This window comes from Phaseolus vulgaris, chromosome 11, assembly GCF_000499845.2.
Source record: "Phaseolus vulgaris cultivar G19833 chromosome 11, P. vulgaris v2.0, whole genome shotgun sequence".
In the NCBI taxonomy this organism is placed as follows: Eukaryota; Viridiplantae; Streptophyta; class Magnoliopsida; order Fabales; family Fabaceae; genus Phaseolus; species Phaseolus vulgaris.
This window is the reverse complement of record NC_023749.2, coordinates 45,528,547-45,600,635: the sequence shown is the minus strand read 5'-3', so window position 1 is coordinate 45,600,635 and position 72,089 is coordinate 45,528,547. Positions and strand designations below refer to the sequence as shown.

At 30.9% G+C, this 72,089-nt stretch overlaps 3 protein-coding genes, 1 non-coding gene and 1 pseudogene across 6 annotated transcripts; 2 read left to right on the top strand and 3 right to left on the bottom strand.

The window, feature by feature from the left end:
* Positions 1–27,053: 27,053 nt before the first annotated feature.
* LOC137808600 (uncharacterized) lies at positions 27,054–28,461 on the bottom strand. The gene is made up of 3 exons (XM_068609792.1): positions 27,529–28,461; positions 27,273–27,464; positions 27,054–27,200 (listed from the first exon to the last, which is right to left on the bottom strand). The coding sequence occupies exons 1-3, from the start codon at positions 28,459–28,461 to the stop codon at positions 27,054–27,056; spliced, it is 1,272 nt and encodes a 423-aa protein (XP_068465893.1).
* A 7,472-nt stretch (positions 28,462–35,933) lies between these two features.
* LOC137825932 (uncharacterized) lies at positions 35,934–49,210 on the top strand. Of its 3 annotated transcripts, XM_068631748.1 has the most exons (17): positions 35,934–36,121; positions 36,207–36,270; positions 36,815–36,923; positions 37,477–37,539; positions 38,108–38,217; positions 39,031–39,097; positions 39,207–39,278; positions 41,845–42,006; positions 42,918–42,991; positions 43,093–43,190; positions 43,556–43,663; positions 46,007–46,113; positions 47,130–47,267; positions 47,912–47,959; positions 48,399–48,513; positions 48,620–48,711; positions 48,893–49,210. In XM_068631748.1, the coding sequence occupies exons 1-17, from the start codon at positions 36,067–36,069 to the stop codon at positions 48,977–48,979; spliced, it is 1,569 nt and encodes a 522-aa protein (XP_068487849.1). In that variant the 5' UTR covers positions 35,934–36,066; the 3' UTR covers positions 48,980–49,210. The 3 variants fall into 3 exon arrangements, with proteins under 3 accessions (XP_068487849.1, XP_068487856.1, XP_068487865.1); XM_068631755.1 differs by lacking the exon at positions 43,556–43,663 and having other exon boundaries at positions 35,963–36,121; XM_068631764.1 differs by lacking the exon at positions 36,207–36,270 and having other exon boundaries at positions 35,976–36,121.
* Positions 49,211–62,288: 13,078 nt separating this feature from the next.
* LOC137808569 (uncharacterized) lies at positions 62,289–64,176 on the top strand. The gene is made up of 2 exons (XM_068609746.1): positions 62,289–64,079; positions 64,123–64,176. The coding sequence occupies exons 1-2, from the start codon at positions 62,289–62,291 to the stop codon at positions 64,174–64,176; spliced, it is 1,845 nt and encodes a 614-aa protein (XP_068465847.1).
* LOC137812061 (small nucleolar RNA R71) lies at positions 62,680–62,785 on the bottom strand (annotated as a pseudogene).
* A 4,994-nt stretch (positions 64,177–69,170) lies between the features above and the next one.
* Positions 69,171–69,243, bottom strand: TRNAA-AGC (transfer RNA alanine (anticodon AGC)). The gene has a single exon. It is a non-coding gene; the product is annotated as a tRNA-Ala (tRNA).
* Positions 69,244–72,089: the final 2,846 nt, after the last annotated feature.

Here is a 72,089-nt window from a genome sequence, read left to right as displayed (position 1 = left end):
TGGACCGGAGCAAGATTCTTTAATTCTAGCTAAGTACACAAATTTGGAAAAACAATTTCTCATTAATTATGTGTTCTTCACTGCTTATTTTTGTGTTTTGAAGTGTTTCCACCATTTAATTGTTGTACCCTTGCATTTCAATCGGTTCAATCACATCAATTTTCCTTGAACCGTACATAACAAAGTTTCTACCGTAGGTTGTCACTATTTTTGCTTCTTCTGCAATTTGATTGAGTTTTCTTGCATTTTAATCGGTGAAATTTGTTTAAAATCCTCTAATATTTGGTTTATATCTTTTCCAGTCATGTTATACATCTTGTATATCCAGAATTGTCACAAAACTCCAAAGTATAGTGTTTGACAAAATGCCTTATTGTTGTTTACAAGTTGTTTGCTGAAATGCCTCAATAAAACAATTTGGTGTTGTTTTGTGTATTTTATGACATTAAGCTCATAACTTATTATTAGATCATTGACAAAGCTCCTTAGAGTTAGGTTACTCTTGTGTCTTGATTGCTTTTTCTAAAATTTTATTGGATTAACTAGGTGCAGTGTAGCTGAAATTTTAGTCTATAATAACGCTAAACTGTCGAAATTATTGTTATTAATTGGTGCGTTAAGATTTTATGAAAATTTGGATTTTTATTTTTTAATCAATCATTAACACCATGTTAAAAAGGAGCATCCAGCATAAATATACAAAAAATATTATAAATCTCAAAAGCCTGGATGTTCATTGCTGGAAAAATTTGACTAAAGTCCGCGGTTGCTCTCGGAAAAAGAGTTATTGTGAATACTTTAGTGTTACGAGTACTTTCTTCTATATCTTAGTTCCATGTGATAAAAAATTTTGAGGAAAAATTCTCAAAATTAAAATTTACAGAAATTCTAGAAACCTCACTATTAGAACATTTCTAGTGCTATTTTTGGTTTATAATCTACTCTTGAACTATTCATAGGAATTGCTTGTGGTGCTATATTTTCTTGTGTGCTTTAATTGTTTGTTTGTCATTTTTTTATTCAATTTCCTTGTAGTTTTGTCATTCCAATTTTAATTTTTGAGTCTAGCTTTCAAATTATGCATTTGTTGCTTTAATTTCTTGATCTCTTGGTGTGTATTCCATGTAAGAGGTGTTAAAACTTTTGGAGATATTGGAGTCATTCCTTCTTGGTGCACTAAACCAAGCTTGAATTGTTGTTGCTAATTGTTGTTGCTAATTTCGAGGCACTTTAAGGAGGCTGGATTCTAGATTCATTACTCACCTCAAATTTCATAAACAAACGCAACATACAAACTTCAAAAGTTGAACTTCTTTTTCACAAACATTTTACATTCTTATTTTGTGTAGTATCACAGAATTTTGTGTAGCTTCCGTAATTTTCATTTACCCACTGTTTGGGAAAATTCTCTAAAGGAAATCCTATTAAACATATAATAGTTCACGTGCTTTAGTGTGAACATGTGTCAAGTGGCTCTCAGTGTCATTTACAGTTTCACTTAAGACTCATCTAGATTTTATTGCTATCATTTACATTCTTGCATCTTTTATTCTTTGTTATTGGTTTTAAGTTTCCATGATACATTAGGAGTTTTTGTGTGTCTAAATGCATAGTAGACCTTCCTTTGGTCTTTAGGGACACCTCACATAATCACACAAGGTCATACAATCTATTTTTTCAAGTTTCTTTAGGGAACATCAATGAAAGACTATCTTAAGGATCGCTAGCTAGGAAAGACCTGGTACTTAAGTAGTCATAATGACTCTTCTCTCTTTCCTGGGGCTTACTTTAGTGAAAACTTCATTGTTGAACCATTAAGAACTTCTACTTAAAAAAAATGTGAAAATCTTTCAAAATAAAATTAGTCAAACAATGAGTGATCATTCACATAGATCTAGTGTGCATTGGTAGCTTTAGGGGTTAATGATGTAATTTGTTAATGAGTTTTGCAGGATTTGATGGAAGGTGATTGGCATGACATTTCTAGGTACAAGGGCCAAGGAAGAGGTTAGGCCAACTTCCTTGAGTTTCTAGAATGTAAGTGAGCATCTTAGAAGAGACACTTAGAGAAAAATGTGTTGAGGATTTCTTAAACACAAATTCAATATCATTCAAGTCTAAATTTTTACATGAGTGAAGCCTCTTATTTATAGGATAAGGAGGCTCTCAAGATGACCATTGTAGTTCTAAAATCCTCTTTATTCATAGCATGACATGTGGCACCTAACAATCCTTCCATTGGTGGGTTACCATGTGCCAATCCAAGACTTTAAGAAGCTCTCCATTGGCATCAAGACAAATGACATTAGGAGGTTGAAGAGGCAATACAAGTGGCGTACAAGGAGTGGATAAGAGGCTTCGAGAAGCATGAACCTTGGGAGAGAAGCACGCTTATTTGGATGCCTTCTTCTTGTCCTTTCAAATCCCAAATTCCTATACTAAATTGGCCTACAGTACAAGACCCAAAATACTATTATACTATTTACATTTTATACAAGACTATAAATACGGTGGCCTAAAATGGAAGATGATCCTCCATCACGATCCGCCTCTAAGGATATGCCCTCAGATGATTTATTTAAGCCACCATGAAAGCAAAATGATCTTCCTCTAGGGTGAAAGATAAACTTGTAAAAACAATCAAAAAGTAAAATGAAAAAAGTATGTACGACAAAAGTAAGAAAAAGAAAAATGGAAGAAATGACCTTTGTTTCAAGGCCAATCCTTACCTAATAAATAGACAAAATGGATCCAAGAAGTACATTTCTTTTTAGTTTTCTGTTTTTCTACCTCATGAATTTGCAAAAATGTTGATCTTGTGTTATAACAAGGAAGTATTCACAAGGTTGTTTAACAAAATCTGGTTTCGTTCCAAACAGAAAAGTTTCTTCAAAACTCCTCACAAGAGTTTTCTAAAGAAAAGAGTTTATTTTGAATGTCTGGTTCAGTTCTAAACAAAGAATTTTCAAAACTTTAGATTATAAAATATCTTTTTCATGAGAAAAATTTTGAGTGTCTTTTAAATTTTTATCATCACAAATGTTTACTAAATTGTTATCATATGAAGGATTGGCAAATTTTCTTGTGATACATGCCTTTAATTCATTTTAGTTTAAAATCTCTTATTTGCGATTAATTCTAACATCATATTGCCTTTGTTTCCACCAAGAGAAGGCATGTTCTTGAAAACTTAGACTAACCAAGGAAAGTATTCTAAATCCATCTAATTGATGGTTTTCAAAAATTTGATCAACCTTCGTCTCCCATTCTAAATATACCTCAACATTTTTATGCCCACAAAAAGAAGAGAGGTTTATTTTAGGCTCTGTAGAATTTTAGAAGGAGCACTCCCTACAATATGCTTGTTTTCTATATGAACTCTCTATATTTATGATCCTCATACCTACTTCTAGCTTTTTCTCTGTTCTTTTCTTGGGAACTTATAAATTGAGAAAACATTTCCTTCAAATCATTAATATATTTTGATTGTTTTACTAGTATTTCATGGCCATCAAAAAAATTTCAAGTGTTGAGATTACCATGATGTGAAGGATCACCCATTGTTGAATTAAAATATAAAAGGTTTTCACAAATATTTACAATTCAACCTCAGTGATAAAAAACATTTCGAAAATATTTTTAATTTGGTGAAGTAAATTAAGGAATCAAGTATGAGTTACTTAAGTACCAAGACTTTCCTAGCCAGAGCTTACTTTTTATAGTTCTCACAAAAGTTCTCTCAGAAGACTTAAAAAAAATGAAATGAAAATGGGTGGGTATGTGAATGCAAAAATGAAACTAAAGATCAAAGGAAGATCTACTAAAGACAACGAAAGGTAACAACCATTAAACATTTCTCCTCAAAAAAAGAATTTGTATCTATTATAACGGTAAGAGTGAAGGAGATTTAGGTGGAGACACGATAGGATCAACAAAAGAAATTTTTTGTCTAGATTTATCTTTGGATTTTGAAATGCAAGAATGTAATATGATATGCGCACCCATTGTTGAATTTAAAAACAAATCACAAAAAATTTCAATTCAACTTGAGTGATAAAATATTTTCGAAAATATTTTTTTTTTGTGGTAAATCAAAGAATCTAGTATGAATTTTCTCCAAGTTCACTCACAGGAAAGTGAGGTGAGTCACAAAGGACTACTTAAGTACCAAGACTTTCTTAGTCAAAGCTTACCTTAGATAGTTCTCACAAAAGTTCCTTGAAAGACTCAAAGAAAGAACGAAGGGTGTGTGTGAATGCAAAATGAATTTAAGATCAAAGAAAGATCTACTAAAGGCAAGAAAAGAAAAAAATCCTATGTATCACTGAGAATTAAAAGCAAGAAAATAAAGGAATGAAAGTGAAAACAAAAATTAAAGCAAGAAAGGAAATGCTAGTAAAAGTAAAACTAGGCGAATCCTAATGTGAAAATGCAGTTGGCACTAAGAGCCCACTCAGACTTCCACCACTAATACACGAGTGAACTATTAAAATGTCTATTGAGTTTTCCTTTGGAGCAAATTCCCAATCAACCCAAAAGTAAAATTACACAAAGGTTTTGTGATACAAAAGTTCTAGAAAAGTAAAACATAATCTTAAGGAATTCCTTTAGTGATTGAAGCTTCTTGATGTGGAATATGTATTGAAGTTGTCCTTTGAAATTTCTTGTCTCCTTCTCTTACTTTATATATTATTTCTATGGAAACTTTCACCTCAAAGAAGAAGTCCAAGAGTCCTCTTCCTCAACACCAAAAAGTTGAAACACCACAGCCTTTCACCAAAATATGAGTACAAGAACAAAAGCAAAAAAAAACTAAATTTGGAAAGCTATACCAAAAGGAATTTAAATAGCATGGAAAGACAAAAAAATGACAAACAACAATTAAAGGTAAGAAGAAAATTTGGCACAAGAATAAAAGGAATCTAATAATGGCCCTAGAATGGATTACAAAAGAAAAATCCCTAGTGAAACGACACTGACCATTCCATAATTTACGAAAATTTTCTCATAAATAAAATTTTGATGAAATATTTATCCAAGAACCACAACACAGTTTATGATCAAATGAAACAAATTTCAGGTCAAACGGATGAGTAGTATAATAGAAACAAATAAAACAGTTTGACATACAACGAAGTATGAGGTCACAAAAATGAACCTATCTTTCAGTGTTGTCATAGATGAATTCAAAATTTATTGCGAACAACATGTCAAAGTATTTGTGTTTCTTTTTTTCAGAATTTTCAAAGAAAAATGAACTCTAAATAAAATTGCCAAACCAGGTTAAAACAATTTTACAAATTTGGACAAGAAGAAAACCTAAGAATCCAATGAAATTAGGAACAAGAACAATAAGACATAATGGTTCAAATCTTATACTATAGTTTTATGGCACAAACGCATGGTACGCATTCTGAGAGGCATTTTATCAAACACATATGTCTAGGTTGAAAACTAGAATTATATGACAAAATGAAACAAAATTGAGACAAGACTATTGACATTCAAGGATTAAAATCACAAAATAAAACCTAATAGCACACCTATCTTGAATCAAACAACAATTAAAACCAAAAAAATAAAACCCGAAAACTAAACAAAACTGATAACTATAGGTTCTTGCATGGGTTTTGATACAAACAACATCAAGAACATATAGGAACCAACAAACATTAAAAAAAAGTCAAACTAAACTGGTTAAAGTGACGAAAAAGTAAAATAAAGGATAGAAAACATCAAGAATTAAAGAACCAACTAATTAAAAGTAACGAAAATTCAAGAACAACTCAAGAACATCTAGAACAATGAAGAACATGTGATGTAACTTGAATTTACTTGGTTAAAATACAAAAACAAATGGTGGAAAAAATGTTTAAACTATGGAATCAGTAGAATAAACACATGACAAAAACACAAGAACATAATTCGACAAACTCAAGAACTCAATAACACAACCAAACAAAATTGAGGTAAGCTTTATCTAAACCTTGTGTCCTTGATCTGATCCACATGATGCATTATTGTTCTTGAGTTTGACAAGAGGAGAAGGGAAGCAGCGGAAGTCTTGAGGATTTGGAAGAATGCACCGAATGGATTTGAGGATAGGAGAAAGGAAATTCAATTTCAAAGTGCAAAGGCCAAGGAAGAGGTTAGGCCAAATTCCTTCAGTTTCTACTGGACTAGAGAGCATCTAGTAAAGAGAGACTTGGAGAAAAATGTGTTGAAAATTTAGACACACAATTCAATACATCATTCAAGTCTACGAATACAAGGAGGTGAGGCTCTTATTTATAGGCTAGATGAGTTCTTAACCAAGCCTCTTGGATGCCTCATCTTAGTTAAGTTAAAGCTCTTCATTCATGGAATTAGAATATGTATTTAAACTTAGAAGCTAGTGTCCTTGTCGAAATGTTCTAATATCCAAAGTAGTGTTGTTGCGATAGATAATCTTGAGATCCTTCGCATTGCAAAAACATATACAACAAACAACACCACAATATTCTTTCTCCAAGACCTAGACGATATCGTTTGGAAGAAGTTCTACTAGATTCCTTAAGAGGTAGTTGTAAAAGGTTTCTAAAGTCTTTAGAATAAATGTTCTGAATAGATACAACTGATGAGCATATATTTATTCACACTCACTAGCCTTATTCATAGATTATTGGACTATAATAATAAATAAATCCATTGTTTTAATTAATATTCTTATAATTGGGTTTATTTGGGCCTTAACTATTATTATTGTTAATTTTGTGTTTTTAGAGTAAATTATCCGGAGGAAGCATCTACCTTTGTGAATGGGCCAAATATGCAAAAGTCCAAGTTGCTTCTTGAACCAAAACAGAAAACAAATTCTTAGGAGAAGAAAGAGAAAATAAAATCTACAATATCTCAAAAATAGAATTGGAAGCAAATTTTCTGCAAAATACAAGAATTCTGGAAAGATAGAAACTTGGAAACGGTTAACATAATATAAACCACAATATTCTCTCAAGATCCTTGGAGCAGAAAAGCCTATAAAAGGACACAAGCATCAAGGAGAAAAGGGAGAGCTTCATAGGGTTTTCTTAGTTTATTTTCTTCTTAGTAATTCTTTTGTTTTGTCCACAATTATACTATCATCTCTCTAGTGTTAGACAAGTCTACGCTAGAATCATATTAATTTGACAGCAAAACGATAGCTATCAACAACCAAAGCTAAATGAGAACTTAGCTACCTCTATATCAAAATGCTCCTTGAGCTTAAACAATGCCAAAATGCTTGACTTAGTATTGTCTTCTTTTGCTACTTAAATCCAAGTGTCCATGGTAGAACTCCTTAAGGTTATGACTAAGACATGTCTACTAGTAATTTCTTAACATCAAACTACACTAAAAGATACCCCAACCAAGCTTCTACCTCCCAAACAAACCTAATTAAACTTCTTCTTTTATTGCAATAGTGATGAGATATCCTTTCAAAACCTGTGTTACTGATGAATTTATTTTTGTAAGATGTTAATTCATATATACTACATACATCATATTATATTTCTATGTGTCATTCACTCCAATACCATTTTGGCTACTCTGATACTTTCTACTATAATAGTAATTTCTATCCTAATATATAGCATTCTACATAAATGTTGCATGCTCTAGCATTTAACAAACATATGATATCTTCTATGTTTACATATACTCTATTATCTAAATGAATGATTTCATTAACTTATATACATACATTTATATATATATATATATATATATATATATTTGTGATATGTTAAATTCAAAACTGTAAATGTTTTCAATCACAAAAGAGGTTGATAGTCTTCAAATCTAGACAATCTAATATAGTTTAAAAGTATTATATAACTGAGTATTGAATTTATTGTCTTAAATTAACTTATGTCGTCTAACGCCTCAGATGTGTTGACCAAATATATAAATAACATGCTTTCAATGAAGGTCACTAAAAATAAAATATAAGATTGTCCAACCAATTGTTTGTTAAGTATTAAGTAAATTGTAAATAACAACATCTAAGAACTTTTATAAATTTAATCAAAGATATTTCATAAGAAACACAATTCGAAATAAGCTAAACATTACAATAGTCTTAACCATGCTAATACATCTATTTAAATACTATAATAAATACAACAATGACTACATATGCTTTAGATAGAAAAGTTTATACAAAATCAGTTCAAATGCTTACAACAAATAAAATAGAAGGAAACAAATGATATATATGTCACATAAATTGTAATTAGTTTGTCTCTATACAACCCATACTTATGAATATATATGTTGGACTTAAACCGTAAAGCCAAACCTCTATAGAAGTTGTTTACAATGTTTAGAAGGCTTTGATTTTGAAAAAGTATTGAGTGTTATAGTTTTCATTCCATGTGTTTGAGAGTCTTACACACAAGGTAATCACAAGAATTTTAGTTTAGCACACAATCAATCTTAAAATTAACCCATAGAAATTATTTTTGAAAGGTTAAAACATATGAAAGAGATTTTAAGTTTTTTTTTAATTGATTAAAGTTTTATGTAATTGATTGAACCGTTTTTGATATATTTCATAATAGAATAATCGTTTATCCAATTTTTTAGTTGATTAAATCAAAGAGTTGAAAAAATGTGTTTTAGAAAATAATAAATTATCTTTTTTAGTAGTCCATTAACATTGGTTTAAGTTGTTTTCTGAAATAAATGAAAAGTCGAATTAATCCATTAACATGTGCATTAACCGATTAAAACAAAAAAGTTTAAACTATTTTTCAAATTTTATGAAGAATAATCGATTACCAACTTAAGATAATTCATTAAATGTGTGTAAATAAGTTTTTAATCAACATTTTCAGAATTTTATAAATAGAACCTTTGATTTACTCTTTCACATATTTGAAGTATTATTAAAAACAAGAAATAACACAAGCGGGGTTGAAATGTATTTTAAAAATTTTGCAGTTTTTTGATAATATCGTGTGTGCATTATATGCATCACATGTAGTAATAATTTCTCTTATTTTCTTCACACAAACACTTTGATAGTTGGTAGTTGGTAGTATCTATCTTCCTGGGTAACATATTCTTTTACACCAAGTAATGGTTTAAAGTGCACACCGTACAAGGTAGCTAGGTGAGTCAGGGATAAAAAGTAGTTATGTCAAAAGAGTTGGTGGTCATAGCAACTTGAGCTCACACCTCAAGAGATATTTGAACATTGATGTTTAGCATTGATCTTCTTGGAATAGACATAGAAGACATTCTTTGCATCTTCATACTCAAGCTTTGGAATATTCTTCATGTCAGTCAACTTGAAGTCTTGGTATGTACTTATCATTTGAATTGATGAGAATCAACTAAAGGTGGCTTTTTATAATGAAGAACAAGATCATTCGCCTTCACATTTAAAGTTTTTCTTGTTAATCTTTGCAAAAGATAAAGCCCAAGCCCAAGCCCAAGCCCAAGAAGGCCAAATCCCACAAAAGCCCAAAGACCATCCCATGAAGGGCAAGGCCAAGTTTTAAATAAATATTGTTTAGAAAGGTGCTTAGAGGGAAACATTAGAAACCTCTATTGTTAAAGCATCTTTTAGTCTTTATTTAAGAGTCTTAGGGGGGGTGTATTAGTAGATAGGTGTAGGAGTAAATAAGGAGGTGCCAAAGTGAGAGAAAGGATCACACCTTCCTCATGCCTTGTTTTAGGCGCAAATTCTAGAAGCTTTTTGGGAGGGAGTTTTTTTTGAATTTGTGTAGCTTACATTTCAGCACCTTAGGCTATAAATAGAGGTGCTCTCTTTGTAAAATTGAGATTTGAATTGATCTAAAGAAACTATACTCAAAATTGGAGTGAGCATTTGGAGAGCTTTTGAGCTTCTACTCTAGTCTTATCTTGAAGGACCATGGTTTCCTCAAGTGGCGGCTTCCACACTCATCTAGGAGCATCCATACTTCTAGTGGCGTGATCATCCAACCTATCTTCCATCTTCATGAGCATTCTCTTCTCCTTCCTTTCTTCTCTTTCAATTACTCTTGTTGTCTTGTGTTCTTGAGCATTTTTTGGTTCGGCTGTCCTTAATTTTCCAGCACCTATGTTTTGGTTTTCTAAATTCTGTTCGGTACATTTGTTTGTGTTTTAATTCTGTTCGGTCTTCTCTTTTATAATTCCTTTGTTGATTCAATTTGACAATATTTGGTTCATCCAAATGAGTTTGGGAATTGGTACTTGTTTTGGTGAGTTCTTGACTTAGAACCATGATCCAACTTCTAAGAAAGTGCCTCTTTATTTTCCAGCTCAAGGTGATTCCTCAAAGTGTCAAGAATCTTGTTCTATGTGGCTATTGGAATCACATCATGTGGTATCATGAGTCTTAGGTTCATTCTTGTTTAATTGTTGAGTTGTGTGCACTTTATTTCAAGAGCTCTTTATTTTCTTGCAATTTAAGTTTCTGTTTTAGACTTTTAATTGAGTATTCTTGCTGTTTTTCTTTTGCTCCAAGTGTTTGTGGAAAGGTTTATGGCACTCATAATTCTTATGAGTATGGTTGCTCTTTTGGAATGGCATTATCCTTCCTAGAGTATACCTTAAGCTTCCTTTCACTTGTTACAATTTGTGTTGTGTCTTTTAATTTTTGAATCATGTCAAGTTTTGTCTTAGTCATGTTATTCCATATATGTCATTACTTCTAGTAGTACTTTTATTGTTTTGATTGTTTCTTGCTTTGGTGTCATATAATTTTCTGAATTGATGTTGATCCTTTGTGCATTTTCTTTTTAGAATTGAGTTCATACTTGTATTCTAGACCTATACAAGTTCCAATACATCTTTTTCTATTATGTCTTTGCTAGTTCATCATCCTGTTTTTTATTCCTATTAGGATTCCTCTGTTTCTGAAAAAAGTGCTTACTGTTTTTCCTTATTGCAATTGATTTACGTACTGTAAAATTCTGAAATTCTGGATTTGAGATACTCAAAGTGTTAGAAAAGAATAGAAAAAAGAATCATTCAAAAATACGAAGTACACAAAAAATGATAAATAAAATAAAAAAAGTGTACATTTCTGCCGAAAAAAATACGGTAATCTGGCAGTGATTTTGAAAAATTTATTTCTCTCAATTGGCTTACTGTTTTTAATTGATTCCAGTGCCATTATTGAGTTAACATCTTGACGTTTCTGTGGTTTAAATTTCATAATCCAGTTCGCTCTACATCATTCCAGTTAAATCAGTGAATATCAAGCACAGTTTGCATTAAAAAAAAATTTCTATTGAATGATCTTCAATTAACTTATTAGATGAAGTGGAACTTGATATAGTATTATATCTTCTATCAGACAAAGAATATGCATTTGTGATTTGATCAACGTTTTTCAGACGTAGCTTCTTCATGTCTTTAAACCTCTTGGCTTGTTATGTTTTAGCACACAATCAAAGCATTTAGGGTGTTGTACTTTTTCTCTAACACATACTTTTAAAATTAATATTACAACATTCACTTAAGATTTTTCTGGGCTATTTTCATTTGTTAAAAGAATGCTTTCACGATTTTCAAAGAAAACTTACAAATGGTTGTGTTGTGTTACTAAATTCTCTTGTGTTGCTTCAATTAAGTTGTTTTTTGGTAACATCTTTATTTTTTAGTTGTTGAATTGTTTCCAGTTTATATCCTCTTAAGAGTTCAATATTTAATTTGTTTGGTTTCCTCTTGGTGTGATCCAAGGATAGAACATATCCTTTTATTGTATTCAAGAGTTTATCTTATTTTGTTTTTTGTCTTGTGTATGTTTTTCTTGTGTTGAGTGCTTGTATAAAACATATACAGATAGTGGGGTCAAGTTATTCAAGATTGAATAAAGGAGATCATGATGTAGGATTATTGGTGATCTGAACTAGTATAAGCTCTTGTGTAGTCTTTCTCTTTCTCTTTCCCCTTTTATGTTGTTGTTTCTAATATTTATCATTTTTGATTCCTAAGTCAATTGCATTTAGTTTTCTAGTTGCAATAGTTTTCAAAGAACTTTAAAAAAGGGTAAATCTTTTCAAAAAGTTTTCAAAACTAATTCACCCACTCTTGGTTTACCATAGTCTTACACTTTTTTCTAACATTTGGCCTCGTAGATGGTTTTTGAAGGATATTCAAAATACAAATCCTTAAAAATATTTTTTAAATGGCTCTACAAAACCAAACTTTTTTTACGGTGCTGCTATAAATAGACCTCCTCTTTTCTGTGGTGAAAATTAACCCTTTTGGAAAGTGAGAATGCAAATAATTTTAGAATATGTTGATAGTGGCATTTGGGATGCTATTATGAGCGGACCATATATTCCTATGCATTTTATTAACAATATATAGGTTAAGAAAGAATTTTGTTCTTGAAATGGAGAAAAGAACAAGAAAGTTTAGTATAATACTAGAGCAAGACATATAACTTCTTCACCACTATCCTGATGAAGGAAGCAAAGGAAGCAATCATGTATAATTGTTTGAGGATGACATGTTGATCTATGCTTTTAAGGATGACATCCAATATTATTGGTCAACCATCATTTCATAAATTATGTTGAAGACAAAAAGGTCACGTGTATATGAAATTCCCTTTGTATGTTTTTTCAAGAGTTTTACAATATTATGCAGTAGATTTGGAAGGGGAAACTACTACTGCATTTCACCCTTCTAATAAAATTGAGGAAAGTGCACTTCAAAAATGGGATGGTTAAAAAACGAGAACAAATGCATATGCTTGAAAAATAACATGAGCCATGCAAACTAATGATTAAACTATACAAGATATACAACTACCAACTACAAAGGATGAAGAGCATGATGATATACTAGAAAATATTCATCTACCTCTTCAAAGCATTAAGAAAAATTAAAGCGAATCAATTTTAGAAGTAGTGGAGAATCAAGTAAAGATTAGAATTTTCATACATTTGATTTCATTTTGTATTATTTATTAAATTTTGTAGTGACCAAGAAAAAATTTAAACAATATTTTATGTTCAGTGAATTGATTTGTATTTGATGAAGTCCTTAGTTTTATTTTTGTATTAAAAAATTTAGTGATTATTCATGCTTATAACTTATGTTTTAATCTGTTAAACTGCAAATTAATCGATTAGAAAAATGAAATAATTACTAAAATTACCCAATAACGACTTATAGACAGTGGTTGATCTCTACTAAAAGTCATTTTTATACGATTGATAAGTTTGTTTCTTGCAATAGAAGAATTACGAGGCTACTTGGGTGTAATAAAGGTTCTCTTCCTTTTACATATCTAGGCATCCTTGTTTTCTTGGATGTTGGCACTTGCTAATAAAATTTGCCTTAAGTTAGCTTTGTGGAAAGGTAAGTCACTTAGTAAGATGGGTTATACACAACTGGTTAAATTTTTCGTTGTTGGTACCCTTTCTTATAATTTTCAAATCTATCAGTGACCAGCTAATATGCTAGAATAGGTTGATAGATGGATTATGAACTCCATTTAGATTGAAGATATTTATTAGTATTTTATCACTATTAAACGGAGTTTGTTGTATTACAGTAAATGAAGAAATGTCATATGGTTTTCCAAACAACTTTTCATGAGGAGTGATGTTATTAAGTAATGGAGTAGGAATAGCATTTATTAAGAAAACAACATGATTTACAGCAAATTCCCAAAAAATAGGAGGAAGATTTGCTTGAAAAAGTAAAGCCCGGGTTACATTTAGTATGTGTTGATGTTTACGTTCTACAATGCCATTTTGTTGTGTTGTTTCAACACAAGACTTTTTATGTATAATTCCCTTTGAAGCATAAAAATTTGACATAGCAAACTCAACACCATTGTCAGTACGAATCGTTTTGATATTAGTTTTGAAATGATTTTGAACGAAAACAGTGAAGTTAATGATGTGCTTACGCACTTCAGATTTGTTATGCAGCAGAATAACCCAAGTATAACGCGAATAATCATCAACAATAGTCAAGAAATAACGAAAACCTTGCATAGAAATTATGGAACATGGTCCCCAAATATCAAAGTGTACAAGATCAAAAATAACAGAGGTAACAGTATTACTTAAATTGAAAGGAAGTTTTCTCTGTTTTGCACTACTACAAGTGTCACATACATGATGAGTATCAACAGTAATAAAAGAGTATTGTTTGCTTAAGACATGTAATATTTCATGTGAAGGGTGTCCTAGTCTATAATGTCATAGTGTTTTGTCTGTGATATTACAATTAATAAAAGGAGCAAAACAATGCGGTTTAGAACGACTAGAAGCAGGCAAGGTAGTGACAAGGTACAAGTCAGCGGTGGCTTTAACTGTACCAATCCTCTCTTGGGTGAGATTGTCTTGTATAATGCAGTGGGTTGAAGTGAAAGTTAAAGTGCATTTAAGTTGGTGTGTGAGTTTAGAAACATATATTAAGTTTAATTGAAAATGAGGCACGTATAACACATCAGACAAATAAAACTTATCAGAAAAACGTACTAAACCAGAATATGTGGCATAAACAGTTTGGCCATTTGGAAGACTAATTAAGACAGGTTTAATTTTAGTATAAGTAGTAAAAACGTTCAAATTGTGACAAACATGATCAGTGGCACCAAAATCAATAATCCAAGATTCTTTTATAGAAGATAGTGAAGAGAGAAACTTACCTGTTGAAGAATGCTCAGTATTGGGGATTTCATCCGTAGAGATGGTGCCGACTTGATTAATTTCAGTGTGAGGGGCAGGATCCTCAAAGTTTTGCTGACGCAAAATGTTGGTAAGGAATTGGCACTGTTGTGATGTAAGTTGAATCCCCTTTACATCCTGTTCTTTAGGAAAAAGCTCAGAAAAAGTGTCAGTAGTAATCATATTATTGGCTTGGGATGTCCAATTGGTGAATTTGTAGCCAGGAGGGAACCCATGCTTTTTATAACAGGTGTCGACAGTGTGGCCAAGACGATTACAAAAGGTGCAGACTTTTTTAGTAAAAGAAAACTTTGAGGTTTTAACATTACCAGAAGGAAAACCCACTTTGCGAAAACAAACAGCCTCAGTATGACCATATTTACCACAAAAATTGCATGTAATAGTGTGACTACTATTAAGACTATGAAGACTAGGGTTTTCATTAAACATTGCCTAAAAGATTTTTAAAACCAATCAAGATTTTGAAAGAGAACAGAAAAAAAATAACCAAGAACAGCAAAGAGGGAAATAAAAATCAGAGAGAAGCATAGCAGAACTCTTCATTCGAAGAGCTCTGATACCATATTACAGTAAATGAAGATGAATATTCTTTGTTTGATGTGATGCTTTAATGTAGCGTACGTAATCGCACGTAATCGTAATGAGGAAAGAGAGGTTTTGATGAACCCTAATTGTAGAGAAAAATAAATATAAAAAAAACTTTTATTCACTTATTAGAGAGTAAAATACATGGTGTATATATAAGAAAAAGATTAAGACCTAGCTGAAACAGAAAAGGAAAGTGGGGCCAAACAAACAAAGCCCAATAATTTAAAATAGAAAATTAAATATATTAACATGTTGTGTTCTAGTAAATTGCCTTCAAGTTACAAATACACACGTTGAAAACAAAGTTTTTATTCTTATTGTTTTGGATAATACTTATTGTAATGTGGGCAACAAAGAGTAAATTAACTTTTGAAATGATAATTGGCGTTCTAATATTTGTATCTCTCTGTTAGTTAGGGTTCCCATGCAAGAGAGGCACAAACTTGGAATGGTAATTTTCGTCTCTTTGCTATTTCCATAATATTATGTGGTTTTATAATCTTGGTAATTTGATTTTCAATAAGTTACTTAATATTATTAATTGGTTTTTGGATGATTATGATATTTTTAATTAGAAATTGGAAAGATATTTCTTCCTAAATTCTCATAATTCCTATAAGTGGAGAGGGCTGATTTAGGTGAATTTCATTTCATCGGCTAAAACTCTTGTTCTTTGGAAGATTTTACAAAATATAATTCTTTCAGATAAGGATACTCAATCTATAGGCATTTCCATGTGCTTTATGTGTTTTTTTAGGTATGCAATAGGAAGAGAGCTTTTTACACATTTTTTTAATGCAATTTGGATCTTAAAATCTAGGCTTGGCTCCAACAATCTTTTCCAAGTATGAGTTTCTCCTCTATTAATGATATTTTGCAGTTTCTTAAGTCTCCAAGTATTCCTCTTGTGAAGGATATTCGTCTTGTTGTTATATTTTATATTCTTTGGATGTTTTGGAGAATGAGAAACCATACTAGATTTCAACAGATCATCAATTTGGATATATCCATCCACACTATTCATTGGCACATCAAATCATTAGGTAATTCTACAAAAACTGGTGAATAAAGATATTATTGACTTTTCTATTTTGAATATTTTTTATATTCAAACAAGGCCTCGGAAAAAATTTAGGCCTCTTCAAATTATTTGAAAGATGCTTGATGTGGGATGGGTTAAAGTTAATCCTGATGGGGCTACTAAAGGATGTCCAGACCATGTTGCCTATGGTGACATTTTAGAGGAAGTCGTGGCGAATACATTGGCAGCTTCTCCTCCTATCTTGATGTTAAAAAGTCTTTCTATGTTGAGCTTATGGGGCTATTTTGGATATCGAGTTCTCATGGGCTAATGGTTATAGTCATGAGTGGTTAGAATGTGACTCTTCTTTAGTCTACCTAACCTTTTCTTTTGCTTTTATGTTATCTGGGACAAATAATCAATTACGAGGGATGATAATCAATTATTCGAGAGAGTTATATTTTTTGTAATTAATTTTGTTGGGCTATAGGTTTTATGTAATCTATTTAATTGTTTTTGATATATTTCATAACAGAATAAACAATTATCTAATTTGTTAACTGATTAAATCATAAAACTAAAAAAATGTGTTTAAGAAAACAATCAATTAACATTGGTTTAAGTTGTTTTCTGAAATAAATGAAAAGCTGAAATAATCAATTAACATGTGTATTAACCGATTAAAATAGAAAGTATTTTAACTTTTTCACAAACATAACGAGAAAAGCTAACTAAAGTATTTCGACACAATATATCTTAAGGATCACATTATCAAAATATGAACAACAATATCAAGAGAAGATTTTTCATAGAAATAACATATGCAAAGACATTATAAATACAAAGATAGTTGTACCAAAAGACACATAAAGCTTATCAATTTTACATATAATTATAATCTATTTAGAATAGTTCATATTGTATTTTTTATAGAGGGTGTATGATAAATTTTATATTATTTATTTTGTAAAGCTTAAATTGTAATCTTTCTTAACACCTTCTATATATTTGCAAGCAAAAATAATAACAATGAATGCTTAAGTTTTTAAGTTTAGGGGAAGATTTAAAAGGGTAACCAAGAACAATTTATGTATCCTTGTAATCAAGTGATTGATTAAGGCTAACCAATATTAAATTTTATTTTTTATTTTTTTTTATAAAAAGTTTTCATGTTAGGCATTACTATGCTACTTGATATCTCAGCTAGGCTGACACCTCAAGTAACAACAATCATTTGTCATCACATGAAAAAAGTATTATTAAAAAAAATACAAAAACATGGAGGACTAAACAAAAACCCATATATTAACAAAAACGATACATAGGTAGATTATACCTATTAATAAAGAATTCTAAGAACAGACTATATGGAAGCCTATTATACCAATGAAATGATTCTCTATGAATAAATCCTAAATTAGCCAACTTATCAGCACAACATTCCCTTCACGAAAAATATGAGTAACCCTAAACTTGATTTTTCCACAGTAATTAAGACAAGTATTCCATCGATTATGAAGTATTCAAGGAACATTTGTCCTAGTAGTAAACGCAACACAAAACAAGGAAGAGTCACATTTCAGCCAAACATTAGTAAATTTGTGTTTCGCTTATTTGATATAAATTTATCTTTATTGAAAAAAAATATTGACTCTCTATTCAATTTCTTTTCTAAAACTTTATTGTACAATAAACAAAATAAAGTTTATAAAGTTGGTAAAAAAATGAAACAAAATTCACATGACAAGCTAGCTTTTGTAGGTCAAGTTAAAGTTTAACTTGTTTTTTAATATAATATCACAATATCTTAAAATTATAACAAAATCGTAATCAAACTAGACATATTATGTCACAAGCTACTACATCATAAATATATGTAATTCACTTTTATCAGTTTTTTTTTTCTCAAATGGCTTATTCATTCCATCTTATTTTTTATATTTTTCAAATAACACGACACCAATTGTGGCTCAATTCCCTATCTAGCACCATTTACATCTTTATTTCCCTATCTAGCACCCTTTTGTTTTTATTTCCCTATCTAACACCATTTTATTTTTATTTCCCTATCTAGCACTCTTTTATTTTTTATTTCCCTATCTAGCACCATTTTAAAAATAAATAAATAAATAATAAATTATTATTTTTTTATAATTTTAATTTTGAATGCATTAAAAAATAAATATTTTTAATGTTTAAAATAATTAGAAATATAATTAATGAATAAATAAATGAGTTTTTACAAAATAAAAATAAAAAAGTAATAAATTAAAAATGTTTAGTTTAAAATTATTTTTTTTAAATGAAGAAAATAAAAAATTAAACTCTACAACAACATAAAAGTTGAATCTATAAACATAAATTAGTATTTATTTTTATTATTATTGATTATGTAATCATGTTAATTTCAAGTAAAAAATACAGGACATATTTATAAAAAAAAAAACAAAGTCAATTAGTATTAATTAATAGTGGACACATAAATAATATTGAAGTGTTTACCTAAATGCAAAATTCTGAAAAAAAAACTAATACAAATGTTGCTTAAAAATGAGAAGAAAAAAATGCAAAAATAAATAAGTCTAGAAAATAAAAACAACAACAATAAAATAAAAACAAAAACCATAAATAAATAAAGATTGACAGAAAAAATAATAATAACTAAAAACATAAAAGGTATAAAATAAAGGAAAAACAAAATAAGATAAAGATAAAAGATATAAAAAAAATCAAATAAATCAAAACAAGATAAATATAAGAGATATAAGGCGATACTAAATAAGTATATGTTGATCATAAAAAGGAAAATAAATGAGAGATGATCATTCATTTAATATGTTCTTCAATGGTACATTAAATAGTTTGTGCGAAATGAAACATAATTAATGACGAAAAGTAGACGGTCTAGTAATGTTGTGGACACGTTCTTTTTGTGTGTCCTGGTGTTTAACAATATTATTATTTTTTCTGCCATTCTTTATTTATTTCTATCTATGTTTTTATTCATTAATTATATTTCTAACTATTTTAAATACTAAAAATATTTTTTTTAATGCATTCAAAATTAAAATTATAAAAAAATTACTGGATTGTGCAATTCTCGTCATTAATTATGTTTCATTTTGCACAAACTATTTAATGTACCACTGAAGAAAATATCAAATGAATGATCATCTTTTATTTATTTTCCTTTTTATGATCAACATATACTTATTTAATATCGCCTTATATCTCTTATCTTTATCTTGTTTGAAATTTTTTATATCTTTTATCTTTATCTTATTTTGTTTTGTCTTTATTTTATATCTTTTATGTTTTTAGTTGTTTTTTTTTTTTCTGTCATTCTTTATTTATATTTATTTTTTTTGTTTTTATTTTATTGTTGTTGTTTTTATTTTCTATACTTATTTAGTTTTGCATTTTTTTGGTCTCATTTTTAAGCATTAAGTGTAGCATTTGCATTAGCTTTTTTTTAGAATTTTGCATTTAGGGTAGACACTTCAATATTATTTATGTGTTCACTATTAATTAATACTAATTGACTTTGGTTTTTTTATAATTATGTCCTGTATTTTTTACTTGAAATTAACATGATTATATCATCAATAATAATAAAAATAAATGTTAATTTATGTTTATAGATTCAACTTTTATGTTGTTGTATAGTTTAATTTTTTATTTTCTTCATTTAAAAAAATAATAATTTTAAACTAAACATTTTTAATTTATTACTTTTTTATTTTTATTTTGTAAAAACTCATTTATTTATTCATTAATTATATTTCTAATTATTTTAAACATTAAAAATATTTATTTTTAATGCATTCAAAATTAAAATTATAAAAAAATTTATTATTTATTTATTTATTTTTAAAATGGTGCTAGATAGGGAAATAAAAAATAAAAGAGTGCTAGATAGGAAAATAAAAACAAAAGGGTGTTAGACAGGGAAATAAAAACAAAAGAGTGCTAGATAGAAAAATAAAGATCTAAATTGTTTGAGCGCATTGTAAATTTTAAAAAAATATATATATTTGATAAACTTTTACCAATGCACAGAGAGCCAATTACTACTAAATTTAACACAAAAATTATATAATTGTAGGTACTTTTAACTTGTAGATACGTAACTTATAATTATAAAATCCCGTTTAAACTCTGATACAGTTCATAGTCTGTGTATTGACTTTACAATATATCCACCATAAAAGTCAAAATGTGATTAAATGAAAATATAAAACTGTTTTGTAAACACAATTATTAGTATTAAACTCAAATTATATTTGTATCCGTACTTCATTAATCTGCATACATTAAAAGGGACAAAAACTTCATTAATCTGCATACATTAAGAGGGACAATGACAGAAGTATGTTATAACTTTGGTTTCATCGTTTTTCCATGTCTTCCAACAGCTATATAATGAGTAATGACAAACCGACACTGCATGTAGTTCATAAATTATAATGAAAAGGATTCACATGCCCCCCCATAAGAAATGGGATCATGTTAATACAGTGAATATCATGTGGAACTGTGCATTATCATCGTAATAATAAAAGTGCACCTTGAGAAACAGTGGAAATGAAAAGAAAGAAAAGTGAATACTATATATTATGCAGTTCTCAATCAATTATCACGAAGGAGAAAGTTCATCTCTGTTACTATGTTTTACCAAGTTTTTTTTTTTACCAAATTTAAATAATATTCACTATAAAAAAATATATTAAATAAAAAATTAATTTTAGTGATAAAAATAATTAATTACTAATAGACCGAAAATTACTAATTAAAAAATAGATAAAAAAATTATTAATATATAAACTAGTTTTTCACTTTAAGAAAATCATTAAATAAAAACTAATTTTAGAGATCAAAATAATGAGTTACTATTTAATTAAATTAGAGACCATTTTATAAACTAAAAAAAGTATTGGTATCTAAACATAATTTTTATTATTAATAAAAAAATTTAAAATGGTTTCTAAATTGGTATTTCAACACTAACTACCAAGGTTTTAGCTACTTACTATTTTATATTCTAAATTAGTCTCTATTAATCTTTTAGATATCAATTTAGAATCTAAAATATTAGTAGTTAAAACTTAGGTAACTAATATAGATATAAATTTAGAAATCATTTTATAAATTTTTATTAATAATAGAAACCACTTTAGATATGAATAATTTTTTTAGTTTCTAAATTAGTATCTAATTTAGTTAATATAGTGACTAAATATTATTTTTGTCTCTAAATTTAGTTACTATTTAATGATTTTGTTGTAGTGTTTATCATTAATAAAATTTATAAATTAGTTTCTAAATTAATATCTAATTAGCTACTAAAATTATAACTACCAACTTTAGAATCCAAATTAATTGGTTGTTAATTAGATACTAATTTAAAAACTAATTTATAAATTTTATTAATAATATAAATTATTGTTTATATGTTACTAATTATTTTAGTCGTAAAATAATTTTTTATCTAATGATCTTCTTTATACCGATCTTTAATCGCTTTTAACATTTAGAATTGAAAATTTGAGAACAGTTAACAAAAGAAAAACCTCTTCAAGACACTCTTTATATCACATTCTTTAAGTATTAATTAAAAAAAAAAATTGGACCCAAACTGAAACCGCTCAATTATCAATGAGTCATGAATTACATTCTTTACTGTTAAGGTGTTCAATTTTTCACAAATTTAATCGGTTAATTAATTTATAATAAAACGATGGTGTTTCATAAAAGAAAAGTAAAAAAGCAAAAGAAGACCGTTTTACAAAAAAATGTTTTTATATTTTGGTGTAACACGTTATTATTCTGTTAAAGGTTTAACAAATGGATGAGATTTGTAGAAAACAAAAATATTTATGGTAAAATGCGGAAAAAAAGACCTCAATAGTAAATTTTAAAAGTGATAAAATGTGCAGTTAAGTTAAATTATGTTTCCTATAATTAAGCTCATAAATTGTGAGTCATAAAAAATTTATAATTTGAAGAATGTATATATATTCTTATCATTTTTCTTAAAAAAAAATTGTTTGGGTAAAATATATTACTTTGATAGTTCAATTAGTATGTTAAACAAATCTCATCCATCATTACAATAAAATCATTAAATAAAAATTAATTTTAAAAATTAAAAATAATGAACTAATTTTTAAATTTTGATAACTAATTAGATATAAATTTATAATTTAATTTATAAATTTTATTAATAATACAAATTATTTAGATACTAATAATTTTTTTTAATTTAAAAAAATTATCAAACTTGTTTAATATAATAACTAATTATTTTTTGCCTTTAAAATTAATTTCTATTAATTTTTAGTGTATATTGTAAATAACAAAACATAATTATTGAAAAGCGATTTAATTGAATATACACTACAAGAAAATGATTGGTTAAAAACCAATTTTAGAGACAAAAATAATTAGTTGCTATAGTAACTAAATAGAGATATTTTAGAGACTAAAAAATATTTTGGTTTCTAAATTAGTTTCTATTATTGTTAGATGGTTTCTAAATTGGTGTCTAATTAGCTACAAAACTACCAATTGTTTAGATTTTAAATTTGGTAGCAAAAATCCTGATAGTTAATTAGATACAAATTTAGAAACTATTTAACAATAATATAAACTAATTTAGAAACAAACAAAAAATTTAGTCTAAAAAAATATCTTTAATTTGATCATTATACCAACTAATTATTTTTTGTGTATAAAATTGGTTGATTTTCTTGTGGTGACAGTGAATATGAGATTTTGTAAAATGAAAAAGTTAAAGAAGAAAAGAAATTGAGTTTCTACATAGTCCCATGATGATTAGGGAACATGTGTAGATTTTGTGAAATTTGAGTATTATTTGTGACATTTAATGGAGAGTTGAAGAAGGGAAGTGAGAGAAGAGGAGAATTGAGATAATTTTCACGTGGGGGTCTGATTCTAGGGTTAGACTTTGAGAGTGAGTCCCATGGCTAAGCTACACCCGTCCTACCACTGGAAGGGACAAATTTAATGCTCTTCCTGTTAACTTTCTTACCTTTTTCTTCCTCTCCTCCTTCAACTTTTTGTACACCTACTCTTCTGGGACCCATTCATGCCAAACCATGTTTGCACCCTATTTTCAACCCATTCAAACTTCTAACTTTACCACCCGGGGCCAATTGTCCTCTTCTGAACATTGCCACAGCAAAATAATTGCAGTGCTAGTAATGCAGATGGTGCCACCCCATTTCACACAAAGTACAAATTTCCACAAAATGTCACCTTAGAACAAAAAACAAGTCAGTGCTCAATGCTGTTGGCATGGCAATCAAATCAGAGTATCAATGTTTGGAACAAGGAATACATGTCATATTGTGTGTTCCTTAACTTTATGCATATGTTTTGATCACACAACAATTACTAGCTTTTGGTCTTTCATACTGATTTAACATGGAAAATTGAAATCACAAGACACATTATTAAAAACGATTCTAAACTTAACATAATTCACAGAGAATCCTATTTCTTAAAAGGGTGATCGGAAGTTTCATCAGATTTGTGTATATAAGCAGATTTCTTGTTGTTGTGAGAACCTCTTAATCTTGAAACATTAATCGTTGATTCTGAGTGAAAGAATATTTGGATCCATAAGAAAATGCTATGTGAATCGAATGTTGGTCACCAGAAGAATACAACACTAAATCTCTCAAATAATATAGAGAAAGACTTACATTAATATTATGTTATTCATATTATTTTCTTGTATATTATATAAAAGATATAATGAGTGTAAATTAATTGGGAAAAGAAGACACATTTTATGCAAGTTACTAACAAAGTACATTACTTAAACTCAGAAACTGGATCCTTAATTATTATGTATCGTTTCCGTTTAAAAAAGAATTGGTTTCATAATGTAGATAAAAAAACATCCTTATTCTTGTTGAAAAGAAGTAAAGAAAGATGTAATGTAGTGTAACCCAGTGGCCAATTAAAGGGTGATTTTGTGATGAAACGTTACATGGAATATGCTTGCTACAGTGCACTCACTCACTGGCCTCTCATATATCCCAACAAGAAAACACACATATCCTTCTGAATTTTCAACATTCAGCAGACTGATGGGGGCAGAGGCACTCATGCAGAGAGCATCATGATCGATGCTGCTACGTAAGTACGCAGTTTTGGGCTATATATAGAGCCAGTGAAGGGCCCTAATTGGGTGGAAGGATCACAATGATGGTGATGATGAAGCAAGAAAGGTACAAGAAATTTGAAATGGGGTGTGTGATGTATGCATGATTGGTGAGGCAATGAGTGTAGTACTGGTTTTGAGGGAGGTTTTGTTTGTGAGCATATCCGTTAGGGACAGAAAAAGGAGCAGAGTTGAGCAGCTGCTTGTGCATGAAAATGGCATGGCACGCGGTGTACCATACCCAACTCAAGCTTTTGGACTTTCTCACAATTATCTGGGTCTTATATGTTGCTGGTTTCTAGTGATCTTGCTTGTGCCTCCAAATGATTATGAAATAAAAAGGTAAAGAATATCGTGCAAGTGCTATAGTCCAATGGCATAAAGCTTCACTTTGGAAGTTTTTCTAACAAGAAGGAATCATGGATATTTTTTGGAGGCTCAAAGGGAATCATTGGTACAGAAATGGGCACTTTTTCCTTTTCTTTATTTTGGTTTCCCCCACTGTTTTTCCATTGCCTTTCTTTTTGCTCTACTTTAGTAGTTCTTGTTTGTGATAATACATATTTTTATCCTTTTTCTTTGAAGAATATATTTTGACCTTGATATAAGTGTTTAAGTATGTGTTTACAAAAGGAAAAAACAAAAGTATTTTTTGCATAAAAATGTAAAATCTGTAAACTTATAACATTGGAATCTTTGCTTCAATCCTAAGACAAAACATATCACTAAACGTTACATGAAATTGAAGGAAAACCATATTCATAACAATCCACCGATGATCTTATTTTTTAGCACTTAGTGTTAGAAGTACTTGGTGTTTCTGGCTTTTAAATTATTGTGGTCTTCTAAAAATGGACTGATATATAGCTCAAATACATGAAGTTGTTGGCTTTAAGCTTATAATAAGGGTGCTTATTTTTCTGTAAGACTGTTAGTATACTATCATAATGTATAAAGCCACTTAAAAAATTGTTTATCCAAGGTTTTGAATCCAAGTTTTATTAATAAAAAATAATTACTGGAAAAAAGATTCCAATAAAAGTTACAAGTTTTGAACGGTATTTTGCTTTTTTTCTCTCAATGTCAAACCTGAAGATTGTCATAAATAATTTATACTCTTAGTGTTTTGTACTGTCTTAGAAAACACGGCAGACATGTTATTAAGTATAAGACTCTTTAAATATATTAAAGGAAAAACTCAAATACTTAATTAAAACTGAAAGAGTTTTGGATAATAGAATCAACTTTGTCTTATTTATAAAATTAACTATTCTTTGTAAGAAATTTGACTAAAGAAGGTTTAAGGGATATACTTGATTTCAAGATTCTTGCAACTAACTCATAAGATACTTGTTATTGTAAAAAAAGAAAGATATCTCTTGTATTAATTATATACTTGTTCATACATAAGACTGAGTGCAAGACTTATGGAGTACAAATCCTTTGTCTTTGAATAGTCTTTTGCTCCAACACAATGCTCTAAGCTCATTTTCCTTTTATTGTGTGTTGGCTCGGAATCAAAAGTGGGAGGGTATTTGTAATGACACTCTAACGCTTACATCAACTTAGAAATATATGGTAATAAATGCATAATTAATTCACCGTGTATACCTTGGGATCACCACCTATTTATACTATTTCTACCAAATTTTTATCAGGGTGAGAGCAAGTTGAAAGAAGTAGAAGAAGGTTGAAAGAAGAAGAAGGATCATAATACTCTCTTTTTATGAAGAATTAATTATTGATTGATCTTCCAATTTCTTTGGTCTTATAAAAATTTTACAAAGTAGCGTATGCTTTATTTTGGGTTTGTATTTGGACCTTTTTCATGGGTCATGTATTGGGCCAATTAGTGTAGGTTTAAGGCAGATTCTCCCTACACCCAACACATTTTAATTGGCACCCAATCACATATTAGAAAAAGACAAAATTACCCTTAATGAATTTCATAATACTTTAAGTGTGATATGCACCCAATTTCCTACACCCAACCCTATTCTTCTTCTTCTTCCTTTGTGCGTGAAGCAGCTGTCGCAACCACTGTGAGCCACCTTCTTCTCCATTCGTTTGCAGCCACCGTGACCTTCATTATCGCAGGCAGAGCAGTAGAACTTTTGAAGTCGGAGAATGAACCATCATCGAAGGAACCATCAAGGTACGACATGCCACAGATATTTTTATCCGTAATTCACTATTGCATTCCGCATAAATTTTTCCGTAATTTATTATTGCATTCTGGATATTTTTATCCGTAGGTGATTAGTGGCTTCCGGATATTTTTATCCGTAATGGAGTTTTGACTTGCGGATATTTTTATCTGTAGACAAAAGTTTGACTTCCAGATTTGGCCATCCGCAAGCACTTCACTGACTTCCGGATATGGCCATCCGTATGCTCCTCATAATTGTGTAGGACAACTCCAAAAGCTATTCAACATTGCAAATGTACTGAATACATAACCATTGCAAATGTACTAAATAAATAATCATTGCAAATGTACATCCAAATACGCTAAACATCCATAAACCTAAACATTAAGTATCTATTACAAATGTTATGATTACAAATATCGTCCAATGGACATTAGTTGTGTATAAACTTGTATCCGTCTAGTGTAGTATGTTGACCAAGTTTGGGTCGCCGGATAACGATGTGATGCCCACAATATATCCGTAGGTGGAATTGGACAACCATCTTTGAGCTTGACCTATAAAGGTAATAAATATAAGGTACATAAATCTTAATTTAGCACATAAATCTTGATTGGTTTAGTTTATACTTGCACAAAATGATTTTCGCGGACATGCCCAATTGCAATGATTCGATGATGACGGAAGTTACTTGGTGCTTGGGTTCTTAAAGGAAAAATACTCAATGATTGTAACATGGACAAAGAAACAAGAATGACATTATACCGATTTGCAATAACATATCCCATGTTTGGAATTGTCATCCACTTATCTGTTCCTGCCTGCAAGTACAATTGAGAAACAAAGTTAAATGAAGAAATGTAATGTAAAAATGAAATGGTGTACCATAGACATGTGTTCCACTAGAAGTGACTTCTTCGAGTATTCATATCTATCATCACCACCAAAGAGTTGAACATATTCTTGTCTCCATTCACTTAGTTCTTTTAACAAATTCATTCGAACAACAGCCAATGACTCCTCTCCCATTCCCAATTGGGCAGCAACAGCACGGTAGCCACAATGGCCATCAGCCTTAACGTCGACAACATCAACAATGTATGGATGATACCTTATAGGGAATTGATCAAGGAAAGGAATACATTTTGTTGGTACAATTTCTGGTAAGCTTTCTTCATTAGATTTTTTGCTTGCACAACTATCATGTTGTGAGTATAAGAAATCCACATGTTCAAAATAAGAAGGGATTCGCTTAGTTGATCTCATGAATTTGGTAGGACGAGACATCTTTACAACACCTTTTGTTTTCACCTTATGATCTGGTGCGTAAATAGATGTCTTCTCTAGAAAGGCAATCTCCTGCAATTTACTTTTGATGTTAACCTTACCTGCAACATCCAACTCTTTGAACCGCTTCACGATGACCTCAAACTCTTTATCAATTGACAACTCAGATGAAGATTGTTCAGTTGCAATGTCTTCAAAGCTTAAACGAGTCCACATCACATGTACTGATTTAAGTGGTATGCTACCAACACCAAATGAAGCCAATTGACATGCACAAAGAAGACCATGAGTACATGTAAGACTACATTTACACCTACTTTTATCAAACCCCACTGATTTAACCCTATCAACCTCTTCCAAAATAAGGTTCAAAGCATATTTAGACACAAGACCTAACAATTTTTTGTAAGCTGTAACCTTAAACCGATGTCCAACCACATGCAAACTCTTTTGGAATGAAGCTTTGATTGCATTATGTTGTAAAATAATCATCTTATTGATGGAATCCCAGCAGTAACATAAATCCCCCATCGAATTCTGAAGAACTCTCTTTAGGCTCCAGTGTGCCGCCTCAACTTTGTTACTTGTTGTGTTTCTTAAGTGCATCACCTTATCTATCCATTTTTTTTTATCAGCAAATAATGAATTAAATTAATGGATACTTCAGGGGTATCCCTGTTAGAATGTATGGCTTTAAACTAGAGGGGGGTGAATGGTTTAAAGAGGATTTTCTAAAACTTTAAAGCGTAGAATGAAATTGCTTCGAGAATATCTTAATTAAGAAATCAGTTTGTCAAAACACAAAGCAAAAAGCACAGCACCAGAAAAACAATCGGTTGTTTCGCAGAAACAATTGGTTGTTTATACCAGTTTACAAATATAAAAACTGAATTTAAAGAGTTAAGGGATAGAGAAAATGCACACAGAGATTTATACTGGTTCACTCTAAACCCAGAGCTACATCCAGTCTTCTCAGAAACCACTGGGGAAATCCACTAAGCAATCAACCCTAGATCACTTACAACACAACCAAAGAAGTGACATTGATCCCCTCAAGACACACACTTCCCTTGGTCAACACAACAACACTAAGAATGCTGATTTTGATCCCCTCAAGAACACACAACACTTCTCAGCAACACATAGAAAGTTTCTTTCAAAGTACAAAGGATTACACTTGTTACAGAACAAAATCTGAAATCAATACAAGCAGAAAATCCTATCTTACACTCTTTGATCAAACTCAATCTCTAAGCAATCTCAAATTTTTTTCTCTTAATCAAAATCAATGAAAAACTCAAATATGTTTTTCTGTATATAAAACAAAGTTGTTTGTTGCATAATCTCAACAAACTATTAATTGCATTTAAATATTGGTCAAAGCATTAAAAACTGGAGCGTAAACAGTTAGAAAATCATTTAATGCTCAGTCAAAGCACAAAACAGTTTTTTGTTATGGTACCAAAACAAACAATCGGTTGTTTTGATTTTGACAGCAAGTCAACCATAAAAACAGTTTTCAACCTTTCTAAAAACACCTAAGTATAAAAGAATCGGTTGTCTCAACAAAACAACAGGTTGTTTTTCACTTAGTTTGAAAATCACTTTTCTTTTAAAAGGATTGAGAGTGCTTATGCTTTGGATTCAATCAAGAGTGGATCATACATAAAATCTACCCCAGATCCTATCTAAAAGACAGCTCAGCAACAGCAAGCACAGCCAGCCTTTCATCATCCTTCAAAGGTTTTGGATTCTTCAAAGCTTGAACACACTTGGTTTAACAATCCCAACCCTTATACCAAAATCATCTTTCTTCCCTCATACTAACAAGTTATCTATTCATGCCTTGACAAATTTTTCTTTATGTAGATGTAACCATGTATCCATCACATAATCAACAAATATAGGCCATGGAGAACAGACAACTCGAAGAGCATTGACACGATCTTCAAAGGCCTCAACAATATCGCAATCCACAACAGATACCCACACTTCCATTACTTGATCCCATGCCTCTCTTGGATGCACCAACATTTTACATTTTGCTTTCACATTTTTATCAATGTGAAATCGACAGAGCAAATTATAAGCTTCAGAAAACACCATTCTAATTGCATTCATTAAGGCAACATCTCTATCACATACCACCACCCTAGGGCATGAATCAACTCTAAAAAACAACCCTTTAAGTCTGTCAAGGGCCCACAAAAAATTATTTTCCTTTTTTGTTGCTAGTAAACAAAATGCAACGGAGAAAGTCAAACATGACATAATCCCAACAACCTCAAGTAACGACATCCTATACTTGTTCGTCTTGTACGTACTATCCATTAATATGACAATATTAAATGAGTTCACCAGTTTTACTGAATCTGGGTGTGTCCAAAATATATCTTGCACAATATTCGAGACCTCATCACACCTACACCAATGCACGTACCTGTCTCGCTCCAGTAACAACATCAATTGTTGCATTTTTGTTTTGTGACCTCGTTGTGATCTTCGGTGAACAGTGATTGCATTATAAACCTGCTTAATCATCGTCACATTCTTCTCATTTCTCTCTTTCATGGTTAGTAAAATATTTCTTGGCTTCACAGAAGTTTTACTCATATCCTCAACCATAACCTTTTCCTCTATACTTAACCTTCAAGCATACGGATGACCCACCATTGTCTCTGTCAACCATCCACCCTTGACCACCTTTGACTGGTTTGCCTCGCAATCTGAAAGGACACTCACACTTCCTACTTCCCGTTCGACTGACATCTACTTCTTTTTTATACCGTCTGTATTTACCTCCTCTCTCACAACCTAACAATACGTAGGTCATCCTTCCTCGTTGGCCCGACCATGTATCTAACCTTAATATAACAATAACAAACCCATAACTATAGCCAACACTTCTCGTACACTCTAACATCTCATCTCGATCACGAAATACCTACAATAACATATGCCAAATTTTAAAACAATTCATAAAAAAAGCATTCACAACCCAACATTGACCATACCTTATTTGTAGAAAATGCCTCACTACACTCATGTGCCCTGTGTTCATTATCTAATGCGTTATAACTTATTGATTGTTCCAGATCAACATCATCTAATCCATCACACACATCAATCTCCCCTAAAACTCCCATGTATGACTCTGTTGTATCCATTGGGCTGTTGAAAAAAAATAAACACTTAGCTTCCGGATAAATAAATCCATAACAAAAAAAAATATCAACAGTTAGCTTCCGGATATATACATCCGAATTGCATAAAACAATTCCGGATATGTACATCCGTAAGCCAATTATGACCTACGGACATGGGCGTCTGGAAGCAACGAACCACACTTCCAGATATTAATATCTGTATTGAAAAATTTGACTTCTGGATATTAATATCCGTAGTAAAAAACAGACTTCTGGATTCCGATATCCGGGTTCTAGCTGAGCTCGAACAAAAACCAGAAACGACTGAAAATGGATTACTTACCTCATTAACTTGGCAAACGAAGCTTACACTGAATGTATGTGCACAACAATGAATGTAACCTCCTCTTTTACAGCTAAAAGCAAAGCTTCACACAACAATGAACTTCCTCTACCTCACCATACAATATTTTTCAAAGTGAAGAAGACAAGGGCATGATGGGATTTTAAAAAGTTCATCGGCTGCCAGTCACAATTGATCGGGTGCAGGAAGCAATAGCCTAGGTTTAAATAAAAGAAAAAGATAGAGTCTAGATTACAAGTGGACTTCCTTGAACCCAAAACAACTCTAGACCATCTAGGATGCACAAATAAAAATCTAGTGTGCAAATAGAAAATCATGGAGTGCAAGGAAGTCATGAAGGTCCACATGTTATCCCCTCAAGGGAGAGGATTCCCACCAATGCCAAAATGACACTTGTATTCATGAGAGTGGAGGATTTTCTCTCCAATTAGAGGAAGACACTTGTCAACCTCTAATTTTAAAGTATTTGCTCCAATGAGAGGAAGTCAATTGTCACCATGTGAGAGTGGAGAGTTTTTACAGTTAAAACTTGTACCTTGGTTGCCCTTAGCACTATAAATACAAGTGTTAGCCCTCTTATAAATTAGCTTAGAGTTGATTAAAGAATTGTTGCCCAAATTTGTTCACATCTTGTCTTCTTTACTCACTCTTTGTTAACACTAGTTTTTACGTCTAGCTTAGAATGTCTTAGGAGTTGGTCTAACCTCTTTTAAGCCTCTCCAAATTTATTTTCTCCATTTATTTAACCCACACAAGGCATCCATCAAATCGCACCAAAAAACAAAAATACAAAGAATCACGTGGCTTCAAGTTAGGGCTACATTATTTGGTATCTAGAGCTTTGGATCATAGTCAAGTTAAGTTGTCTTCCTTTAGTTATTTCAATTTCCATATTATGTTCATTTTGTTTTACATATCTTGAATTTGTTTTGGGTCATTTCACCAAATACAATGTATTCATTGTGCTTCTAGTTAATTAAAATCATCCATTCTATCTTGAATCATCCAAACATGTATTTTAGGTTTCATACTTATGCTATTGTGTGCTTTTGTTTTATTTTTTTTAGTCTTGTTTAATTTTTAGTTGGTTCAATATTTGTTTTGGTATTTGAGTTTTAAATTTAATCTATGTTCATTCCATATATGTTATAAACTTCTAGTAGTACATTATTTCATTTTAGTTTCTTGATTTTGTGAGTCTACCACAAAGTATTGTGAAATCTGATTTGTTTTGGATCTTTGCTTGCTTTTCCATTTATGAATTTGAGTCTCTTAGCTTTATATTATATCATTAACTAGTTCATTAGAGTTACATTTCCATTATGTCTTAAGTTATCATAATCTTCTTTAAATTTCATAGGTTTCCTTTTCTTTGTTAGTTTATGTTTTTTTGGTACTGGTTGGAAAATTTATTGCAAGTTATATACACATTCAAATGGTGTGCAAATTTTTATGTGAGAAGTTCAGTATGTATTTTTATCTCCAGTTATAAAAGCACATCTAAATTTGTAGTAGAAAAAAATGATAAATGATAAAAGTCAGGATGTCAGTGCTGAAAAAAAACTGAACAAACTGAGAAATTTGCTCTCAGCCTTAAATTTACTGGCATTAATTCAGTGCGTATTTTGAGCTGAATTTTTTTTAGAACATTACCTATTGTGTTAGCAATCTCTGGTAAAAATTTGGGAAAAAAATTCAATCTGAAAATATTTAAATAATTTCTTGAATCAATTATGCCAGAACCATTCTTAGTGATTTTTTGTTTGTTTTATTCAATCTATTCTAGTGCTTTTCTTTAGGTTTTCAATTTGTGTGCTTACTGTTTTTCCATCTTTATTTGTTGATTTGTTTATTGAAAACACTCCTTGTTGTTGTCATATTAATTCCAATTTGAGTTTAGCAATTTTAATTGAACTTTTCTTGAAATTACTTCTTGACCCCTTTTAGTGAAATTCTTCTTGTGTGAGGTTTGGACTTGGAAGTTATGAAGTTAAAATTCTTATTTGATATTTCATGACTAAGACATAAATCGAGGGCTTACTTGGAGAGAGCTACAAGTGAAAAATCAAGACAAATTTGAAAGAAAGAAAACTTGACAAAGTGAAGGAGTAACAAAAAAAAATATTGTATTTGTAGCATTGTATCACAAAACCTTTGAGTTCAATTTGTTTTTAGTTTTGTGCTCTCTTTTGTTGTTTGGTAAAATGCTCTCAAAGTAATCCTAGGAGGATGTGGCAATTTTGGTTGAGGTTGGAGTCGAAGCACCTGTTGAAGGGACGGTTAAAGAGGCAGGAGTTATCGTTATTGACTTTTTATATTGTTATTGTTGTATAAATTGTATGTGTAATCTTTATCAATATTCATTCCACAATCAATAGCATTCAGTTTTCTAAAAGATCAATTTTTCAAAAGAGTTTAAGAAAATTTATAAATCTTTTCAAAAAGTTTTCAAAACCTTTAGCTTAGCCATATATTATTTTCCAACAATTTATGCATAATAGATCATTTAAGACGCAAGGGCTTCGCCTGGCAGACGATATACATCTTGTAGTATTTTGCTTCGTCTAATAACTAAAATCTTGATAAGATGATAAGCACAGAGTGTTAAGTTGATGTTGTACTTAGAGAATCCTTCAAGCTTCTTTCGTGTTGCAATAAATGTTTAGGGTTTAGGGTTTATGACCTAAAGCTTTTTGATATCAACAACCATCCTGACACAATCTTTTTTTCAATTTTGGTAAAGCTATTTGGTGCGTACAGTCTCTACTTTTACTTCCATTTGAGTAAAAAGGTATGTAACCTAGGGTTGATAAGTATTATTAGTTATCGAGATGTTGTTTGAAAATGAGATAAGCATTTAATGTTGCATGGAGTGCAGTTAATGCATCTCTACATTCTCGCTTGTTCCGATGCAAGAAAATGGTTATCTGAGTTTGAAGATCTTAATGACTAGAAAAAGGATTTGCAACAAATCTTTCTTCTATGCTCTATATAAAGCTACCTTTTAAGAAGAAAAGAACATGAATCTGAAGTATCAAAAGATTGTTGAAATCTAAGCTCAAATCCTTTTGTGTTCTAAAAGCTTTGTAAGAACATTGTTTATTCAATAGTAACCTAGAAGAGAGTTAATCCTTTGTATACATCAAAATATGTTAATCCTCTTTCTAGAAAGCAAAAAGACATGTGTTCTCTTATATCACACCTTTTTTATCAACCCTAGTTGTTTAGCTAAGAGTGGTTGCATTTCAAATAATACTCTAGGTTGTTTAGCTAATAGTGGTTGCATTCCAAAACATATCAAGGTTATTAGCTAAGAATGACTGAGTTCCAAATACTTGGGTTGTTTTTAGCCAGGAGTGCCTAAAGTCTAAAAAATACTTATGTTCTAACTTGCAACTTGTTTGGAGGCTAAGCAAGTTTAAGATGAAACAAAAGCCAAAGCCAAAGCTGATGCAGAAGCAAAACCTAAGACAAAATGTTGAAACAAAACTCTTTCACGATATGTTTCTAAAATTTATGACACTTGTTGTTACTACGCCAACCCATCAATTGGCCACAGTTAAAATAGTTGAGACCATATTCAACGACTTTGAAACACACCAATCACAAAAGATGAGCAACATGACAACATTTATGAGTTATAAAACATGCTTCAAACTGATGGGTCTACAACAATCGTCGCCACCAATGCCACTCACCACCCAAACCCCTCTCCCTTGCAAGTTGCACCACTAACTCAAAAAAGTGACCAACTTTCACCTTCACACCCACCAAACCACCACCGTCTACCACCACCTTCACTTGCCTCCGCCGTGACGTCCAAGATTCTCAACCTTTTGTTTATAACAAAAAGGGAGGAAATATATACATCCATACTGTTTTGTAAAACATATATATAACTTTGTACATTTGGTAGCATAGATGCTTTATGATAATTTTTTTTTTAATACATACCTTATCTATTTGTGACATGTCTTTATCTTAAAAATGTTTTATTTGCTTTTATCTAAACGACTTCTTAGTCTAACACACATAACTTCTTATAAGTAAAATATCTATCAAGAAATAATAAAACTTAATTTTTAAAATAAAAAATTAAAATTTTGTAGTTACTAATATATGATCTTGTCATTTAATTTACTCTAAATCCAGATTTATTGCTTTTTATTGTCACTATTAAATTTTACATTCAATTTTTAAAAAATCAATTATGCATTTTTAAAAATAAATACTCAAATATCCTCCATCTACATAGAGACCCCTCCTAGCATATCTTCTCTGAGGAGATAGATCACCTGCATTCCTTATTTTTCTCAATTTTTTAAAAATTAATTATGTATTTTCAAAAATATTTTTTACTATATTAATTATATATATGCATATTTTTCATAAATTCATAAAATTATTAAAATTTAAAATTTAAAAATATTAAAATTTAAAGTTCAAAAACTAAATTACAATAATCATAAATAATGTTTTAATTCACGATCAACAATCTTGTACTATACAAAACAATATATTTGCTTGCTTAACACGTAGAACACCATTTGCCACCGCTTCTCCTTTTCTCTTTCTTTTTTCCCTCTTATTTCTCGTTTCTGCTTCAGACTCTGTGCGACTCACGCAATGGGTGATCTATCTCAACTTCTCCAAGCAGCTTCTGATTTTAGTCACTACCCAGGTTGCTAATTTACCTGTTCTTTCACTTCCCTTCTCTTTCATTATTAATCTTTTTCACTTTCTGAGTGACATTGGTTCGATTTTAGGGGCGCAAAGCGATGATTCCGCTAGGGAATTTCTGAGTCGCTTCCCTCTCACACTCATTATCAAGTTTGCTTCCTTTTCTCACTTATGTTCTACCCTTTTCCCCGTTTTATGCTTTGCTGCTTATTGGAGTGTTTACTTGGTTTAAAATGGGGGGATTTGTGAGTTTATGCATAGGAATGTTCTTCAAAAAATGAAAGTAAGTATTAGTGTCTGAACAAAATGGAAATTTATATGTTGAACTTTGCTGGGGGTTCAGGTTTTACATGATTAAGACTTGTGTGCATTCAGAGTCTTCTTGACTTGAATTGAAAGCATTTTGATTATAAATATAAAACTCGTTGTTCTCTTTGGTACATTATTGTGCTTTGACATATGAAGTCCTTTCACCTATTTAAAAAAACGATTTAGTTCTAGAATCTAGATCAGTGGAGAACTAATTTGCATGTCTAATTATGTCTGTACTGTATGATTTAGTCTTCTAGATTTTTTTTTGTTAAATTCTGTTCTTGGTCACGAAATAAAGTTGGGGTGGTGTTCAGTCTTGATTCAATGACATAATACATTCTTCTGGAGAAATTTTCTCCTGATTTTCTCGTTAATTTTGCAGTGCATTACAGACTAAGTTTGACGTGCCTGACCTAGAAAATACTCTTGTTGCATGCCTTGAAAAGCTATTCAATACTAAGTTGGGAGCTTCTTTGATCCCGCAGTATATGGTTTGTAATATACTCTCTTAGCTCATTCATTCTATTTTTTATTTCTAAATTGTTAGTGGAATATGGTTTGCTCACTGTCCAAGTAAACTATATTTTTTTAAAACTTGTATAGTTTGTTTTTCCAAAATCTTATCTGTTTATTGTTTTAGTTAGATTATTTTTTAAGAAAGTTAATTCACAAAAATGAGCAAGAAATAAATAATTGACTTAAGTGTTGTTTCTCTTTCTTATGCACTGAATAACTGATTGAACTAGAGTTTCTTTCTCTCTCAGTATGAGTTAATTGGTCATTATGATATCTACGGGGAATTGAATGTTTGTTCCAAGTCTTTTCATCCATTACGATTTAAAATATTGGATATTAGTTCTATTTTTAATTTATATAATCATTTTCTATCTTCATATAATGTTCAGTATTATGGGAATAGGACATTTGTATCATTAGCGAACAATTTTCACTCTGCATACATAAAGTTCTGTATTATTCTCCTATTTAATTATGTTATTATTGTAATGGTTATTCTTATTGTTTTGCATTATAATTTTGGTTCAGCCTTTTGTTCAAGTTGGTCTGCAGGCAGAATCTCAAGCAGTCAGATCCTTATCTTGCAAAACAGTACGTGGATATGCTTTATATATGCCAAGTTTGTTTAAATCCTTCTCTTGCATGAGCAATGAGGATTCATCACCCTCAACCCCACCAATAAAGATAAATATTTTATGTTTAATGGAGTGTACTTTATTTTTTCTGTACATACATCTTTGCAAATTCTATTTAGCCAATCCTCAAAAATAACTTATGTGGGCTGCCAATGGCCCGTTCTTGAGTATGTGTGCACATGTGTAGAAATATACAACCAATCTTGGAGCTTTACCTTATAGATTAAGCTGTTAAGATAGTTAGTATGTGACATGATGATATCAGGAGCCTTTAAAAGTGAGGTCCAAGTTCAAAATAAAATTTACTTTCAGCACAAGGTAGAGAGTGAGTTTGAGGCTTTAAGCAGTATCCATACTTCTAGGCCCAAGGGTTAAAGAAGTTCTTATCTTCTAAAATATTCCTATTTTCTACAAATTTACATATGAAAATAATTTTGGCTAGATATTCTTACATATGCAAATTACTACTTATGTATCACTTTTTTCAGTAATATACCTTTTATTGACATGGTAACAACTTTTAGGTCAGTCGCCTTCTGGAGAATATTGACAATGATGACAAAGTTGCCGCTAGTGCTCATCTAATTAAAGATTTCAACATATATCCTCTTTTGCTTGATTGCATCATAAAGGGGTGAGTAGAGAAAGCATTTTGAGTTCCTTATGATTCTTGATTTGCTGAAGTGTTTGTTGCAATAACATGATTATGTTGATTATCACATTACCTACAAATAGGTAAGGGTTATGGCTTGATCGAGTAATTTATTGCCACTTATAGGCGCATTAGTTAAGAATTCAGACCAAAGAGGTGCTTGACATTTCATGCATTTTTCATTTCTAATTGTTTAAGATGACATAATATAAGATATGGACGAATCTGAGATCTGAATTATAATAAGAAATTGGATTGAAACTTATGAAAGAAAGGTTGATATTGGTAATTTATAAAAGAGGGTTAAAACATGTAATTGTTGGTTACCCTGACATCTAGGAGATATTATATGAGATTCTAGTAATCGGATGTAATCTTATGTCTACTGGGAACTCACATGAGATTATTTATTACTGATCTGATGGTACTTTGTTTATTAAGCACGACTTCCTCTGTCTTTATGTATGATAATGTAAAACCAACAATTCTTGTACATACTAGTTGCTATTTTGTTGCAAGGCCAGGTTGTGCGGGTTAGAGGTAATATTTCTTGATGTGGGATTGAGAGTTGAGACTAGTTTAACATTTAGAAGTAAACCAGGATTCCAGTAAAGGACCCTTTTTATACAGTGGTCAGGGATGCATTTTAAGAGGGTTCTGTAATTACTTGTCCTTACTTTATATTTTACATATCTTTGGTTAGATCTGTTTGCTGGCTAATAATTTAAGTACACTGTTTTTCATAGTTCTCTAACATAATAGCTCTTTTGATTTCATATCTTCTCACACATGCAGCGATGAGCAAGTGGCAGCTGTAGCAACAGATGCAATACAAAAGTTAGCTGGTTTTCCTGAAGGCATGGTAAGCAAACTCTTTTTTTACGTCACATAAATGTCTTTCACTTATATGAAAGGAAAGTAGTTGAACCATCTCCTTCATGATTGCATGCTGACATGCTATGCTATTGTAGGAAATTATCTTTCCATCTGGCAAAGTAGGTGAGACAGATCTCGAGCTTATAGCATCACAATGTTCATCACTGGTATGGTAACTTATCTGTTATGCATGGATTTGTATTTTTCATTGAATATATTAACATGTAAACTATGGGATCTACCTTGAATACATGGTAAATCTTTAGCAAATGATTTTGCTTCATTGGATTTGAGAGTAAATTTGAAGAAACTTCTGCCACTTGAGTGAGATAGGACTGGACGTGTGGGCTTAGATTTAGAGGGAAGGCCCAAGGTTTGGAGGGTCTATGTTAGGAGGAACAAAGAAGGAAAGAGAGGGGCTGACGTGGCAGTAGGTTGTGTAACAGAATTGACAAATGCATTAAGCGAAATATAGGTATATGAGAACTATTAAGGAGAGAGGGGAGTTTAGAAATATTACCTTTTCCTAATATTATTGAAGTTGCATTTAATCTTCTCTTTTGCACAATCCATCTCCTCATATATAAATCCCACTGCAGGTTTTGTATCCTAATCCACCAATCGAAGGACTACCGTAAGAGGGGCCACAACTTTTTAGCATGTAGTTACGTTCTTCCAAAACCAACTCTCTAATTCTACATATTGAACTTTTCTCCCTTCCTGTGAAGTTCCAAACTTTCTTGTTTTCCACTTTTCAGAGCTAAACATGCTTATCAATGATGCTTTCATTTCATTAAGACAAGCTAGAGTCAAGTAACTTGTGGCCAATCTAGTCATTCCTGACCTTATCAACTCTCTTCCCTTTGTAAACTTTTGCAACATGCTAATTAGCATTGTTCTACCATAAATGTAGGTGGTGATCCTTCTTCCTTTATTGATAGTTACTTCATGGACCTTCAAATGCTTCTCAAAATCTTCAAGATTAAATCAATACAATTGACATCACATGGATTCCAATATAAAAGCTCTCGTTTTTGCATCAATAATTCTCCAACTATCTTGAAATTTTTGCATTATTAGTAACCACTTGCACTACATTTTCCTCTCCAACAAATTCTATAGCATCATCCAACATTTTAAATACTTTCTCAGCAATTTTTGAGATATCTGAGGTATTCAATGAATAAAGAAACACAATTCCTTTAAGAGTAATCTCTGAAAAATTACAAATTGAATGTCTTTTCTTATATGTCCACCCATGAGACATAATTGTCCACCCATCATACATAATCGTGCAACTTGTTCTCTTCCATTCATCCTTGTACTCTTGAAGGAGTAGATCAGTTTTTTACATTGCTTGTATCAAAAGCTTCTATCTCACATCATGATATGATGGAGGTTTATAGCCAACACCTTATATCCCAATCATCTCACACATATTGGCAAATGCTGGATTTCTAACAACATTGAATGGTATGACACTTGTGTAGAAAAACTCAGCAACTTGAGCATCAACTTTTTCTTTATCACATTGTATAATTGATTTAGAGTAGCTTGAACACCATCACTAGATTTATCCTTTCCTTTATTTTTAAATATCTTGCTACTATTTTTACTGTGTCACCATCAATTTCTTCAAGACTATTCAACCTTCTTTTCTTCAATGAGGCATCCTTTTTAATTTCTTGTAGCATTGGAAATTCTTACCAATCGTGGTTGGAGAGCAATTACCAAAAGAGGGCTTATTGAGAGAATCCATGAGTCTTTGGGTGTTCAATCTAAGTTTGAATGGCAAATACTTCTTTTTCAACTTAAAGTGGCAAGGGAAAAGCCTAGGATTCTTTATTGTGATAATAAGTCAACCATGAGCATTGCTCACAATCCAGTTCAACATGTTAGAATCAAGCATGTAGAGATGAATCGACACTTTATTAACGAGAAATTGGACAGTGGCCTTATCACTACTTCTTACATCTCATATAGGCTTCCGTTAGTAGATCTATTTACAAAAGGTCTTCCCACTGAACAATTTCATTATCTCACATGCAGGTCGGGAATGATAGATATCCATTCACCAGCTTAAAGGGGAGTGTTGTTAGTAGGATATTAAGTGTACTACTAGAAGCTGTTAGAAGATTCTAGAGATCTATTTGTAATCATTACTTCATTACTTTAGGGTTAGAGTTCTCTATATGTAGAGGCTGATGTACTCTTTCAAATCAATCAATTGAATGAAAATATTCTTTCTTTCAAATTAATCCTTTGAAGTTAAATATATAGGCGACTACAAGTACAAGATAAAAGAAAAGTCTACAACATGACACTTTAACCCTTAAGCTAGCTACACCAGAAAAGCAGCTTTATATAAAAATTCTACAAGAAATAATGATAATCAACTATTTTAATACAACATTACAGGGGAAACAATTCTTTCCTCTAAGCATTTTATAAAGAATGTTAGGTATAAAAGCACTTCACAAAGAATGTTCAGAATAAAAAACATTTTGTAAATATGTATGTAATCTGTTTGTCATTCACGTACAAGAAAGATTTTGTGATATATTCACTTAATTATTAACATTCGATTATCATTATTCATTAATGTTACAAAACAATTAAAAGGTAGAATTTTGGTGTTTCCCATTTAAAATGCATAATCTAGGTTTATTCTTCACACCTTATGGATAATGGACTTAATTTGCTATTGTATAACTTTTAACTGTTCTGATTTAGGGTCGAGTTCGTGTACTGGCATTAGTGGTGAATCTTTTTTCTGTATCAAGGTCGGCAGCATCTATTGTTTATAGCTTAAATCTACTTAAATTGTTGGAAGCAGAACTCAGAAATGCGGATGATACCCTTGTAACTTTAAATGTTTTGGAGCTTCTATATGAGGTTACTATTCCCTCCTCTCTTTATCACTGATTTTAAAGATGTATAATTATTCTTTTACATGGGCATGCATTCACTGTATTTAGTTACTTTATTATAATATAAACGATATATCTACAGGACAAGAAAAGGTTAGAACACACTATCTAATACACTCTTTTAACACACTCCCACTTATTGGTTTAATTTATTTGAAGTCATAAAATTCTGTAGGTCTCACCTATTTAGTGAACAACTTTCATAATTTTGAAGTTTTCAATAAATTTTATCCTATAAGAGTGTTACTAGTACCCCTCCCCCACTTTGCTTTGGGTGTTTAAGTACTAGTGACAGAAAATTGATTGTTTTTCGTAAAATAAAATAAAAGAGGCATAGGATTAATCCCTTGTGTATTGAGCACAGTGTTGTGTATGTGTATTTATAAATAAGAAAAATGCAAAAGATGGGCTAAGCCCGTTACTCCTAACATTTTTCATGAAAACTAGGAGGTTAACAATCATGTCAAACATCATACTAGGTCCCATTATTAATTGTTAAAAGTTATTTTCCTGGTTAGACTATATGTTTGATTATTTGTATTGTGAGAGAAAAAAGCATGTTTGGTTTAATTTATAGACAATTTTGAACTGACCCCCTTTCACTCAAAAGCTTTTCTCTATTACCCTTTTGTAATGGGTGACTAAATTGTTTGTTCCCAAACATTTTCACTCAATTACAATCCTCCCCGTCCATATAAACTGAATTTTAAAGTGATTGCATGCAAAAGTGATTCCAAGATAAACCAAGCCAGAATGATCCCATTAAACATGTAACAGATGCCAAATTAAGGATGCAAATATATCAGTTGTTTTGCTCTTCTCTGTTTTGCATTACATGCACATGTATACATCTCATTTTGTGTGCATTGGATGCAGTTGTCAGCGATTGAACATAGTACAGAATTTTTGTCAAAGACTAGCCTCTATGAATTGCTTTCGTCAATAATTAGGTAACCATTTATGATCTTCTAGAAAAGAAATTATTCATCTAATGGATGTTATGGAAGTTGTTTGCCTGATAAAAACGGACATCCCTTTTTCTTGAGGCTAGCAACAATTCTGTGGAATCAATTTTAAGATCAAGAGCAATGATGATATGTGGAAGGCTAGTGTCCAAGGACATTATATACTCCTTCACAGACGAACCTTGTAAGTGTTGTACTGTTATCCATTTCTCTCTGTTATTTGTTGGAAGATATTTGAAATTGATTTCAACTTCAGACAAAAGATTCAAAAACCTTCAATCCATGTAGCTGAAACTAGGTTTTGTTGCAAATCTGATGGGTCACTTGCTGGTTTGATATTATTTATCAATTGGCTGTCTACACACATGATGTGTTTCACAATTTGATACTTGTTATCAAAGACCAAGAAACTATTAATATGATGCTACCTTGCAGGGGTTGTTTCTCTTCATTTTCGAAGTGTTCATATGCTTTCCACACAATTTGATAATTTGTTATGAAACTGTTAACTTTTGTATATTTGTTGTGCTATTAAATTGATAAATTCAGGTGTTAAAGCTGTTATTGCATCTATTGACGGTAGACTACAGTCATTGGATCCTTCAGATATAGATGAATGTGAAACTGCACTTGAATCATTTGGTCATATAGGATCATGTAAGTGTGTCATATTATCATCGCCTACTTTTTAGCACATTTTTTTTTTGTATCAAGTAGGAAAACTGATTTTAGTTGATTAAATTATTTGTCTTGTGCTCATAGTTATCAATCTCAGATAACAAGACAAAGTGAACCCAAAAAAGCACTATGGTAAGACAGATAATGGGCTGACTGCTATAATGAATTTTATAAATATAAAATAATTTTAATATATATATATATATATATAATTCTCATACATAAAAAAAATCACTCATAATTAAAGACCCATCTAATTAAAAAAAAGCGCTATGGTAAGATAGTGGGCTGACCGCCGTTATGAATTTTATAAATATTTAATAATTTGTAATACATATATAAATGCTCAAACATAAAAAAATCACTTAATTAATAATTAAGATTTATAATTTTAAGCCAAATACAGAAATTAATAAATGAACAGTGAAGTAATATAAAATTTCAGAAAAGTTGTTTCTAATGATGTTCATAGAGAAGCAATTGTTCTTAAATGTACAAAAACTTAATAACGGAAAATCCTAATTTATGATGGATATAGTCAATCCCTACAATTCAAGATCAATGATCTTGTACAATAAATATAAAATACACTTTCAGCCTATTAATTCACCTAATTATCCTCCTAATTATGGAATGCAATTAAATCTCCTAATTATGTAATTAAAATTGTACAAGGAAATATTATCTGCAGCAAAAATCAAGGGATTATGACATTCCCCCGCAAGTTGGTGAGTTGATGTCATCCATCTGGAACTTGCCAAAAATAGACTGAAGTGTAGCATAGCACCACTTAGCCCTTTTTTCTATACATCTACAAGTTTATTTTTTAGAGGATACAAATTGTGTACATATTGTCCCATTATCCAATTTCTCCTTTATGAAGTGTCTATCTACTTCAACATGCCTAGTTCTATCATGTTTCACTAGATTATGCACAATATTTATTACTGACTTATTATCACAATACAATCTCAAGTTTTTTTCCAATCAATCTTTGAGTCTTCTAAAATTATCTTTAACCATTGTATTTCAGTAATCCCTAAGGCTATGGGTCTAAAATGCCTTTGTACTTGATCCAACCACAACATTTTGTTTCTTACTCCTCTAAGTGACTAAATTTCCTTAAAGAAAAGTGATATTCGGAGATAGATCTTCTGTTGTCTATGGAACATGCATTGTCAGCGTTTGTGTAGGCTTCTAATATCATCTCATTCCCCTCTGTAAATATAATTCTTTTTCCAGGGGTTCCTTTCAAGTACTGTAGAATGCGATAAACATCTATGAGATGAGTTTCCTTTGGATTATGCATGAACTGACTTACAACCCCTACAGCATACACATGTCGGGCCTAGTGTGAGACAAGTAGATCAAGTTTCTGACCAACCTTTGATAAGATTGTCTATCCATATCCATAGCTTTACATCTTCAATTGATTCTCCAAGTTTGTGATTATGTTCAACAGGTGTCTCTATTTGTTTGCATCCTAATTGACCAATATCAGCCAATAAATCCAACACATAGTTTTATTGGGAGATGAAAATACCAAGATGGGAATGGGCACTTAAATGAGCAAGAAATATTTCAATCTGCCTAACTCCTAAATTTCAAATTTTGTTATCAAACATTATTTTAAGGCTTCCTTTCCTATCTAATCATTTTCCTGCCGGATCATTTTCCCCTGATCATTTTCATGTTACAACTGTATCATCTACATAGACAATTAGTGCGGTAACTCCCCTTGAAGCTGAATGGTTAATAAACAGTGTATGGTCACACTGGCTTTGCTTCTACCCCATGGTTTCATTATAATAGTAAACCTGCCAAACCATGTTCTAGGAGACTGTTTCAATCCATAGAGTGCCTTAGTTTACTCACCTTTCCCTCCTCAGCTTTAAACATCTCACCCATAAGAATATTTATTATGGGTGGTTTTATAAGGGTGCTCCGATTGGCACAACAACCTTTCTAGGATAGACAAATGCCATCTTAGAAAGTGGATTTTAAGCCAACTCAACCTTACAAAACCAACTTTTAAGCTAAGTTTTGCACTTATATACTATAATTTAACCATATTTCTAGTTGATGTATGATCTCTAACAAACTTCACAATGAAGATATTATCTCCATTACTCATCTGTATATTTTGGATAAGTGATTTATAATATCATCATATATATATGTGTGTGTGTGTGTGCACATGATTTTGTAGCATGTCCAAACCACTCATTATCAATTTATATTTCCTTATCGATAGTTCTTTTGATGAGAACCTCTCCATTTTCTATATACTACGAATGTTAATTATGGTTTTTGTGATCATAGCTACCCAGGGAGCTACATATTTACTCTCAGGTTCATCACCGGCTGCAAGACATGTTATAAATGCTGCTTTTGAACGACAAGGACCACAAGGCCATGGGAAACAATTGGTTAGTGAACTAGCTTCTTCTTCTCCTTTTCTTTTCAAAGTGTTTTAAGATATCCTAAACTACTGTAATTTGATGCTCCGTAGTCCCATTGTCTTGTGTTCAGTTGTGTTAAACTCTAGGAAAGAGAGAAATGGTGAGTTGAAAACATGTTTCGGAAATAACATGGGTGTTTTATTTATATTGAGAAAAAGAAATCAATACAATAAATAGAGGATATTTGATATCCTCTAATAACAAAGATATGATACGAAAATAAATAAAAAAGTTCCAAATACAATCTATATATTCTTAATTACAAAGGATCAGTTCATTATTTCTATAATTATAACAATATTCTTGATTATATAGGATCAACTCCTTATTTCTATAATTATAACACCCGTCAAGTTGGAGCATATAGGTCGATATTGCTCAACTTACTATATATATAATTGTGAGAACAGGTCAACTACATAAGGAAGGGTTGAATCATGCATTGGATTTTTTTTGCAATTATAAGCAAGAATAACGTCTGAAATGGTGAAAAAAATGTTTCAAGTTTGAAGATTGATCAGATGCAGTTTTGATTGATAGACTCACTATCAAAAATATTTTCACAAATCTTGTAAAAATAATCCCCTTGTTTAACGTGTAAGACAACAATGTGATAATATGTAATTTGAAAGAGTTAAACAATGAGAAAGATTCATGCTTTACATTTTTACACTGGTTCGTTTATAAATGAGACTACGCCTAGTCCTTGATTAACTAAGTTTGACTGTGCACGAGACTACAAGATACAAACTGAGTGATAATAATTACCAAGGATAAAAATCCAGTAATCCAATTTTTTTTTTTTTTTGTTACTCGCACTAGAAGGTACAGTTCAAAAGAAATTGCATTAGTTGGATAATTTATAATTGTTTTCGATTGTAGAAACAATCGGAATTCCATTTTACTTAGAAGATGTTATATGCTGATAGCTTCTCTTCTATGTTCTAACTTACTAACTTACATGATTTCTTATGCAATCACAGGCTGCATTACATGCTCTCGGAAACATCTCGGGAGAAACCAGATCTAAGAATAATATCATACTCAATGCTGAAGCAGAAGAAAATCTGCGACGCTTAATTTATGAAACAGCCGCCAGAAGTTCAAAGCTGACTCCATCGGTTGCCTTTTTACATCCTTTTTAGTTTCAAATGTCTTTTATTGCTTAATTATTTTGAAGTTTTACTCTTAAAGGTTTGGTTTCTCTTTAAATTAAAGGAACTAGGATATATGTGAAACTTCTCTAACTATAGGTGTGTCCTAACATAATCATGACTACTTGTTAAAAACTAAGAAGCGTATTACACTGGATCAATTCTATATTTGTATTAATTTTTTTACTGAAGAACACCTACTTTTGTTTTTTTCCTTTGATGCATACATATATATACATACATATATATATGTATATGTATATATAATTTAGAACATGTATTAGCACTATATGGAAAATAGTTTTAAGATAAATATTAGCTACATAATGAAAAGTTCATCTTCAGATAGGCACACTACAAAAAATATGTTTACAGAAGCTCACTTAACAAGTGACTGTGGCTTAAGTAGTGATTGTGCCCCTCATCAGTAGAAGGAGCGTCTTTGCTTCCATGAATTTCAAGAAAGACTTTATCAACCAGTTACGAGTGCACTAAGTCCTCCTTGAATCAAATATCGTTGGGTCCACAATGTTTATTGAGTTGTCTTGCATGAGATCTTCTTAATTAAACGTTGAAATACTACCATCTTACCAATTTCATGCAATTTGCAGGGTCTGTTTCTTTCAGTAATGCAGCAGGATGCAGAAATACGTCTAGCGGTGAGACATTATTATGAACTTTCGTGTTGTTAGTTTATATGCGCTAAATTGTTTAAATATTTCCTCGGTGCATATACTATAGAAGTCAGTCAGTTTAGGTGATTTTGTTGGATGGAAATGTCATTGCCACTTTGCTGTAGGGGTGAACATGTTTATCCTGTAGTTTTTTTAAAATTGTAAAATGTAAAAGGTCAGTGTGCTGTAAAGCAGAAACATAATCAATTATGAAGCACTTACGATAATATATATTGTTAATAACCGAAATTGAGCAATCCAGTGTCATGGGGAAATGAGTGAATGTCTCAGGATTTCTTATCATCAGAAAAGAAAAACAAAATATTTTCTCTGATATGTACTGTGATCATCTGATATGTTTTTTCTGTATATAATTGTCCATGAAAAATCTTACCAAAACAAATATTGTTCAATGCATTTTCAGGTCTATAGAATGATAAGTGGATTGGTTGCCCGATCTTGGTGCTTGATGGAGATATGCTCAAAAGATGATATTATAAACAGAGTGACTAATCCAATTATTGAAAGCACGAAAATAGGTTTGCATTATAATTTACATTGTTGTTAATCATATTAGTGATATATGTTTTTCCATTACTTCATTCCAACTATCGAATTAACATCACTTGAATTGGTTCATTTCAGGTATGGAAGCTCGATATAACTGCTGCAAGGCTATATACCAAACTTTGACACTTTCTGATAGTGTTTCTGCTTTTACAGATGCATATGCAAAGGTTAGATTTGGATACTTCATTCATATACAGCATCGTATGATATGTACTTTCAAAATATACAATAAGTGGCTTTCAGTTCTGACAAAATTTGACAGTATCAATCAAAGTAACAGAATTCATTTTTTGTTGACCATATTTTTGTTGAATTGACAATTTAGTAATTCAGTAATCTTGCATGCAGTTGGAGAAAGCTGTTAAAATGGGTCCATACCTTGTTAAGAGCCATGGTGAACCTCAACCTGTTGTGGAGACTGCCAAAAGATTTTAATATCTAATGTGACTCACTGAGCAATCTTTTTTTTCCTTTGCCAAGTTCTTTGTTAAACTCTTTGCAAATTGTTTTTTTTTTTTTATGTTTTAGTATGACTTGCAAATAATAGGATTTTTATTTTTTACGCTAGTAATGTCACATTTTTATAGAAGAATGTCATGGTAGATTTTCAACATATTTTGAGTTTTTATGGATTTCACTTTTTGTAGTAGAATATCCTTACTAGAACACTGGCAAATTTTTCCTCCACCTCCATATTCTCCATATTTTCCTCCTGTATCTGCATCTACATACTTTGAAAAATACCAAAATTATCTTCATATTCTATTGACATTTTCGGAATGTGGAATCTGAAGATTCTAGGATAACAGAATCCAAAATTTAATATTTGTGATTTTTTTTGCATTATATATTGTATCGAAATCCAAATTTTGTATTTTGGATATTACAAAAATATAAATTTTCTGGAATATAAAATTTTCGAAAAAACTAACCAAGAAGGGTAACTTTAGTAATTTTTCGAATTAGGAGATTCAGAAAGAAGTGCAGGAAGAGTTTGCCATACATACTTTGTTGTAAGAGTAGATCAGTTGTTTCAATCGGAAAGTCGATGAAAGGAAGTGTGTCTGGTCCACTTGAATTGTATATTCGGTTGAGTTAAATAGATAAAAAAATGGAAAATCAGGAAAAAGTTCATGAACAAAATATATATTACATTTTCTCAAAAATTAAAAAAATAGATTGTCAATTTTTTCAGGAAATGTTATTTGTTAAAAAGTAGTTTATTGTTGAACCATAATCTAAATATTATGAACTAATATAATTTTTATAGTATGTTTATAAAATGTATAAATTTTAGTATTGTTAAAAATAATATTATGTTTTTTAATGTTATTTTATATATAATTTAACTAGTTCATTTATTGTTTCAAATCTTTTAAATTTGGAGTAATTTTGATTTTGGTCCCCAAATTTTAAAACATTATTTTTATTTCTATAAATTTGAAAAAAAAAGGTCGCTATCCATTGAATTTGAGAAATTAAAAAAAAACCTGAATTTAAGCAATAAATCCTAAATTTTAGGTTTTAAATTCTAAAACATTAAGTATTGAGGGTTGTAATTTTTCTAATTATCCTTCAAGATAAAGTTTTTTAGTTTCCGTCCATTCAGTAAACTTCTTAGTTCTATAGCACCATAAAAATTTGGCAAATTCTTCTTGTAGCATACAAATTTTGAACCTGCATTTTATTATTTTTCAAATTTCCAAAATTACTTTTTATTTTGAATTTGAAAATCCAAAATTCAAAAAATTCAATTTATAAATCAAAATCTCATTCTTAAAAAAGTAAATCCAAAATATAAAAAATACATTTTGAAAAAAAAAATCTCCCAAATTAAAAAAAAAATTGTTTTAAAAATTCAAATTTGAAAATATATTATGGAAAAGGAGTTTTTGGAATATTTCTCTATACACACTCTTTTCTTTTTTAAGGTCATTTTGCAAGAGCATTTTGGTTATTTCACTACCAAATTAGGTGCATATTCAAAATTAGTAATTTATTTTATTCACATTCTCAATAAATTCCTAGTCTTATTGGTTCCCTATTTTCTAGGATTAGTTGCTTTTGAATTTCCTTGTAAACTGTATGAACTAAAATGAAATAACACGTAAAATTGGAAGGGAATTGAATTCACTACAAATTGAAATGAACATTAGGCATTTTATAGCCTTTTTTACACGTACTGAAGCAAAACAGAAAAAACCACTTTTCATGGCAAGTTACAAGGAAATTCAAAAGCAACTAATCCTAGAAAATAGGGAACCCATAAGACTAGGGATTTACTGAGGACGTGAATAAAATAAATAACTAATTTTGACTATCATTCCCTCCCTTAAGCTAATGCATCTGCATTGAGCCTAAATTTCAGCTGCATCAATTACTCCAAGAATTCCACGGAGCTTCACAAATTGCTCCAATTTGAGAGGCTTTGTCATTATGTCAGCAAATTTTTCTTCAGAGCTACAAAAACTCAGCTTCACAGCTCCATCATTTACCATGTCTCGGAGAAAATGAAATCTTACTCCAATGTGCTTGCTTCGTCCATGAAAAACAGAATTTTTGGACAGCTGAATTGTAGAGTTGTTGTCACAATTAATTTTCGTGCTTCCTCTTTCTATAGCTCCAAGTTGCTCCAATATTCTCCTAAGCCAAATAGATTGACAAGCACAAAGTGCAACAACAATGTATTCAGCTTCTGTAGTTGATAGGCTCACTACTGGTTGCTTTTTCGAAGCCCATGAAATTGCTTCGGACCCCATAATGAAAGCAAAACCTGATGTGCTCTTTCGGTCATCCAAATCTCCAGCATAGTTGCTATCTGTATAAGATACGAGACCTGCATTTCTTCTGCCTCTTTTGTAGAGTATGCCAAAATCAGTGGTTCCTTTTATATACCTTAAAATTCTTTTTGTTGCAAGCCAATGAGATGACTTTGGATTTGCCATGAACCTACCAATCAAGCTTACTCCATACATTAGATCTGGTCGAGTGGCTGTGAGGTACACGAGGCTTCCAACTGCTTGTTTAAACATGGTGGTATCTATTCCATCTCCTGCCTCATCTTTTGATAGTCTTGTTCCGGGAATGATAGGATTCTTCACGAAATTGCTGCTCCCCATGCCAAATCTTTCTAGGATTTCTCGAGCATATCTTTTTTGGCAAATAAATATTCCAGCTTCATTCTGTATAACTTCAATTCCCAAAAAGTATCTCATCATTCCCAAGTCAGACATATAAAATTCTCTCATCATTGAGCTTTTGAATTTATCACACATACTCTTATTGCCTCCAGTAAAGATGAGATCATCTACATAAAGACTAACAATAAGTATGTTACCTCATTCTTTCTTGGTAAATAAGGTGTGTTCACTGGAACATTTTTCAAACCCTTCACGTATAAAATAAGCTTCTATTTTGCTGTACCAAGCCCTTGGCGCCTGTTTAAGGCCATACAATGCCTTATTCAATCTGTAAACCTTGTCTTCTTTTCCCTTTTTGATAAACCCTTCTGGTTGTTCAATAAAAACCTATTCTTCAAGTTTTCCATGAAGGAATGCACTATTCACATCAAGTTAAAATATTTCCCATTCATATTGAGCTGCAAGTGCAAGAATTAGACGTACCGTATCAAGTCTGGCCAATGGTGCAAAAACTTCCATGTAATCGATTCTATATCGTTGTGCATATCCTTTTGCCACCAGTCTTGCTTTGTGCTTTTCTACTTCTCCACTTTTGTTGAGTTTGGTTTTGAAAACCCACTTAACTCCAATTGGCTTGACTCCTTTCGGTAGATCTGTTAGCTCCCACATATTGTTCTTCTCTATAGCCTCCATCTCAGCTTTCATTGCCTCTTGCCACTTTATGCATCGGTGTGCTTCTTCAAAGGAGCATGGATCATTTTTGCTTTCAGCCATCAGCATCATGAGATTTTCTTCTTCTTCAGCCAAATCAGCCCCTGTCACATAGTTTGTCATCCATATTGGTTTTCTTCTAACTCTTATATCCCTCCCTTGAACTAGACTTTCTGGAGCAGTGTTGTTGTCCTCACTTGCAGGTGATCTGATCTCACTTGAGCTGCCACCACCATCTTCATTTTCTTCTTGTTCAACTTCTTCTTCTTGCTCAACTTCTTCTTCTTCAAGATTGCCATCTTCATTTTCACACACTAACACATCAGCTTTCCTTTCTTCATCGGTTCTGCCCCAATCCCAGCTTCTTTCTTCTTCGAACACAACATCTTTGCTTACAATAATTTTCTTGGAAACAGGATCAAATAATTTGTAAGCTTTTGATCCATCACTGATTCCTAAGAAAACACACATCTTACTCATATCCTCAAGCTTGGTTCTTCTTTGATCTGGTACATGAACATGAGCCACACACCCGAAGACTCGGAAATATGCCACCGTAGGCCTCACATTGCTCCATGCTTCTTCGGGAGTTGTATTTTCTATTGCTGAAGTTGGACTTTGATTTTGCACGTGCACACACAATTTCACAGCTTCTGGCCAAAATACCTTCGGAACTTGCCTTTCGTTCAATACAGCTCTCACACCATTCACGATCGTCCTATTTTTCCTCTCAGCGACTCCGTTTTGCTGAGGAGTATAAGTCGTTGTTAATTGCCTTCTAATGCCTTGAGTTTTGCAGAATTATTCAAATTCATGTGAGGTGAATTCACCACCTCTATCTGTTCTCAAGCAAGCAATATATTCACCAACTTCTTTTTCAACGCTAATTTTGTAGTTCTTGAAGTTTTCGAATGCTTCAGATTTCTCATGTAAGAAATAAACCCAAGTTTTACGTGAGAAGTCATCTATAAAGCTTAAAATATACCTCTTGTTGCTGTTTGAAGAAGGCTTGAAAGGACCGCATATGTCGGCAAGTACGAGTTGTAGTTTCCTTTAGGCTCTCCACATGCTTTTCTTTGGGATTGATCTTCTGTGTTGTTTTCCAGTCAAGCAGATGATACAGGTCTTCTTTGTGATCTTCAGATTTGGTAAGCCGGCTACCAAGTGTTTTTGTGATAATGTAGTAAGACCCTTGTGATTAAGGTGCCCAAACCTGTAGTGCCACAGGTGAACTTCTTTTTCTGTCTCTAGCTCTGTTTGTAGACACATGGTCTCCTTTGGTGCTGCAGTGGCTGACACATGAAACATTCTATTTCCACTCATATTAGTTTGCATGATTAAACCCTGCCTAGAGTGAAATACTTTACATGTTCCATTTTAAATCAATATTGCCGACCCTTTTTCTTGAAGTTGTCCTAAGCTAAGCAGATTATTCTTAAGCTCAAGAACAAAGTAGACATCTGAGATTACTTGAGTGACACCATTAACTTGCATTCTTACATTTCCTTTTGCTACCACATCCATTGTCATGTCATTCCCCAATTTCACAGTTTGAAAAATACCTTCTTCTAAATTAGAGAACCAACCTTTGTTTCCTGTCATGTGATTTCTACATCCTGAATCCAAGAACCAGACCTCCTCTTGCCCTGTATGGTGCAGATCCATGTGTGACATCAACAGAAGTTCCTCTTCTTCTTCCATCTCTGCATAGTTTGCCTTTTTCTCCCATTCTGGACATTCATATTGAAAATGTCCAAGCTTATGACACTTGAAGCATTCAATAATTGCTTTGTTTAGGGCCCGTCTTTCACGTCCTCTTCCTCTTCCACCTCTAAAGAAGGCTCTTCCTCCTCTTCCTCTTCCAAATCTGTCATCATGAGCAACTTTCAACACCTGTTCCTCCACTTGATGTTCCTGCATCCTTTGTTCATGAACAAGAAGACTTCCACAGAGTTCATCAATGGTTAAGATGCTTAAATCATTTGACTCCTCTATCGAACATACAACATAATTGAATTTAGAAGTCAATGATCTAAGTATCTTACTGACCACCGTGCTTTGCTCCATGTTTTCACCATTTGATTTCATCTTGTTCACGACACTGAGGGTTCTTCCTAGAAAGCTATCCACCTTCTCTCCTTCTTTCATAACAAGCAACTCAAATTCTTTTCTCAGAGCTTGAAGTTGTGCCCTCTTTACCTTTGTGGAACCTTGGTACTTTTGCCGCATCGACACCCAGATTGCCTTCGATGTCCCATTGTCAAGAATTGTTTCCAGAATTTCTCTATCAATAGCCTGGAATAAAAAATTCTTAACCTTCAAATCCTTGAGCTTGGCTTCCTCCACGCTTTTTCTCTGTGCTTCACTCGTTGTCGTGGTTCCAATCGCCAGCTCCGGTATTCCTTCGTCTACAAGACTCCACATCTCTTTAATTCTCAAAAAGTTTTCCATCATCATTAACCAATGATCATAATGACCGTCAAATTTTGGAATAGCTGGTTGCACGAACTTTTCTGACATTTTGTTTGTAGACTCACAGACACTCACACACTTTTCACTCCGAATTAGGCCCCTTGCGGAGCTCTGATACCAAATGTAGGAACTAAAATGAAATAACACGTAAAATTGGAAGAGAACTGAATTCACTACAAATGGAAATGAACATTAGGCATTTTATAGCCTTTTACACGTACTGAAGCAAAACAGAAAAACCACTTTTCATGGCAAGTTACTGATAGTCAAAATTAATTATTTATTTTATTTACGTTCTCAATAAATCCCTAGTCTTATGGGTTCCCTATTTTCTAGGATTAGTTGCTTTTGAATTTCCTTGTAACTTGCCAAGAAAAGTGGTTTTTTCTGTTTTGCTTCAGTACGTGTAAAAGGCTATAAAATGCCTAATGTTCATTTCAATTTGTAGTGAATTCAATTCCCTTCCAATTTTACGTGTTATTTCATTTTAGTTCCTACACAAATTGATATGATGCAAGAAGAATTTTCTTAAAATAAAAGCTAAAATGAATTAAGGAAAGAGATGAGAAGAATATTTCACCTTTGAAAAAGATTTCCAAACGATAAGGGCAAGAAAGAAGGATTAACCACTTAAACAAACTCTTTAAGATAAGTGTTCTCGCTGGTTGACTCGGATGAGAAGCTTCACGTCCAATTTGTCTCTTATGGAATTTGTTCTACGTCTTCTTGTTGCGTTGGAACGTGGCTCCGCTGAAACAGATGTGACTCTACCTACCTATTGATCACACTCAGACGATCAGTGAAAGCTTACTAAAAACAAATAATTATTTAGTTTCAATCTCAAAAACAACATAACTTTACCTAGGGTCTCAAACCCCTTTTATAACTTATCTCTTGTAATAGCTTTCTCTCATGAGAATCTAATCTCAACCGAAAGCATACGTAACATAAAACACTGTTTATGGGCACCTCCACTCAAGGTGCTACAACAGAAAAGAATATTATCTTTAATGAGAGCATAAAATAACAACACAAAAACCACTTGCTAACAGGGCACCACTTATCTTCAAGTGCTAATTGCGGAAAATATTTTGTTTACGTGGGTACCTTACTCATGGTGCAACGTTATCTTTCACTATGCATGCAACTTAACCACTACGTGCCCTAAACGCACATTAGGTTAAAATATATTTACGTGACTTAACCACTACGTGCACTAACACGCACCCTTAAGTTAAGAAATATCTTTTACTAATAACCTTATATTATTGTATAAAAATATTATTTCAATTATTCTCCAATGGGCTTACTAACATAATTGGACCAAACTCACGACCCACTTTATAAGCCCAACAACCAAGTTGACCTACCCACACCGTGCACCAAGCTCCAACCACTGAGCACTCTGTCTAGTACAATAAGAATTAAGACAAAAGTAAGATATTTTAATTTGTCTCACAAAATTAATTTGTATTCAAGCATTCAAGTGTAACTTTACAAGACAATTTGACTTATTTATAGCCATGTAATTTCGTTCAAGGCCTTAAGACCCTCAAAGTTGTCTCACAATTAATTTGTATTCAAACATTCAAGTATATTATTTAAATTCTCTATCAAAATGGATATATTTTAAAATACTATATAACTTATATGTATATATGTAAATATTTAATTAGATATTGCATGCAATATTTAGATGTAGTAAATATGGTGTTTACACATTATATATGTAAAAATAATCAATTATATTAATATAATAGATTATAATTATACTATATAATATAATAATAAAAATGAAAATGAAAATAATAATATTAATAATAACAAGAAATAATAACAATATCGATAAAAAAGTAATAATAGTAATAATATGAATATTAAATAAAAAATAAATATTAATAATATTATAAATAAATTCATATGATAAAAATATTAAAATAAATAATAAATTCATGTAAAGAAAATAATAAATAATAATAAAATAATAATTATTCTTATCATAAATAATATAATAAAAAATTTAATTTAATATTGAATTACTTATAACAATAAAGATAATTTGATGGTTTTACAATAGTAGTAATAATAGTTGTGACAATACTAATACAATGAAAACAATAACCGTGATAATAATCATCATAATGACAAAAGTGATAATTTTGATTATGATAACAACCATAATAGACCCTTTACCATTTGTTTCAATTAGAGAGGGAAATTAATTTTGAGGAAGATGAAAAGAGAAAAAAAAATAGAAAAAGAAAGTAAAAATAATAGAAAATGAAATTGTTTTAATTATAAAAAAAAATAGAAAAATAGATAAATTTGTACTAATAATTTTATTTATTATTTTAAATATTTTTTCAGTTGTTTATTATTATGAAAAATAAAAAGAACCATGATCAGTTATTATAATGTGATCTTTATAATTGATTATGAGATTAATTACACCTGAATTATGATAAGAAAAATACAAAAACACAACATCAATTATATATCTATGGATTATTGCACCTGTTTTGTAAATTTTCACACTTTTCATCACAGAATTACAAAGAAATTTGACTGATCAATGTCCCAAGTGTAACACATGTCTTTGGGTTCCAATGTCTAGAAGACAAGAACGACTTGACAAGTACATGGCTGATATATGTATGTGTTCATTTACTCTTTAAATAGATATTTATTTAACATTTTTATTAATTTTTTAATTTCTTTTTTCTTATCTCATTGGACGTCATATCTCAGTTAAATATTTGACTTTTTTTGTAGATGAATATTTTGAGTATTGAATTTTTTTTCCAATATTATATTTCTTGTTATCAAAGGATTATTTCATAGGATCGCAAGAACAAGTTTGTTTGCTCTAGAATAATGATAACGTTTTAGCAAAGAAGAAAGAGTAAATAGACATGAAATTATTTAAATAGAAGATGGAAAAAGAGAAGATGGTAAGAGAAAAGAAAAGAATAAAGATTTTTTGACTACACTGTATAAAAAAAAGAACATAATAATAAGTTTTTATTTCTACTTTTGATTTTTTATATTTGTTTAGAATTGAACACATATTTTTAAGTAATTTAATTAAACCCTTCAATATTAACAAATAAATAAAAGGATAGTATGTATTAAAATTCTTTTTTGATATAGGTTAAGAATCTTTTAAATGTTCTAATTTATTTTATTTTATTGTTGTTGGAAAAAGAAACCGGTTACAACAATAATATTATATAAATTGTTTGACAAACAAGTCCATCTAATTAGCCATAGTTTGTTTTTAAATAGATAGTTAATAAACCTAAGCTTATTTAGGTAAGCAAATTTAAACCTTTCAATTTATTAGTAAATACATAATTTCAAAGTATTAAAATATAAATCTCAGCTAGTTTTTCTTTTTCTGATTGGTGCATCGTCTCTTTGGTTTGTCTGTATTCGCTTTAGTAGGAAGTCGGAGGTAGTTTCTGTCAGGTTATTGTCAAATATGTCAGGAGCTGTTTTGTTTCTTAACTGTTTGAAAAGTGTTATGCGGATAGATTGATAGATTGCTTGTACCTTTTTATATAAGGATTGAATAATTTTTAAAGTGGTTCTTGTGTATATATTATTGATTGCTGATTAAAATAAAATAAATAATATAATATTAGCGAGAATATATTTGAAATTTATGAGTTAATTTAGTAAAACTTTTGTTGGGTGACCGAAGAAGTTTGAATTTGTGTTAGGTGAGTCCCTCACTGAAGGAACATAATATTATAGAGCAACTCCCTAGTACCTAAAAATGGAAAGAAAGAGACCTTAATTAATCTTGTTGAATGAATTTTTTTCAATTTGTGAACCTCACTGCTAAAGATAAATTACTAGTTATTAAGACTCCACTAACTTGAATAATTTGATTTTGACTCTTGTGAACTAAGGATATGGTCGCACATTACACAGATACTATATTTTAAAGTACCTCTTATAGCTTTTCCCTCTTATAATAATACATTATAATAAGTTGGTAATGATGAACTAAAAGCTTAGTCAAAGTTAAGAATTGTAAATTCCCACTACCCACTTCCTATATCTCTCTCAACCAAGTTACACATCTTTCTTCCAATGTCATTACCAAAATGTCCCTTCATGTTTCTTATGGATGGCCCCTCTAAATGGAATTATATTGATATGATTTGCCACATTTTGGCACAACCACCAATTTGTAGGATCTAGAATAGTTCAATTAAATCTACTTAGACAACATCAAAATCAAACCTTTTATATATATATTTAGTATATATTACTGTTAAATGATTTATAATTAGCTATCAAATTTTTCTACCAAATTTAAAATCTAATAATTGATAGTTAAAACATTGGAAGCTAATTAGATACCAATTAACAATAATAGAAATTAATTTATAAACCAAATTTTTTTTAATCAGCCTATAATTTAGTCATTATAATAACTAATTATTTTTTATCTTTAAAATTAATTTTTATTTCCTGATTTTTTTAGTGTAACATTTTTTTTTATTTTACAAACTCAGTAATATTGTAATAGATTAATTTTATCTTTAAAATTAATTTTTATTTCCTGATTTTTTTAGTGTAACATTTTTATTTTATTTTACAAACTCGATAATATTGTAATAGATTAAGATATAGTTTAGAAACTAACTTTTATACATATTTAAAAATGACGTGTGAAGTCAGGATTATTTTTGTTTGTCAATGTTAAAATTAGAGTTAGATTGTATCAGTTATCATGAAAAAACTAAATAAAATATATATTTAATTAACAATTTTATTAGAAGATCTCAGATTTTCAAAAAGTTTAACACGGACATCGCGTTAAAAAAATTAAAATTATATTTTTATCTAATTTTTATTTTGCATACGTATTTTAAATTTTTAAAATGTTATATACTTCCATTCTTAATAAAGGAGGTCAATTGTAATGATAAATAAAAACATAAAATACAAATATAGTTTAAGAAGATATGAAAAATATAATTATAATTTACTTTATTAAATCTCTAAAGATTCATCCATATTTGATGCTAATATTATGACATTATAAAGAACAACAAAGGAAGTTAAAGAAAGAAAATTTTGGGCCAATTCATGGGTAAAAAAACTGTGGAATTCAAAATGATATGGTGTGTGATTGTTTTTATGTGGGTGGTGAGTTTGTTTTCTTCTTCAGCCCTTAGGGTTCTTGTGTCTTTCCTAGCACATAGACTTTACATTGAAACGTGCACACCAACCATAGCACTTTGGAAATACACTTTAGCAGCTTGTTTCCATAATTCTAGCAACAAGTCAAATTGTCCAATGACTACTATGGTACGTACCAGTCCTTTACTTTCAGTGAGGAAATTTCATATATTAATTACACTACATCTTAAATAAATCAACAAAAAGGAATATCTATGTGTGTTCCATATTTTATGTGGAGTAAATTGCACTAAGCAATATTACATTTACCATTTCTTTATCTTACAAATTTCTTTTTTTAAAGATTTATATTGTTATCAAACTCACCTCCTATTAGGATTATTTCTACTAATGCAAAGTTGTCAGGTAAAATACTAATGTTTATTTAATATCTTTTTCTCGACCTCAATAATAATAATAATAATAATTGACGTTTACTATTGGATTGGGTAGGCTATGTATTGACGAAGAATATGACAAGTGACAGTCAAGTATAAGTAGACACACGGTCAATCGAAGCAAAACACATGACACTACTCTTGACCCTTTGATAAGTGTCTAATTTCAGTAATATTTCATATTAAAATATAGGCACTTATGAGGATTTATTGCTAATTTACATATAAAATAATCCCTAATTTATGAATTTATACCTTTTTACATTTTTTATGATCTTCATTTGAATAAGAGTATTTTATTCCCAAATTTGGTGTTAATTGCAGATTTCTAAGGAAGATTGGAGATTTGGATGAAAGATGAATGATTTGAGCTAAAAAGATAAAGATAGAAGGTCCCAGAATGGAAAAAGATGCAAAGAAAGATTGGGCCTTTTTTATGTTTTATCATTTAGCCCATTAGCGCGACATAGGAAACAACCTAACCCTAGAAAAACTAGGATAAATAGAGGGCTAGAGGCTCAACCTTAGTGTGCCAGATTGAGAGGAAAACACCATAGAGTGAATTGTAACCCAATTGGGAGAATGGAAGGTGATAGAAGTATGCGTGGCTAATTCTACCCTTTGGGATTAGGAGTAATCTGCTCAAACTCTTATGTATTGAGGTGATATTTTATATATTAATATTCAGTTCTTGATTGATTATTGGTATTGTTGTTTTACTTTTAATTCTCCGTGACAAATTGAGAATCTTAAATCTGACCGGGAGGTATTTTTAGGATTCGGACCTAAACAACAATACTTAACATATTTGAGTGCTAGGAATAGACTTGAAATGTTAATTGCTATTAAACGTCTGAGCTTCGTTCTAAGTTGTTCTTATAAGTATGCGAGGGATCGATAGTTAGGGAACATTCTTAAGGATTTTATATGCGAGGAATCGATATAAATGATTTTTATACGGGCATCAATTTCAATTAAAGAACTTAATATTAACATGCTAATCAAAATACATGAGAGTGAGAGAGATGAAACTTAATCCCAATTTTTCCAATTGAAGCAACTAATTCTTTGTTTGTTTTCTTATTGATCAGTGCCAACATAATCACTTCACACTCTTTTTTATTGTTCTGTTGTTATATTTAGCGAATATTGTACTCAATGATTCACTGTTCTTTGTGGGATCGATATCCGTCCTTAGGGACAATTATTACTTCTGACAAACGCGGTGCACTTGCCGTAAAAAGTGATCAAGTTTTTGGCGCCGTTGCCGGGGAACAGATTTGAATTGTTGAGTATAATTTCCTAAATATTGTAAATATTTCATTTTATTTTGATTTCTTTTGATTTTGTTTATTTTATTAAAATTAGATTTGATTTGATGTTAGTATAGATTTGCTGTTTTTAAGAAGGAAAAAAGTTATTGTTTTTATATTATTTTCTTTTCTTTTCTTTACGTTATTTATTTTAGTTTATTTTTATTTTATTCTGTTTTGATTTTGTTTTGTTTTATTATATTTTATTTTAGGATTAGTTTAAGTAGTTTTATTAGGTAGTTTTATTTAGATTTACGTAACTGTTATTTATTTGTTTTAATTATATTTTATTACTAGTTTTAGTTTTTATTTTATCTATATTTTTTTTTAATATTTTTGTTATTTTTCTCTTAACGTCGTTTTAGTGTTTTATTTTTGTTTTTGTGTTATTTTTATTTTATTTTACATATTTTGTTTTTATTTCAAATTTTATTTATTTTATTTTATTTTTTAAGAAAAAAAAAAGTACTCTGTTTTTTTTTTCTCCACTAATATGTTTTAGGAAGAAAGCAACATGGCAGAACAACAAGAACCACCTCCTAGGAGGACACTTGGAGATTATGTCATGTACCAAGGACCAAGACATTTTTCTAGTATTGCAATACCTACTACTGCTAAGGCCTTGGAAATAAATCCCGATTTTCTCACTCTCATCAGTGCCTATCAATTTACAGCAATGGAACATGAGGATCCATATTCACATTTGGATACATTTTATGCATTGATAGGAACAATGGGTTTTCAATCAGGTGATCTTGAAAATGTTTATATGCGCTTGTTTTCTTTTTCATTGGCAGGAAAGGCTAAAGAATGGCTCAAATCACTTCCAAATCAGAGCCTCACTAGCTGGAAGGATGTAGAGGAAAAATTTTTGCAAAGATTTTTTCCAATTTCTCGCTACATCAAAGCAAAGTCTGAAATCTCTATGTTCAGACAAGGAGCAAATGAAGTCTTCTGTGATACATGGGAAAGATTTAAGATGATATTGAGAAAATGCCCAAATCATGGGTTTGAAGATATTGCTCAACTGAGCATATTCCTGAATGGTCTCAGATCTGACATAAAGATGCTCCTAGATGCTGCAGCTGGTGGCACAATGATGGCCCTTGATGTAGAACAAGCGACAATAATTATTGATGCATTGACATCAACTGATTATAAAGCCCAACATGATGGACAAGATCTTCATAATAAAGGGTTGTTAGAAGATGCACTCTTGGCTAAAAATAAGATTCTGACACAGCAGATTGAGCAACTAACTGCACAAATGGCTAAATTGCCCCAACAATTATATGTTGTTCATTCATCTCAAAGCCAAAGTCAGTCAATCAGGTGTGATTTTTGTGGAGATGTTCATCCTAATGGTCACTGTTTTTATCAGAACAATTTACCTGAAGTTGAGGATCCATCCATGCTTGAAAGAATGAATAAAGTTGAAGACGCTCTGACAAAGATTGTGAGCGCGCAGGACAATAGCATGGCCATGATTAGGAGCATAAAGATCCAGATGGGACAACTAACCAAACAAATTGCACAAATTCCAGAGGAACAAAATGGCCAGTTTTCAGTCAATAGCCAAACCAATTCAAAAGAGCATTGCGATAATGTAGTGGCTGAAAAAGAAGAAAAAGATGAGACAAAGGGGAAGAGAGATGAGAAAGAGAGAAGTGAGGAGGAAAAAATAAAGAGGAAAAGTGAAAATAAGGAGAGAGGAGTTCTTGAAAAAGATTTATCATATCCTCATTCTCCTTCAAAAAAAGAGAAGGAAAGAAAATTCTTTGATAAATTGCTCCCTAAAAATTATTTTGCAGGAAATTTGAAGCAAGATTCAACATTTGAAAGATTTCGAAAGAATAGGAGCTATATTGAAGAAAGAAATATAGAGCTGGAGGATGGATACAATGTCATTATTCCAAAAGGCTTGCCTCAAAAATTCAAGGACCCAGGGAGTTTTAACCTTCCCGTGTCTATAGGTGCTTTATTAGTAGCCAATGCTTTATTGGATTTGGGAGCAAGCGTAAATATAATTCCTTTGGCAATGCTGAAGAAAATAGGGGATTTGGAGATTAAACCCACCAAGATGACTTTAAAGTTAGCTGATCAAGTAACCAAGTATCCATATGGTGTGGTTGAAGATGTTCTCGTCAAGGTGGATAAATTCACATTCCCTGTGGATTTTGTTGTGATGGACATGAAAGAAGATGAGGAGGTTCCCTTGATACTTGGAAGACCCTTTATGAAGACTGCTAGAATCATAGTTGATGTCGACAAAGGAGAACTTCAAGTTAGAACTCAAGATGAGGAGGTAACTTTAAATCTTTTTTATGGTCATAAAAATTTTAATGCAGGGGAAGAATGTGTACAGAATGATGCAACAAAGAGAGTTGTCCATCTTGAAATAAACAGGCGTCAAGCTAGATGACGTTAAACGAGCGCTTACTGGGAGGCAACCCAGTCCACATTTTAGTTTTATGTTGTTTTATTACCTTTGCTGATTTTATTTAAAATAAAAAATAAAAGTAAATAAGAATAATAAAAAAAATCCTATATGCCTCCTAATCATTTTGCAGGTTATGTATTTTTGACCTGGGGACAGGTTCTATTATTCAGGGGGCAGATCCAGCAAATGAAGCAAGACTGTAGATAAAAGTTTTAACAAAATGCTGGATGACTTCTTAAGAATAGAGGATTGAACAAAAATATGGTTTTATCTCTCTAATTCTCTTTTCTTTTTCAGTTATTTGGATTTTTTCTTATTTTATTTATTTTATTTTTCGGTTATTTTGTTTTCTGTTTATTTGCGTATTTGTTTGGTTTGTTTTTATTGCTTATTTTGAATAAATTTCCTGTTTTATTAGTTTGGTAATTTTAAGTCTTGAATTATCTTTCTTGACTAAATTTCAGTTTTAATTTGTTTGTTTTCTAGTTTATTTTTATTTTTTTTTCAAATTAAAAAGAACTAGAATATTAATTTTGAATTGTGGAAAAAAGAATTTGTGTTTAAATATTAAGTAGTGAGATGAATTAGACACAGGTTAGAAAAGAAAATATGATTGAATCCCTATTCAAATGTAGTTAAAATTATGATACATGAAAATTTAACAGGATGATTGATTAGGACAGATAATGACAAGACAAAAAGGAATGAGACCATTTAAACCAAGTGAGTGTGTGAACCTTAAACAGTTTTGAGAGTTTTACTGATGAATTGACAGTTGTGGTTGCTTAATTTTTATTTTTGTTGCATCATAAAAGAGCATGAAGATGATTGAGGCATTTGTTTGTGTTAATTAGGAGCCAGGGCTAAAAAGCCAACCTTTATATTAGAATTCCATTTTTTTTATATCCCTTTGGGCCAAGAAATTTTTTGTTAATATTGCACCTTAACCTTTATTGATATAATTTTCTACCCTTTAGCATGTCTAAGGAAGGAGAACATAGATGCGATACATATAGAAAAGGGAATGGTTGGTTCTGATTTTGAAAGTTCAAAAAGTTGAAAATAGGAAGAATCTTTTCCTATTATTGAAAACAAAACAAAAAAGAAAGAGAAACAGAAGAAGAAAAAGAAATAAAAAAAAAAGAAGAAAGATAGAAAAAAAATTCATGAAAATCATGAAAAGAAAGAAAATGAGGAAAAAGATGACATCGAAAGAAAGTGGTAATTAGATAACATATATGTTCTCTATAATTGAATTGAAGGTAGGTTCTTCTTCTTTAAGATGTGCATTTTGTTATCTAAGAAAAACCAATATTTTTTGGAAGCCCAGCCTCATTACAACCCTCTAAAAGACCTCAAGATTCATGTTTCTAATATGTTTGTGATTTGAAGATGAAATGAAAAGCAACTGTGATTTGTTATGATTCAGTAAAAATAAGAGAGAAACACTTACCCATGAGCATATGAGAAGATATTCCTTGATGAATTGTCATTTATTTGTTTTGATTTGATCCTGGAAATTGATTGTGTCTATAATTATCTATATTTGAATTTGGAAGCATCATAAGTTTCTAATTTGATCTGTTGTTTGGTGAATTAAGTTGTTTGATATTTAAATTCAAATATATTCATTTACTTTGCTTGAGGACAAGCAAGATTCTAAGTTGGGGAGAGTGATAAGTGTCTAATTTCAGTAATATTTCATATTAAAATATAGGCACTTATGAGGATTTATTGCTAATTTACATATAAAATAATCCCTAATTTATGAATTTATACCTTTTTACATTTTTTATGATCTTTATTTGAATAAGAGTATTTTATTCCCAAATTTGGTGTTAATTGCAGATTTCTAAGGAAGATTGGAGATTTGGATGAAAGATGAATGATTTGAGCTAAAAAGATAAAGATAGAAGGTCCCAGAATGGAAAAAGATGCAAAGAAAGATTGGGCCTTTTTTTATGTTTTATCATTTAGCCCATTAGCGCGACATAGGAAACAACCTAACCCTAGAAAAACTAGGATAAATAGAGGGCTAGAGGCTCAACCTTAGTGTGCCAGATTGAGAGGAAAACACCATAGAGTGAATTGTAACCCAATTGGGAGAATGGAAGGTGATAGAAGTATGCGTGGCTAATTCTACCCTTTGGGATTAGGAGTAATCTGCTCAAACTCTTATGTATTGAGGTGATATTTTATATATTAATATTCAGTTCTTGATTGATTATTGGTATTGTTGTTTTACTTTTAATTCTCCGTGACAAATTGAGAATCTTAAATCTGACCGGGAGGTATTTTTAGGATTCGGACCTAAACAACAATACTTAACATATTTGAGTGCTAGGAATAGACTTGAAATGTTAATTGCTATTAAACGTCTGAGCTTCGTTCTAAGTTGTTCTTATAAGTATGCGAGGGATCGATAGTTAGGGAACATTCTTAAGGATTTTATATGCGAGGAATCGATATAAATGATTTTTATACGGGCATCAATTTCAATTAAAGAACTTAATATTAACATGCTAATCAAAATACATGAGAGTGAGAGAGATGAAACTTAATCCCAATTTTTCCAATTGAAGCTACTAATTCTTTGTTTGTTTTCTTATTGATCAGTGCCAACATAATCACTTCACACTCTTTTTTATTGTTCTGTTGTTATATTTAGCGAATATTGTACTCAATGATTCACTGTTCTTTGTGGGATCGATATCCGTCCTTAGGGACAATTATTACTTCTGACAAACGCGGTGCACTTGCCGTAAAAAGTCATCACCCTTTAGAAGAAAATGGTAGAAATGAAATAGAAAAATCGTGGATGAGACTAACGCTTTAAAAAAAATGAAGATTTGAGAAAAAGGTTAGGGGAGGGGACACACATGTCCCTAGCCCTTGGAGAAAAGGCCCACCAGGAGCAGACTACGAAAGATATGGTAGTTTCACCCCAATCCGAGACCACCTCCAACTATAGTGACCCAAGCATTGAAAGTCGAAAGCCACAAAGTTGAGTGTTAACTGCACACATCGGTCAACACCTCAATGACAAAAGAAGGTTCTTGACAACATCCGTTCATCGACGACATAATGGATGTCATGCTCCCACCCACTTCTTGATGATTCATTAATACGAACGAATGACTAACCCAAACAAACATGTCGATGTTTATGCTACCAATATGAGTTTGTACACAACGGATGAGGTTGTACTATGTCACGAGTGTCAAAAAGATAGGCCGAGTTCAAAAGGGGGTGAATTGAACTTTCAAAATATTCTTCAAAAACGAGTTTAGAATGGAGTTCTTAGAAAAATCAACTAACTAAAATGTTCTTAGAATACAAAACAACACATTCAAATTTAGTTATAGTTTAGAAAACAATAAAATCAACTAATTAAATTTTTCTAATAAGAGAATTAATAATGTTAAAACATTCATTCAATCAAGAAACATCAAAGAACACTAAAGAGTCAGAAAAAGAAGATTCACACAACTGTTTTTATACTAGCTCACCCATGCACAAGAGTTACATCAAGTTTTTTAGCTACACTAGTAAAGATTTCACTAATCACAAATCTTTACAATAAACAAAACTCAAAGAACACAACTCTTCAACCATACAAGAGTGTTATACCCCACAACTAACCCCTAGTTACCCTACAAAAATTAGAAACCCTCTCTAATTTTAACCAACAACACATAATTGAAAAGATTTACACGAAGTAACACTTGAATTACAATTGAATCAAATAGGTTCTGAAATTAAGAAACTACTCTTCAACGAATAATATGTGATCCAAGAAATTCAAAGAATGTCTCAAAAACCCAAGTTTTCACACAAAAAGTAATTATCTCTCAAGATGTTGTAATGATTCTCACAAAATAGATTTCATAAGTGTCTTTAAATCATTAGAGAAATAGAGTTTTACAAAAATTGAACTATCAATGTCAATGGATTAAAATTTTGTTTTAATTTATTGATTTCTCTTAAAGTGAAAATAATGGATTAATTCGAGTTTTCAATATGTTAAAACTTAATAGACAACAACTTTTTGAAAACTCAAGAATTTTTAATTTATTAAAAACAAGTTCTATTAGATTAAAAATCCATCAAAGAACCACTTGAGGTTTTAAGTGATTTTAACAAATTGATTTTATAAAATAACTAATTAAAATATTCACTTCATTTTTTAAATACTTTAATTAAAAATATTTTAATAGATTAAAATATCATTTCAATCCATTAAAATTATCTTAATTACCAATAATAAATTGTAAGATGTTCAAATATATTCAAAAATAATTTTTGGATCATTAACTTTGATAAAAAAAACATCGACTCATTTAAAGAAAATAAACTCACACACAAAATTATTTATATATATATATATATATATATATATATATATATATATAATTTTGAAGCTGGATTCATCAAATACATAAGCTTCAACTACACTACAAATTCTCCCTAGTGAAAACAATCTAGTTGAGTGTGTGGGTGATGAATTTTTGTTATGCAAATATTTTTTTGTGATATTAATTTTTAATTTTGATCTTTTTAGATACTTATAGAAAATAACATACTCTTGAAAAATATGAAAAACTAATCGGTCTTCTTTTACATATGTATCCATTTTTCATAGAAGGTCATTTTAAAATTATTCATTCGCTAGAATTAATTGAGATTTGAAAATGACTAGCTACTAAAGTCAAATCATCAAACAAAATTGACTACATCAATGCTATTTTCTAATAAAATATGAAACCACATTTTAAATTAGAAACTAAATTAAATTTTTGAAAACAAAAGTTCCGAGATATAATTTAACCTAAGATCTTTTATTTGTAGTAAACATTTAATTAAAGAAAAGAAGAAAGACTAACGTAAGTAATTTATAAGGAAAGACACAATTTCAGCAACTATTATATTAATTTTCAAAAAGGTTTTACCAATAATTGGAGATGCGGGGTATCGATCCCCGTACCTCTCGCATGCTAAGCGAGCGCTCTACCATCTGAGCTACATCCCCATTGATAAATAATTTAAAATATATATATAGTATTATAACGTTTCAAGTCCAAAGTATACAAATTAAATATTCAATGTCAAAGAATAATTAAAGTTAAACACTTTTCAAACAAATTATTTTATATTTTATATATCTTAAATGAAATATGTTATATTAACTTGTTCTAACAAGAATATTTTACTACATGTACCGGTCGGGACCGGAAAGGCACAACAATCATTACGACTCTTCGGCTTTTATTCACCTCGAGCCTGGGGGGCAAGTGTATCGGTCGGGACCGGACGACCTCGTGGTTCAGATTAAAATTATCTCAAGTGTACCGGTCTGGACCGGACGACCGCATGGTTCAGATTAAAAATTATCTAACTAACGTGGTCACGCATAGGACAAACGGTTAATTCCCACTGAACAACAAACGCACGTGAGCACTCCCCAGATTTTCGGGAACACCCCCTGGATCCCAGGAAACCACCTAACACGACCCAAAAACCAGAAAACACGTGGCGAACCACTAACGACCCAGAGGGCCCAAGCCCAAGGGGAAAGTACAAAAGAAGGAAAAGAAAGAGAAAAAGGTATGTTTTTCAGATTATCAAAGATTCTCACTGAGAGAGATTACTGACTTGAGCGTCGGAGCACAATCGCAGGTACCCCCACCGGCCGACCGAGGCACGCGAGGAAGAAGGAAACTCGAAGGACAAGACAACTAAGACTGAAGCAGACACCTTGTATCGACGTGGACCAACATTACTCAGTCCCCAATATCCATACAGGTACACTACAAGTATATAATTTATAATATTTAAGACTGCCAGGTATAGTCCAGACTCTAATAATTAGTCTCATGGACGTTGAACTGTAGAATTTCAAAATTATCATTTACTGAAATTGGAGATAATGTTAGCTTCAGGTAAGAATACGTATTTTTATATTCTAAAAATTAAAACAATTCATGTTTGCAATTAAACTTTCAACTTATAACTATATATTATCCAGATCTTTTTATGCATTTTAGTTTTTAATTTTTAGAAAAGTAAAATTTTATATAAATGCGTATAAATTCTATATAAATAAATAAGTAAATGTAACCTTAAACTTAAACTAACTTATGTATGTATACACTTATAAAATGTTTCAAAATATATTAGAATTCAACTTCTTTCTATAATACTTGAACGGATTGAGATTAAACTAAAGTTATCTAGAGTATAAAGGGTTCAACGTATAGAGTCCTTCACTGTGAAGAAAACTCAAATTCGCTAAGGAAAGACTTGAAGTCATCATGCACCAAAAATAGAAAGAAATGAATTTCGGTTGAAGACAAGCTCAAGTCAAAGAATACTTCATAGTTAAGAAAAGCAAGTGTTGGGCTCAACTTGGAGCGAATCCATAACAAATCCCTGAATATGAGAAACCTAAGAATTGGGCTTGAAGCCCAAAGATTACTTCAACATGAAGAAAGCTAATCGGCTGAACGAATTGGTATGTGTTGAGCTGAAGCCAAATCTGCTTAATATCCTAGAGCTTCCTCTTAAAAATCTATAAATAGGGACCTCTGAGCTTCATTTCAAATTAGAGGTCTCGAGAAAAATCAAGAAGGACAAGGGGCTCTAAGAGACAGAGAAATTAAGAAGAATAAAACCTCAAAGTTGAAGCCTAAACAGAATCATCTAAAGGAAAGGATCAAAAGCCTAAGGTAACCAACAACATTCAAGGATTCATGTTTGTTCTTCTTTAACTTCTCATATTGAGTATTCACTATAAGACTTTATTATGAGTTGATAAACTTATCATGTCGGGATTCAAAAGCAATGTGATATTTCTTAAGTTATTGTTGTTTATGAATGCTTGTTTTTATTTGAGATTCGAATTTATTGGGCTTGGTAGTATGCTTAATGCTCAATGGTGAGGAATGACCATTGATGCATGAATGAGATTGGAAGGTGACTTCATGAATTTAAACCCTAACAAACTAGCCATGGATCTCAATAGTCATAGAGCATGAAGCTGAGGATATAGTGAATTGTTTCATCTTAATGCAGAAATAAGGTATAACAATGCAAGGAATTGATTAGGATAAATTATGGTTCTAGATAATCTCATGCGAGGAATCAACTTGGTTTGGCCGTAAGGAATAATGAGTTTGATTAAACATAGCATATATAAATAACAATAATAAGAGCGATTAATAAAGCTCTTTCAATCCTAACATTTGTATTATATTATCAATCTTTTACTCTAGTTGTTTGTTAAAGCTTCGCCTCATGATATAAATATGATAGTAGTATTATTATAGTTAGTTATTTATGAAATATATGCAATCAACCTCTGTTTTTCACATCACTTCATCTATAAAGTTATTTCTGGTGTGGTAAACATTAATTCCTTCTGGATATGACAACCCTCAACTATACAATAGTTGACTCGATTTGCTTGCCAAGAAAAGGATTTTAAATCTACCCCAACAAGATGCAATTATAAATATGAAGCTTTTGTGCCTCTTTTACCAAAGTTAATAATCCTAGAATTATTTCTAAATGTTTTTAAACGTTTTAGAACTTAATGTTTGTATTAAGGTAATTTTAATGGATTAAAATGATATTTTAATCTATTAATATATTTTATTGAAGTAATATGTTAAAATCACTTAAAACCTTAAGTAGTTATGTGATTTTTTTTTAATTTGTTATAACTTTGTTTTTAATAGATTGAAAATTCTTGGGTTTTCATATGGCTGTTTGATTCTTCTATAAGTTCAAGTGTTACTGTTTGTTTCATTTCAGTGTTGTTGGTTGAAATTAGATAGGGTTTCTAATTTCTGAAGGGTAATAGCGGGTTACTTGTGG

Excerpts from the sequence above, each read along its gene's own strand:
- LOC137808600 (XM_068609792.1), bottom strand. The coding sequence starts at position 28,461 with ATGGGGGATTTATGTTACTGCTGGGATTCCATCAATAAGATGATTATT. Across the intron at positions 27,465-27,528 it reads TAGTGGAACACATGTCTATG|GCAGGAACAGATAAGTGGAT; the intron begins GTACACCATTTC and ends TTGTACTTGCAG. Across the intron at positions 27,201-27,272 it reads GCGAAAATCATTTTGTGCAA|GTCAAGCTCAAAGATGGTTG; the intron begins GTATAAACTAAA and ends TTACCTTTATAG.
- LOC137825932 (XM_068631748.1), top strand. The coding sequence starts at position 36,067 with ATGGGTGATCTATCTCAACTTCTCCAAGCAGCTTCTGATTTTAGTCAC. Across the intron at positions 37,540-38,107 it reads GATCCTTATCTTGCAAAACA|GTCAGTCGCCTTCTGGAGAA; the intron begins GTACGTGGATAT and ends AACAACTTTTAG. Across the intron at positions 42,992-43,092 it reads TTGCTTTCGTCAATAATTAG|CAACAATTCTGTGGAATCAA; the intron begins GTAACCATTTAT and ends TCTTGAGGCTAG.
- LOC137808569 (XM_068609746.1), top strand. The coding sequence starts at position 62,289 with ATGGCAGAACAACAAGAACCACCTCCTAGGAGGACACTTGGAGATTAT. Across the intron at positions 64,080-64,122 it reads TTAGAACTCAAGATGAGGAG|GGGAAGAATGTGTACAGAAT; the intron begins GTAACTTTAAAT and ends ATTTTAATGCAG.